The sequence below is a fragment of the Xyrauchen texanus genome, chromosome 23 (assembly GCF_025860055.1).
Source record: "Xyrauchen texanus isolate HMW12.3.18 chromosome 23, RBS_HiC_50CHRs, whole genome shotgun sequence".
NCBI lineage: Eukaryota > Metazoa > Chordata > Actinopteri > Cypriniformes > Catostomidae > Xyrauchen > Xyrauchen texanus.
The window spans coordinates 12,975,392-13,032,719 of record NC_068298.1 but is presented as its reverse complement, the minus strand read 5'-3'; the positions used below and the strand labels follow the sequence as shown (position 1 = coordinate 13,032,719).

General features: G+C 38.4%; 2 protein-coding genes across 2 annotated transcripts in view; both read left to right on the top strand.

Moving 5' to 3' along the window:
- Positions 1-4,906, top strand: part of LOC127663493 (transforming growth factor-beta-induced protein ig-h3-like) — a 15,556-nt gene extending 10,650 nt beyond the window's left edge. The window contains exons 8-17 of the mRNA XM_052155092.1: positions 505-717; positions 795-932; positions 1,024-1,169; positions 1,613-1,749; positions 2,663-2,793; positions 2,961-3,085; positions 4,148-4,250; positions 4,334-4,398; positions 4,586-4,610; positions 4,719-4,906. Of these exons, the coding sequence (XP_052011052.1) occupies positions 505-717; positions 795-932; positions 1,024-1,169; positions 1,613-1,749; positions 2,663-2,793; positions 2,961-3,085; positions 4,148-4,250; positions 4,334-4,398; positions 4,586-4,610; positions 4,719-4,780 (1,145 nt within the window). The 3' untranslated portion in view covers positions 4,781-4,906. The remainder of the gene's footprint in view (positions 1-504; positions 718-794; positions 933-1,023; positions 1,170-1,612; positions 1,750-2,662; positions 2,794-2,960; positions 3,086-4,147; positions 4,251-4,333; positions 4,399-4,585; positions 4,611-4,718) is intronic.
- Positions 4,907-29,814: 24,908 nt separating this feature from the next.
- LOC127617097 (mothers against decapentaplegic homolog 5-like) lies at positions 29,815-55,865 on the top strand. The gene is made up of 6 exons (XM_052088981.1): positions 29,815-30,320; positions 49,190-49,447; positions 51,968-52,078; positions 52,691-52,912; positions 54,139-54,395; positions 54,709-55,865. Exons 1-6 carry the CDS (start codon positions 29,918-29,920, stop codon positions 54,850-54,852), a joined length of 1,395 nt encoding a protein of 464 aa, XP_051944941.1. The 5' UTR covers positions 29,815-29,917; the 3' UTR covers positions 54,853-55,865.
- The last annotated feature ends 1,463 nt before the right edge of the window (positions 55,866-57,328 follow it).

The window sequence follows — 57,328 nt, the reverse complement described above, 5'->3', positions numbered from 1 at the left end:
TTTTTGAAGGTTGTTTGAGGTGTTTTTATCCATACAGTTTAAGTCAATAGGGTCCAATACTTTCAAGGTCTGTCTAGGACATAAAGGCAGAAGGCATGGATTAAATTTTATGCTACCTTTTATGTCTTTTTTGCTGCCTGAATGTTTTGGACCACATTGAATTACATTGTATGGACAAAACACCTCATACATCCTTCAAAAATCTTTGTTTGTGTTCTACTGAAGAAAGAAAGTCATACGAGTTTAAGATGGCATGATGGTGGCTAAACAATGAGAGAATTCAAATATTTGGGTGAACTTTTCCTGGGGCTGTTCAGACAGAATACTAGCTAATAAAAACTAGACACAGCATTTAAATTAAGCATTTAATATATGTATATTTTAAGTATTACTCACATACTTCCAGAAAACTTCTAAAATAGTTGTCATGCTTTGTTTTAAATTAAAGTTGTGCTGATGTTGTGAAATGAGTTCTGATTATGTTTACACCCAAATCCACTTTAGATCTTCTAAATTACCACATTCTTAAGAACCTGCACTGCTCTGAGTCCATTGTGGCCGGAACACCTCTGGAAACCTTACAGGGGACCGTGCTGGAAGTTGGCTGTGATGGTGAAGAGATGACCGTCAATGGCAAAGCCATCATCAAGCAAAAAGATAAGCTTGGAACCAATGGAGTTGTTCACTACATCAATGAACTCCTCATCCCTGACTCAGGTGCAAATTTTAGAAGACATATTATCCAGTTGAACATCATTTTATCGTATCATGCTCAATGCTTTTGTGTCTTTTAGCCAAGACCCTCCTGGAGCTTGCAGAGGGATCAGTTGTTACTATAGCCACAAAACATTTTATTGATGCTGGTCTTAAGGATCATCTCACTGGCTCTGAGGCTGTGACATTGTTAGGCCCTGTGAATGATGCTTTTAAAGGTTAGATCTCTTAATTTCCATTAATCTAGCAATTGAGGCTTGAGCTAAATTAAGATCCTTATTTTACTTCATTTGGATTGTTTGAGTGCAGGCAAGAGCTTGACCATGACACCTGACATGAAGAAACTGCTCAGGAACCACATTCTAAAAGAGAAGCTTTCCTCCAAAAGCCTTTACCATGGACAGGAGTTGGAGACCCTTGGTGGATTGAAACTTAGAGTGTTTGTGTACAGAAATGTAAGTCTTCAAGTACACATATGGGACATTTGTAACCCAGCAAACCATTTCTAAATGAAACATTGCTATCTATACCAAACACAATCCTATAATAATAGAATATGTTTCATTTTCATGACTAGGTAAAAATCACTGTTGTCTAGATCTTGCATTATGAAACTCCCCATTCCACATCCCAATCCATCAAACTCACATAAAAATCACATTTTTATTTCCAACCATGTTATAGCTGTCTGTGAGGGTTGTATAGTTCTGTCTCTGCTCTCACATTTTTGCTTTGTAATGGAATTCACAGACCGCTGAAAAACTGTTCTTTGGATCACCTTAACGTTTTCCACAGCCCACTTTATGACCTTCAGTCTTCTGAGAAAAGAGTCTTGAAACAATCATGTTGATCTGTACAACTAATTACCCTAACTGTTTCACTTCTCTGGACTTTGCAGAACCTGTGCATTGAAAACGCCTGTATTGCTGCCCATGACAAAAATGGACGCTTTGCAACAATGTTCATCGTTGATAAGCTCCTGACGCCCCCCATGGGAACTATTATTGACATCCTGAAGGCAGATAATCGGTTCACGTAAGAAAGCTTACTAAAAAAAAATCCTCACTGTGAAGTCTTAAAGGATCAGTTCAAATATCAATTGTGTCATCATGTTGTCACCCTTATTTCACTCCATACCCGACTTTCTCTCTTCCATGGAACACAAAAGGTGAATTGTTTTAAGTACATCGTGGCTGTTTTTTTCCATTTAATGAAAGTAAATGGGAAGTGGGCCTGCAAAGCTCCAAAATGACAAAAAAGCACCATAAAAGCATCATAAAAGTCAAGTCAACCAGTGTGCAAAGATTGTCAGTAAATAATATCTTAAATTTCAGTCTTTTACTCATACACCCCTTTCATATGGATTCAGAAGACTTTGAATATAGCAACAGAATATATAGACAGGCAAATATTAATTATACAATATAATTGAATAAAGTATGGACTACTTTTTATGCTTTATGGTGCATTTTAGTCATTTTGGAGCTTGACAGACCTAATTCCTATTCACTTGCATTACATGGAAAAGTGCGAGTAGGATATGCTCAATGGAAGTGAGAATGTAATATGGGTTTGAAACAATCCAATCTTTTAGCCAATCTAGAGGGAATGAGTATAAAACATTATTCTGTAATTGCCATTGTGCTTTACACAAAATGCTCCATAAAAAGAAATTCCCACCAAAATGGTGTTATTGTTTTCACAGATATATTGAAAGGGATGCAGCTGCTCTGTTTCTCACCCACATGCAAAGATCTCAGTGTCAGTCTCTCAAAACATTTTGTTTCGTAATAATCGTGCACTTATGTGTTCTTACTTAAGGCTGCACCAAGTTCATCACATGCATAATGACCTGGAAGGAATTAAGCTGTCAGTCCAACTGTCTTTTTCAGCCTGAGGATATGCCTCTAATAACGTACATTAATGTAATGAACTTTCATCTATACAGCACCTTGGTTGGTGCCATTCAGAGAGCAGGCCTGACAGAGCTCTTGAACAAAAAAGGAACCTACACCTTCTTTGCTCCCACCAATGATGCTTTCAATGCTATGCCCACCGCCGAACGCACCACACTCATGAGTAATGTTTTTCAAGTCTTTTGTACTTTATCACCATGAGTGCATGATTAGGCACAAACTGGTTCGATTTCTTTCTATAGAAATCTTGTAAACAGGATGCTGTAAACAAGTGTTCCAGAATGTGCAACATATGCTTACATCTGTTGTATCCTGCAATGTTGAACTCAGGAGATCCTAAGGAGCTGGCCAATGTTCTGAAATACCACATTGGTGACGAGTTTCTGGTCAGCGGTGCAGTGACCTCACATACCAGGATGAAGACCCTTGCTGGAGAGCGATTGGAATTAGGCACGGTAAGAACTCAACACTGCCATCAATCTTGTCTTAACAGGCCTACACGGAATGTTCGCGTGTCAAATTTTGAACGCCTCTCATTCGCAGATTTCTACACATCCCCACCCCAATGCGTTTTCATTAATTAAATATTTGTCTAATTTGATAATACTTTCAGTATCAATAAGAATTTAGGCTAATACTATTAGTGTTGTTTAACATATTTTAGCATGTTTCCCTTAAAATGAATGCAGAAAATGTGAAAAGGTCTGCAGATTTCACAGGGAAAATGTAATTGATAATAAAATAAGCGAAAAAGAAGATGTGCAGCATGTGATTGTATAGCTTCTGGATCTAAATCTGGTATAAGATGGTATACCCTGATATGAGTTAAATATATATTTTGCAATCTTTCCTCAAAGAATCATGATACTAGAACTACATTTTTGCAAAAAATATTTTTATATGGTTTTGTTTCCTGCTGAAATAAACACTAGGCATTACAACAATGACTTAAATTCACTTTCACAATAATAACAAGTAAAATGGCAGATTATCAGCTTATAAATACTTCACCCTGTTCGTAATGCTGTAGGAAATTGAAAGACTTGATTTGCAAAGCGATACATTTTAACGTTTGTATTATATACCAACTACATTTACAAGCTTATTTAAATGAAATCAAATTACGCAGTAGCTCAACTCATTGAGCATTGCACTGGCTATGCATAGGACAGAATCCTGAAGAGCACATGAGTTGAAAGTGTAATAGAATCACCACAAAATGACATGGTTGCTTTTGCAATCGTGTTTTGTATTTCACACTTGCTTTTTATGATACTGTCGGATAGGTCTAGGTTTTAGGTTTGAAAGGTAGGTTTTGTTGATTTAAAACTACAGTAAATAAAGCATTAACCTTAAAAACCTCATCTCTTTGGGAGAGTATTTAGCTCACTTTTAGTGCCACCTAGTGAGCATTTCACCTCAGAACTGCCGTGATACATGTAATGAACATTTTTGAACTAGCTTCAACTGAAATCTGAATTTTCGTTCTATGTTTTTTATTTATTTTTCACTTTCAGCGTAACTCCACCACATACGTGAACAGGGTGCCTGTTGTCGAGGGTGATATGATGGCCACGAATGGTGTTGTACATGCTGTGAATGTTATCATAAAGCCACTGCGTAAGCTCAATTTTTCTTCAACATTTTGTTTATAAGAATGGATTATTTCAGAGCTTCTTAACAGCTTGATTTTCACTTTTTAGCTCCTAAAACAGTGAGTGACCAGGCTGAAGGGTCTATGACAATCAGACGCACCTCTGCTGTCATGGTTAGTAATGTGAAAGACAACTATTTCCGTATAGATCAGTGCTGAGATTTAATTTTGCTTGCTTTTATAATGCTCTTTTGTTTGTTTCTTCGGTCATATTGTTTTATTTTTAATGTGTTTTAATTGTTAAACAAAGTGTAATAATCTGTAAGTCAACAAAATATGACTTCTAAATTTTCTATCCTAGGCTGGCTCTGAGGTAATGAAAAATGGTATGTATTCTGACATTTAGTTTTATCATTTGCTTTCAATAAAATATTAAATGCATTTTACTGTGAAAAAATTTGCTCTAAATTTCAGTCTTTTTTGCCACATTACAGATGATCTCTTCTGGAAGGTTCGAAAAAGTCAGAGCAGCAGAACAATGTCTCGTATCCAGTAAACGTAGTTCTGTGGAGTAAATGAATAGTTCCATTTGACCTCCGCCACTTTAAGAGGATGGAAACATACAGTTGTTCCTTATCGTATTTTGAACAGTGGATAAAAAATTATAAGACTAAAATCTTAGCAAGAAAATACAGAATGCTGAAGATGGAAGCGATAAACAGTTCAGCATTACAACTTCGCGGCTTTTTCAAATCCCAAAGACCTAAATTTGGATAAACTGCAATGTTTTACATATATTTCATCAGTTTGATGACAGTAGTTTTGTATGGCACTTCATAATACTCATGAATACTCATTCAACTTCTTTTTTGCAACGAACAGTCCATTAAGGCTATTTTTTTACAATTTATTTCATTTTTATAGTGTTTTAAATTTTTTTTTTTATTTGATTGTTGTAATTGATATACCTGTAGCATGTTTTGCATGGTTTAAGCTGGAACAAATGCTATTTGGGCACATAGAAAATGCAGATCAAGTTTATGTCTTCAGTTCCCGTGGTCTAAAATATAACTTTTTTACGTACTGTACCAAAAACTTTTGTGGGAATCCAAAGATCCCGATCTGCACATTTCATAATAAAATGACAATTTTTTGTATTCATGAGTTCTAGTTTACATATAGTCTGTGCAATTGAACATAGTTCAAAGTGATTTCACAATGTGGTGTATTGTCATAATGTGGTCATTTATGTGTGTGGCAATTAACAGTGTGCTGGCATTTCATCTTTTTAGCTCAAAGGCACATTTTATATATATAAATAAAACAACAGGTTTAAAAAATACCAGCAGTACTGAATAGGGTTTTGCTTAAGAAATAAAAGATAATTTTGAATTATATAAGTTGCATTTTATTATTTGCATTAAGCATTGTTTTTCCCAGACGACGTGACTCTTCAAACAGATTAATAACCCATTTTTGGGTTGCGACCCACCAGCTGAGATACTCTGATGCTTTGAAAATAGGCCTGCTAGTTGGAGCTTCCGTAATTGGCTTTACATGGAAAGATGCCTGTTGTTTAAATCTGTCATTTTGTTTTACTGTGCTTGTTATATTACCACAGTTACACTCTGGAAACAGTTGAGGATGGTAAACAGAGCTTCTGTGCTCTTCAGCAGTCCTGGGGGATGGGATGTCTCTAGATGCCGCAGTAGAAAACATATGTGCTCTGTACCCTCCTCACAGCAAGCAGCCTGATCAGAGTACTGAATGAAACATTCCAACAGTGTTTTGCTCCCAGAGTGAGACACTGTCGCAGAGGGGAGTGAGGTTTAATGCTACTTGAGCCTGCTGACAAACTGCCAAACACAGCCAAGTTCATCTAGTGTGTAATTACAGGATGCATTATGTAGCATGCAAAGGTCATTTTGCTGGAAGATATTGAGGATGCCCTCATCTCCTCTCTAAAACATTTGGAGAATCATTTTTAACTACACTGTTAAAAATAAATAGACCAATATTAGTCCATTAGACTATTAGACCAATAGTCTTTATTATATCTAGGAGACCTTTAAAGATCATTTGTCTAACTTAAAGGGTTAGTTCACCCAAAAAGGAAAATTCATAATGTACTCACCTTCATGCCATCCCAGATGTTTATGACTTTCTTTCCTCTGCTGAACACAAAGATTTTTAGAAGAATATCTGTTGTGGTCCATACAATGCAAGTGAATGGGTGCCAAAATTGTAAAACTCCAAAATCAACATAAGGGCAGCATAAAAGTTCTCCAGATGACTGTGGTGGTTAAATCCATATTTTCAGAAGTGATATGATAGGATAGGTGTGGGTGAGAAACAGACCAATATTTAAGTTATTTTTCCTTCACTTGCACTTTCTCCTGTTTTTGGTGATTCACGCATTCTTCATGCATATCGCCCCCTACTGGGCATGGGAGGAGGATTTATAATAAAAATGTATCTGTTTCTCACCTCACCTATCATATCGATTCTCAACACATGGATTGAACCATTGGAGTCATATGGATTACTTTTATGATTCCTTTATGTGGATTTTGGGGGTTCAAAATTTTGCAACCAATTCACTTGTATTGTGTGGACCTACAGAGCTGAAATATTCTTCTAAAAATCTTCATTTGTGTTCAGCAGAAAAAGTCACACATCTGGGATGGCAGGAGAGTGAATAAATCATGAAAGAATTTACATTTTTGGGTGAATTATCCCTTTAAGGATCAAAGCAGAATAATGAAGCCTGCATTCGATCAAGGAATATTCCAGGTTCAATACAAGTTAATCAACAGCATTTGTGGAATAATGTTAATTTCCACAAAAATTAATTTCGACTCATCCCTCCTTTTCTTTACATCAAGCAAAAATCGATTTGACAGTAAGGCACCTACAATGGAAGTGAAAGGGGCTTATTTTTTGAGGGTTTAATGGCAGAAATGTGAAGCTTATAACTTTATTAAAGCCCTTACATTAATTCTTCTGTTAATTCTTGTGTATTATTTGAGCTTAAAAGTTGTTTAAATCATCATTTTGTCTGCAGACAACTTTTTTAGACCAATGAACTTCCAGTTATTTGTTACTGATGTTAAGTCGTTTACAACAAAGTTGTAAAAATTGGATATAACTTTTATCATGCTGAAAGCATGTTTACATGTCTTGTGGCAATACTTTTGAAAGAAATAGTCAGTATTTTGACATTTATGAATTGGCCCTATTCATTTTGCCCCATTGTAAGTGCCTCACTGAACCCCAGATTTGAGCTTTTTAAAGAAAAAGTAAAATCAACTTTTTGTGTTAATGAACATTATGCCACAAATTCTGTTGATTGAGTTTAACTTGCATAGTTAACCTGAACCCAGCATATTCCTTTAAATAGTTGTTGTAAACCATTGATAAATCAGGCAAAATCAATGGTGATTTCCTTGCAATGCTAATTACTTAAGAAGCTGTTTTACCAAAATGAATAGGTCTAATATAAATGTTAAATTGTACATAAATACATAAATGTTTACACTACCAATCAAACATTTGCACATACTTACTCATTCTTTATTATCACTATTTTTCAGATTTTAGTATAATAGTAATCAAAATGTATATATAAAATAACACAATTATGTTAATTAGGCATTGACCAAAAAAAATGGTTCTGTGAAGAAATTCATATGTAGACACAATTGTATTTGTCAATAACTGTAATATCAAGCATACGCCTTTTACGATACGCCTTTAGAGAAAGTTTTTAAGTTCATGAGTTCAGTCAAAAGTGTTTTCAAACTTAGTCTTTGCAAGTGTCCACTTAAAAAATGGCTATTCCAGGATATCTTTTTGTGAAGCACTTTTTAATATGAAACACATGTGCAGCCATTAACACCCCAAAATGTGTTTTTTCTCTCTCTATACATCAAAACCCACAACTGTCCTTTTAGTTTATATAGATCTCTAGAAAGCACTATCCAACACGTATTTAGACAAATACGTGGAGACACTAAGAAGTAAGTTGAAGTCAGAAGTCAAGAGTGAAGTCAGAGTTTTCATTTGGACATAAACTGGATTTAGGACAGTAATCTCATGCATGTCATACGGTTCAAATTAAATCTTTATATTGCATGCAGCTGTTGTTTTAGGCCCAGCAATGGAGTGAGTTAGTTTTCATTGACGGAGAGGTTTGCAGTAACAGAAACCAGCATATGTTTTAGTCTTAGCTCAAGAAAGCAGTGACATAAAGGAGACAAACTGTTCAGATCTGTGAAACAGAAAATAATAAGCCCTTCTTCTGTGCTTATGGACAGACACAGATGTTTTGGGCTTGGGGTGGATGACTCTGACAACATGCATGGCCTGCACAACATATGCATGTTGCCCTCTGATTTGGCCTTCTGCTGTGTGGGCTTGACCCACAATAGCTCCCTTATATCACATGCAGGACACCCAATGAGAACAGATTGTTGAACCAGGTTTCCAGTATCCATAAACCTCACAGCTTCTGAAAGCATGAAGAAAATCATTGAGACAGAACGTTACCATAAACGTAAAATGAAGAAAAATTTGTACATGTGTACTTTTTTTACTTTTTTTTATTTTGTTCATTTATTATCATTATTTTTTTTTATTTCAAATGGGCACTATTGCAGATGTTGATGAGCTTGCGTCTCTGAGCATGACATTTGAATGCAAGATGTACATGTCAATTAAGTATTTTTGGAAAAACAAATCAGTCTGTGAACACACTGTTTGTTTCATAATTAAAGAGAAAACCATTGCAAAACAAATGTTCATTTAACTACTAATCTAAATAGTGGACGGGATCTGTCCCCTGTAACGTCTTTTGTGGTAACATTCCTGTAATGATGTTAAATTACACAAAAGCAGTTTGCTTAGCTCAAGAAGAGTAATGGTTCAGCTAATGGTATATTTACTCTAATATATTAACTGGCCTCTGGTACTTTTGTTTGTTAGGCCACTTCAGGCGTCTTCAGTCGTTCAAACAATATTGTCCAAGGCAAGGTGAAATAAGAACAATGCAATGATGTGTTCTGATATTTAAAGCATAGATTTCAAGAAATGTTCAGGACAATTTTAATGCAATGCATTATTTTCATAACTCAAGCTAGGATATTTAAAGAGAAAGACTGACCCCTGGTGATTTCCTCAGGATGTGCATGCATGTTTTATCCAACCAATGGAGGTTGCATTGGAAGATATTTTATTTTATTTGTTTGTTTGTTTGTTTGTTTGTTTTTGAAGGATCTAGGGATTGGTGCAGCTTAATGCAAGAGATTACTGATAATAATGAGAGCACTCCAAAAATTATAGAAAGATTTACACATTTCAATTTCATAACAAAGTTCTATCAAATTGAATTGATTAATCTTTAATAAAATGTTTAAGTTTTATTACTGTAATTTGAATTTGTTATGAAATTTATATGTGTGAATCTTTAAAAAAGGCGTCAAGCTGACAGACAGACAGACAGACAGACAGACAGATAGACAGATAGATAGATAGATAGATAGATAGATAGATAGATAGATAGATAGACAGATGGATCGTTGTTTTGTTTTATTCTGTGGACATTATATTGCGAATTAATCTGTATTCGGCCAAGACATATTAGCAAACTAGTCAATCTGAATATACTGTATGACCTCGAGTGTATGCACGAGCAAGCAATCACTCGCTCTCTATTGGTTGTTTGACGACTGAAGTTTAAAAAGCCAGACAGTGTGGAGCCAAATTGCGTGACGTCACGTGACCATAGCACTACATCAAGACGGCTCAGGCAACACACAGCAACTATTTGTAGGCCTATCCTTCCGCCTATTTCGGGGTATTCACTCATTTTGTAACGGTCTGTTAAGACGCTTTACCCAATTAGTTTGTTTGTAAATATTTTACACATAAATAGAAACAAAACATTAAAAAAATAAAAAAAAATAATTGTTAAAACGAAGTAAATGCTAGATGTCTGTTTTAAAAAATATATTGTTGGTATTCAACTTCTCAGAACACCGGATCTACCGGGGTGGCAAAGCATTGCCACTCCATCTGTCACCCCAGCATAATCAAAATGTATTAACCATAAATGTAAGTACATTATTGTTGATTTTTACATTGTGTAAGGGTTTATTCATATCAAACTGCCTAAACTCTCACCCATTCACAAATGACTACAGTCCCATTGACTGATTACAGCAGCAACCAATCACATAATTGTTTACAGCAGCAGCCAATTACAGCATCGACCAATTGCCGACCTACTATTGCAGCGCGTGTACAGTGTTTGGGTTTTCGCGGGTTGATGAGCTTATTTCCTCAATGACCACCTGGACAAATACGTGAAAAATTCACTGAAGGATTATTAGATACATCACTGTCAATTATGGGTAGAGATGGGTGAGACGCGTCCACGTCACTTTTTGAATTAGATTTCTTCAGGCATGTGTATAATCCACCTGAAATATCTCCAGTTCTTGAGTTGGAGTTTCTATTTCATCCGTGTGTTTTGACTGGCGATCCGGCGATGGAATTTGTTATTTTGAATTTATGATAAGTGTTTGTAGGCTATTATCATTGGGTTTTTTTTAGTCAGCTGTTTTAATGCAGCTTGCGCTCTTTTCCGTGTCCCCCATTGTGATGGCCTTTTCAGGCTGTGTGTGTGTGTGTTGTCTTTTGTCTTTTACTGTTTCTCTCCCTCTCTCTTAATCGCTCTCAGGTGTGTGAGTGGTAACCAGGTGCTGATTGTTGATGGGGCGCAGTGTGTTTCCTCCCTATCTAAACTGTATTTCATGGCTGTGTTTTGTGATGGGAGATGGTCGTTCGTGAACAGTGTCATCTCGTTCATGGGTGCTCAGGTGCTTTCCGGGTTCCCGCTGCTGGAGTGGAGAGTTTGTGGTTGTTGCTGTCTGAATTTCGGAGTTTGCTGTTCTTTCATATAAAGAACTGTCAATAAATGTGTTTCCGCTACTCTCATCTCCTCACAGGGCTCAACATTAACGCTTGTCCAGGACAAGTGGATTTTTGAAGGGGCAAGTCAAAGAGTTTTTCTTCCCCGACAAACATCAATAACGAAAAATGACCGGCAATATTTGTGATGGCCTAGGCCTGTGCCACTTATAAGAAAGTTCACATTTTTATTCTGATGCTTGAAGTAATCCAGAGAATGTAATTTTATAATTCACAAGCTATCACCAAATTCCTTGTTCACCTGGCGGAGAACCTCAACTGGTCCCTCAATACCAGCTCTATTACCAAGAAACCCCAGCAGTGTCTCTACTTTTTTCGAAAGGCTGAGGAAAGCACATCTCCCATCCTCACTACATTCTATAGAGGGACTATTGAGAGCATCCTGAGCAGCTGCATCACTGCCTGGTTTGGGACTTTTTTGGACCGCAAAGCCCTGCAGAGGATAGTGAGGACAGCTGAGAAGATCATCAGGGTCTCTCTTCCCTCCATCAATGATATTTACAAAAAAACACTGCATCCGCAAAGCAACCAGCATTGTGGACGACCCCTCACACCCCTCACACAAACTCTTCACCGTCTTGCCATCTGGCAAGAGGCACAGAAGCATTCGGGCCCTCATGGCCAGACTGTGTAACAGCTTCTTCCCCCAAGCCATCAGACTCCTCAATACTCAGAGACTGGACTGACACACACACACACACACGTGTCCTGAATTGCACTTTAATTATTTCACTTTATATCTGCTGCTACCTCAATAATGCTATGTGCATAGAACACTCATCCCATAGTATGTTATGTTTACATTTGGCATTTTTAGAAACCGTCATCTTTTTGCACTACTGTGTACTGGTCGGGGCTGCACGGTCTCTCACTGTGCCTATTGTCCTGTTAATTTTTTGTAATTTATTGTACTGTCCTGTACTTTTTGCACACGTTTGCATGTGCACTTTCTATAGGTATGTTATTTAGTCTGTGTAGTCTCATGTGGTTCTGTGTTTGTCCTATGTTGTTTTATGTAACACCATGGTCCTGGAGGAACGTTGTCTCGGTTCATTGTGTACTGTACTAACTGTATATGGTTGAACGACAATAAAAACTACTTGACTCTAGTAACAGCTGCGCCCTGTTTGATTGACAGGTAGCACATACGTGTGTGCTGAACATGTGCGTGTGTGTGAAAATGCTTTGGGTAATGTGCGCCTGAACGGTCAAATGAATTTCAAAATTTCATCAAAATGCCTGTCTTGGTAAGGTATTCATGTAAACACAGACAGTGATGACTATAAAGTGAATGTAAACGGTGGAGAAAAAAAAGCAGATTTGTATTAAAATGTTGGGCTTGTAAGTATAAATGTAAGATAATAGACATGCTGCTGCTGTAAAATGTGTCATTATAATAATCAAACAACCAAGAAAAATCTCGCTGATCTTGACAGGGTAACTTTAAAAAGTATTCATGTATTCTGATCATAAGTGAAGACCAGTAGTAGTTTTATGTTGCATTTCATTCTGAATGTTTACTTGAATGCTTGATGGCTGCTGTTAAAAACTTCTAAAGCTGTCAAAAAAGCACTGAATTTTCTTAATTTGTATTTGTTCTATTATTTTTAATCTTTCTATTCATTGCTGTTTTTTTATTGTAATTTATATTACTGATTGTTTTGTGAATAATTACTTGAGAGCTTGAATCCATTCTTCCAAATTAGCACATTAGTTAGTATTATTATTTGTTGTGGTATTGAAGTTGGTATTGAGAATCGTCAAATTTCACTACAGACTATTGAAATGGTATGAAATTGTGATAATGTATAGCCTTTATTGTACATGGATGACAATGCTTTAATGTCGAGCCCTGCTCTGCATCTTTATTGCATTTTATTGTTAAAGTGTAACATCCATCCACTGATGTACAGATGCAATCTTGTTTCATTAAAATAGTAAATACTAAATTCCCAATGCCCTCTAGGGGGCATAGTGACTCGCCTCAATGGCGACAAATCTCAGTTGCCTCCACGTCCAAGACTGTCAATCCACGCATCTTATCACTTGGCTTGTTGAGCGCGTTACAAGCACATGTGGAGGCTTCACGATATTCTCTGCGACATCCACGCACAACTCACTGAGAGTGAGAACCACATTATAGCGATCACGAGGAGGTTAACCCAACGTGAAGCTACACACCCTAGCAATGGTGCCAATTGGTTGCTTAGGAAGCCTGACTGGAGTCACTCAGCACTCCCTGGATTCGACCTGCGACTCCATGGGGTGGTAGTCAGTGTCTTTACATGCTGAGCTGCACATAGCATAGGAACATTTAAAATGTGTTGATGTGTTTAATAGGCAATGTCTTGGTGCTCTGGAGATTTTTTTTATGTTGGCAGATCATTATCAAAATGGTTATTATGTGGTTACTTTGGAAATGCAGTTGTATCACAAATTCATGGACATTTATAATCTGATAGTGACTCCAATTTATGAACTAGTACTTGTCGCAATGAAGCTTGGTCCATAAGAATTATGGACGCTTGCTTTAGTGTTGCCACCCCCTCATAGTCTGCATGCCACCCCATAGAAAAGTTTTAGTTCTACCTAATGTGTTGGAAATAAATTTATTAAACATGCAGACAGACCTAATACACAAAATACATCTATAAAAATAGGAGAAAATAGATGTAGACTAATCAAATCAGATTGTATTTGGACACACTGCATTCTCAATGATTATGTTGCAAAACAGTTTGCATTAATATTCTTCTTATTTGTGATTATAATATGTTATAATTTCTATCTATTGAAAACATAACCATTAAAATCATGATTATAACAACATTAGTTCATATCTTCAGTTTCTATTTCTGTCTAAATAGTAAATACTAAATAACAAGAGTGAAAATGGCATATTTGAATGACTGCAAAGCAGAACCAATATTTATTTGAGTTGTCTAAGAATAAGGGGGTTAGGACACTTAAAGGAATAGTTCACTCAAAAACGAAAATTCTCTCATAATTTACTCACCAAAGTTTTTAAAAGTATTTCTCTGCTCTTTTGGTCCATACAATGCAAGTGAATGGGTGCCAAAATTTTGCTCCAAAAATCACATGTCAGCATAAAAGAAATTCATATGACTCCAGAATTTAAATCAGTGTCATACTATGTATGATACTATGTGTGGGTGAGAAACAGATAAATATTTAAGTCCTTTTTTACTATAAAATCTCTTCCCAACTGAGTCAGTCTCCACTTTAACTTCCACCTTCTTCCTCTTGTATTTTTGGTGATTCACGGTCTTCACCCGCTGCTGGGCAGGGAGAAGAATTTCTAGCAAAAAAGGACTTCAATATTGATCTGTTTCTCACCAACATCTATCACATTACTTCTGAAATTATGCATTAAAAACTGGAGTCATATGGATTACTTTTATGATGCCTTTGTGTGCTTTTTGGAGTGTCAAAATGTTGGCACCCATTCACTTGCGTTGTATGGAACTACAGAGATGAAATATTGTTCTTGTTCTGCTGAAGAAAGTTCTACACATCTGGGATGGCATTAGGGTGAGTAAATGATGAGAGAATTTATCCCTTTAAATAATGCAATGTAAGACAATAAAGTTAATTTAAACACAATAACTTGTATGTTTTTATCATCTGATCTAATTAGAACAGCAATTTACTCTCACTGAATGTTTTTTTTTTTTTTTTTACATTAAGCATCTTACAACAACTACAGAGAAAGTGTAATCATTTCAGGCCAACAAAAGCACACAAAACCTATCCAATACTTTATTTATCATTTTGCATTTCCTTTTGATAATCTCAAGTGCATCAATTGGCAAGGAGCTCCTCGCTAGTGGAGCTGAAGAGGTTGTCAAATGCGCGGAATGATATGCACTGATGTGCTTCGCCTCCAGCCTGTTTGACGCCAGGACTGAGGAGAGAGAGACGAGGGAAAGAGACGGGAAAAAAGGGAAAAGTTCTGCTACATGTCGGTGTCTGTAAACCAGAGCAAAGGTCGAGAGACGCTACACCGTTTCATGAAAGGTATGCAATCTAATGGTAGTACATCTAGCCGATAAAAAAAAAAAACATTTACCCAGTCAGTTAACAACTTTATTCTGGCAGGGATGGTGGTTTTTCCGCAAGGGGGTGTTGAGAAGTGCTTGAAGTTTCCTTGCTGTTTTTGTGCGTGTATGTGTGTGTGCAAACGAGGTGAGGTAAACACGTGGAAAATCGTATCTGTGTTTTTAAAAACAAGATTTCGAGTGCTTCAAACAGGATAAGGGACAGTTATTTGAGGTTGCGAGGATTATTTGGGTTAAATGATGTACAGCAAAAGATAAACCCGCAAAATTGTAATGTAAACGACTAACTCGCTCAGTAGCAACCGAGCTAGCAGTGAGTTTGTACACAAAAGAGAAAAACACACTTAACAACAAAATCATGTTTAAAAACAATACCTTACGGATTTTCGACAATTATATAAACTGGTCTTTTTTCAATCAAAAGTAACCGTTATTGGGCTTTTGAGTGTCCGTGTTCTGAACTCTTGTCTGACAAAGTTGCGGCTAGTTTAGCTTAGCTTCCGCCCTTTATTGAGCTAATAAAGGGAATTGTGTATGTTTTAATGTCAAGACCGCTCACAATTACCTCAAAACCTTACAAAGATGAAATAACGTAGTATGTACTTCAATAGCAATACGTGGACAGATGAAGAAAGTGACGGTTCGCTACATTCTTGTGAGGATGTGCGTGTCGTGGCGTGTTTTACTGTATGTCTCGATACTGTGTGATCTGCCCATCGTTTTGGCCTCTTTTACTTTGTCCCAAAACCTAGTGTACTGTTTTTGTTGATAGTAAATGCTGTCTGGAGTAGACAGCCAGTCGGTTTTCAGACCAGGAACTATGTGAGGCTGTCTTCAGGAACACTGGTTTAAACCACAGTAACAGATTTCTGCTTCTCAACAAACGTCTTCCATTGGTTTTCACGACAAATCGATCCTTATCATCGAGCATTTCAGATGGTGTCACGAGTTTTTATCATCTATCTTTATGCAGTCTGAAGATATTCACGATGACCTTCTCAGAGTTAGTGGGGGAGATGTGAAGCACCCTTGAAACCGTTGCATTCGGCTGTGCATGAAATTATGTGGAGATGGAAATGTTAGAGATCACATTTTTTTTTATACTAGTCATGTGTTTTGGGATCGTTTACCCTCTTGCTGTTTTTGGAGATTGTTACTGAACCTTGTAGAAATAGCGCTTCAGCAATATCTCTGTTCTCTGGCCTGCAAGTACAGTGCTGTGGAAAAAGAATTTACCCCATCTTGATTTCTTCTATTTTTGTGTATCTTTCATATTAAATTGTTTTAGATCTTTAAATGAGATACAACATAAAACAAAGGCAACCTGAGTAAACACAAAATACAGTTTTCATATATATATAAAATAATATTTATTGAAGCATAAAAATTATCCAATATCTATATCACCCATGTGAAAATCTAACTGCCCCATACCTAATAGCTGGTTGTGCCACCTTTAGCAGCAACATCTGCAATCAAACACTTCTGATGATTTGAGATCAGTCTTCCACCACAGTTGCATTTTTGCCCACTCTTTGCAGAACTGCTTTAGTTCAGCCACATTGGAGGGTTTTTGAGCATGAACTGCACATTTAAGGTTCTACCACAGCATCTCAATCGGGTTCAAGTCAGGACTTTGACTAGCCCACTCAAACTTTAATTTAGCATCTTTTGGGACATTCAAAGGGAGACTTACTCCTATGTTTTATATCATTGTCTTGCTGCATTATCCAGTTGCGCTTGAGCTTCAACTTACAGACTGATGACTGGATGTTCTCCTTTAGGATTTTCTGGTAGAGAGCAGAATTCATGTTTCCCTCAGTTATTGCTAGTCACCCTGAAGCAGCAAAGCGTCCCCACACCATCACACTACCACCACCATGCTTGGCCAAAGGTATGATGTTCTTTTTGTTGAAGTCTGTGTTTGATTTACTCAACATTTAACAGGACTCCTGTCTTCCAAACAGTTCAACTTTTAACTCATCCGTCCACGGAACACTCTCCCAAAAAGTTTGAGGATCATCAAGGTGTGTTTTGGCAAAATTCAGACGAGTCTTAATGTTCTTCTGGGTTAGCAGTAATTTCACCCCACCAAGCTTCCATGGATGACATTTTTGCCCACTTTTGTCCGTGGCTTTTTTTGTGACTTCATGGATGAGTCGTTGCTGTGCTCTTGGAGGAATGTTGGAAGGTCGGCCACTTCTGGGAAGGTTCACTATTGTGTCAAGTTTTTTCCATTTGTAATAATGGCTCTCACTGAAATAGCGTTGTAACCCTTACCAGACTGATGTATTTCAATCACCCTTTTCCTCATTTCTGGACTTTCTTTTGACCTTGGAATAGTATGCTACAGGGTGAGACCTTTTAGCCAACATCATACAGCTGAAAAAGTTCTATTTAGATGTTGATTTGATTGAACAGAGCTGACCGTTATCAGGCTTTGGTGTGCCTAGTCCAGCTGAACCCCATTATGAATGCAGTATCATAGATTTGGGGATTTAGTAACTAGGGAGCAAATACTTTTTAACATAGGCCCAGTTGGTATTGGAAAAAATAACTTTTTATCTTCTCTAAATAACATTATAATTTAGATTGCCTTTGCTTTATGTTAGATTTTGTTTGAATTTTTTAAACAATTTAGTATGAGATATATAGTTGAAGTCAGAAGTTTACACACACACACACCTTGGCCAAATACATTTAAACTCTGTTTTCACAATTCCTGATATTTAATCTTAGGAAAAAAGTCACTGTCTTAGGTCAGATAGGATCTTGAATTTTGGCCATTCCTCCAGACATAACCGGTGTAACAGAGTCATGTTTGAAGGCCTCCTTGGTCTCACATGCTTTTCAGTTCTGCCCAGAAACGTTCTGTCGGATTGAGGTCAGAGCTTTGTGATGGCCATTCCAATATCTTGACTATGTTGTTCTTAAGCCATTTTGCCACAACTTTGGAGGTATGCTTGGGGTCGTTGTCCATTTGGAAGACCCATTTGTGATTGAGCTTTAACTTCCTGGCTGTTGTCTTGAGATGTTGCTTCAATGTATCCACATTTTTCCTTTCTCATGATCCCATCTATTTTGTGAAGTGCACCAGTCCCTCCTGCATAAAAGCACACGCACAACATTTTGCTGCCACCCCATGCTTCACGGTTGGGATGGTGTCCTTTGGCTTGCAAGCCTCACCCTTTTTCCTCCAAACATAATGATGGTCATTATGGCCAAACAGTATTATTTTTGTTTAATCAGACCAGAGGATAATTCTCCAAAAAGGAAGATCTTTGTCCCCATGTGCACTTGCAAACTGTAGTCTGGCTTTTTTATGGTGGTTTGCAGCAGTTGCTGCTTCCTCGCTGAGCAGCCTTTCAGGTTATGTCGATATAGGACTTGTTTTACTGTGGATATAGATACTTGTCTACCTGTGTCCTCCAGCATCTTCACAAGGTCCTTTGCTATTGTTCTGGGATAGATTTGCACCAAAATGCGTTCATCTGTAGGAAACAGAATGTGTCTCCTGATGCATGGTCCCATGGTGTTGAAACTTGCGTACTATTGTTTGTACAGATGACTGTGGTATCTTCAGTTATTTGGAAATTGCTTACAAGGATGAACCAGACTTGTGGAGGTCCACAATTTTTTTTCTGAGGTCTTGGCTGAGTCTTTTGATTTTCCCATGATATCAATCAAAGATGCACTGAGTTTGAAGGCAGGCCTTAAAATACATCCACAGGTACACCTCCAATTGACTCCCAATTATTCTATCAGAAGCTAAATTAGGCTTGACATTATTTTCTGGAATTTTACAAGCTGCTTAAAGGCACAGTTAACTTGGTGTATGTAAACTTCTGACCCACTGGAATTGTGATTTAGTCAATTAAAAGTGAAACAATCTGTCTGTAAACAATTGTTGGAGAAATTACTTGTCATGCACGAAGTAGATGTCCTAAAGACTATAATTTGCTAATATGAAATCTGTGGAGTAGTTAAAAAATTAGTTTTAATGACTTCAACCTAAATGTATGTAAACTACTGACTTGAACTGTACACAAAAGCAGAAGGTGGCTGGATTTCCCGATAATGTTGCAACTTAAACTTTTACGATCATCTTAACTAATGTTGCTCGTTATTTTATGATGGAATGTCATGCAATCAGAGATGGAGAACCATCAAAGAGCAGCATCACCATATTACTGGCCTTTTAACCGTTTTAACACAATTATTTATTCTGATTTGTTAATGTAGTAATTCTCATTTTACTGTTGATGATGCATACAACTGTTTTGTTTATACTATTATGCTTGTTCTTTGTCAGCAGTCTTATTTTGTGAGATTGATATTGAAATTCCAATTGCGCACCGTCACTGTGTTTACATCCGTGTCTTTCGCTGAGCGTGTTTACATGCACTCCTTCCCAAGAACGTTAACGGGAGAATACGGTGGAGGATGACCGTGAACCTGATGCCATCCCAGATGTGTATGACTTTCTTCTGCAAAATGCAAACAAAGATTTTTAGAAGAATATCTCAGTGCTGTAGGTCCATACAATGCGAGAAAATGGTGACCAAAAATTTGAAGCTCCAAAAAGCCCATAAAGGCATCATAAATGTAACCCAACTGACTCAGGTGGTTTAATCGGTCTTCTGAAGTGATCCAATTCATTTAGGATGAGAACAGACCAAAATAGTACTCCTTTTTCCACTATAAATCTCAACATCAGCAGTCTCCTTGGCGATCATGATTTCAAGTCCCATTACACTTCTAAAGCTATATAGTGCTCTGCGCATTCGTCAGGCACTATGAAGTGTAATCAAGCTTGAAATAATGATCGTGCCTATAGACTGCAATGGCAAGAAGTACAGTGAAAAAGGAGCTATATTTTGGTCTTTTCTAATTCCAAACCAATAAGAAGATGAAAGAATCGCTTTTAGCAGCTGAACACTGATGGGTTTTGATGATTTTGGTTTTGGGTTAAGTAGTATAATTTTAAATTGGTTGAAATACCCAATGGCTTAGCCTAAATAATTCAGTTTTGTTTCTGCAAATGTTGTTTGGAATAGAATTATAATCTCCTTGTCTACAACCTACTTTTTGCAATAGCAGAATTTGTTTCTATTCAGAGTCTCTGTATTTCTGCCAACATATAACATCTGTCACATAGATGTTCATGTAAGCTTCCACATGTTTTCAATTTCAAGCTATGAACTGATCCTGATAAATATGGATTAAAATGGGCGTAGTGCATTGAAGAAACGGTTTAAAACATTAGTCTCTTTTCCACCATCGGGCCGAACTGTTCTTGTTGCGAAACCGATCTATACTGTGCCGATCCAGGCCAGCCGGCATGGCTACAGATTTGGTTTCTAATCGTGCCGTGCCGAATCGTGTCCTGGTGTAAAAGCTACTGTAACCATTCCTCACCATGCTTTGAACCGTTCGGCCCAATGGTGGAAAAGAGAGTATTGTTTTCTCAGAATTCTTTTTAGTATTCGACTTAGTGAGAATAATGGGGCGCTATTTGATGCTGTGCAGCAGAAAGAGGGGCTATCCCTAATTGTGTTAATGATGTAATGCTCCAGGGATGGTGTCAAGCAATTAAACTGTTCCCCTCTGAACGATTGCACCTTTGTCTTAGATGGGTGTGACCGTCCCCTCCTTTTATGTAGGAAAGATATAAATTGTCTTGTTCTGGCTTTGTAAGAAAACCGTGTCTTCTTGTAAGGTATGGATATTTTGCTCAGCAGCATTTTATTTAGCGAACACTTGCTCAGGCAGCTATTAGAATCAAACTAATAGCTTCTTAACATGCGTGAGCTGAATAGCAAGGCTGTTTACTTGAATCATATATCATTATCCTAAATGTTTTCTGTCACTGAAATGTTTGATTGCTCTTGTAGTATGGCCATAATGCTTCTAATTTGATTTCAGAGATGATGCATGGTTTGAAGCTCACTATGCGCACTAGTATGCGACAGCATGACAGCCCTTTAATAAATTAATTGATCTACTAGGGAATATAAGCACCTTGTTCCTGGTTTGGAGTTCTATTAGTGTCAAAATGTGGGTCCGTAATGATTTAGAAAGCTTCTGATGTAATTTTTGTTAAAAAGATACAGAATATTTCACATTTGATCTATAGAGTAGCATGAAGATCCACTTTTTCTGCTAATCATGTTATGGTGTAGTGCTTGTTATTGTCTGTATGTGCTATGAAGCAGATCATACTCTATTTTCATTTAGCTGTCATATTAGCCTCACGTCAAAGCATTTCGTTTTGCTACTTTAAGCCAAATGTCTCCTAGCCATGAAATAAGACCTGCCAGTTCATTTTAAGCCATACAAGGAGTAAAAGCTTTAAATGGGAGGCTTTCTATTACTCTTAAAAAAACAATCAATAGGGGTAATGCTTTCTGTGCTTCTCATTTTCTAAATTGAGCAGTAGAATATAGAGGCAGGATGGAAATAGTGAACAGGGAAGTGTGCGTTTGTGTATTGAGCTTCTGTATTGCTGATCTGAGTCCTGAACTTCCTATTGTTAAAGCATTGCTATCATCATTCCCACAGCAATAAAGGCTGAGTGAAGTTGTTACAAGCTGATTGCTTGTTTCGGCTGATAAGGAAGACTTTTTTTTTTTTTTTTTTTTCAAACCCTCTCATTGCATATAATCACGGTGATTTTGTGAGTTCAAACACCGCTTTCATTTTTTTTACATACATAGTATGTACTTTTACATGCACAATTACTGTATACTGGGTTCAACATTAACTCTTGTCCGGGACAAGTTGATTTTTAAAGGGCCAAGTGAAAAATTATTTTACTTGCCCAACCTTTCATTGTACATTAAATATAGAACATGACAAGCACTCACTGAATCAACATTAGCAAATACAGGCATATTTATTGAAAACAATTGTATGAACTGTTCAGTACCAATAAAGAAAACTTAATAGCCTGTTCTAAATGTAATTTACCAAGTAAAATGTACTTAACATATTAAAACAGTCATGATATTGTTGAAAATAATGAACAGGTGAGCCAAATCTGCAAGACTAAATAAAAGCACTGAAAAGTTGCACACATTTCACTAAGAGCATTGGCCATTGATCTAAAATGACAACTGTTCGGTTAACCATTAACGGTTACGATGCAAAAAAATAGCTATAGGATAGAAAAAGAAATAGGCCTGTGAGCAATGTACAACAAATCAGACGTATTCTAAACATCACGTCCACTAGGGCTGCAACACCTAATCGATTAAATCAATAATTATCGATAATGGAAATAATCAACACTTATTTTTTTTTATCGATTAGTTGGATATATGCGGTGAGCATGGAGAACCTCCATCAGTAACGTCACTTTACAGCCCGGTGAAACATATTTTGCTATAACACGTTTGTAAACTAGCAGAGACAAGTAGAAGCGGAAAAACACAACCCAAGTTGTCCAGCACACGAGAGCCCTTAATAAACACGCCAAGGAAGATCATAATAAGCAGGCAGTTTAATGTTGAGCTTACGATGAATCAGGTGTGTTGATAGAGTGATTGTGCTGTTTAATGCTCAACAGTTTAATGGGGCAAAATATTAACCGTCTTAAAATTCCAGTGCTGACTAGCAGCATCAGTACAGTTAAGTCTCTACAGTTAAGAATTTGATATTTCACTCAAATATCAAATTCATATCAAGTAAAGTCCCAGAGAAAAAAATATTTTATTGTTTATAAGCTGTAAGCAGTCGCATTTGTCACATTTCGCTTGTAACTTCATGAAACGCAAACAGAATAAAAAAAATAGAGGGTGCTCCCGATTGAGACGTTTGGTTTAATTGTAACAAGTTCATATACAATGTTATATGAGGCATACATGTTAATATAATCTTGGAAAAAGATTTACGCCACTTCAGACATCCTTGCTATCATCCTGGGGGGCAGTCTCTGGTTAAAGTGAACCAGTCGCAGCTGTTGTGGTCTACGTCGACACTACACGCAGTCACATTTTTGCACGTTAGGTTACAGTGTAACCGGCATAAATACGTGTAGCCTACGCCATTGGTTCGACGCAGAAGTATAAATCTGACTATTCGTACAGGGTAGACCATTTGTAGTTTTGTCAAATTCAATCTGAATGTTTAATTGAATATTTGATACTGTTTTTTTTTTTTTTAAAGCTGTTAAAAAGCACTGTTTTCTTAAAGGGGTCATGACATGGTTTTTTTTATTGTATTATTATGTTCCCTTAGGTGCAATTATAGTATTAATATATTTTTTTTTAAGAAAAACTTCTAAAATCTAGTGATTTATGACCTTTTCCCACCCTGTTTCTCATCCTCTGATTCAAACAGTCTGTTTTGGGGGCGTTTTCCATTTAAGACTTCAGTGTTAACGCCCACTGTTATGATTGGCTAACGTCAGTGCCTATGTATCAATTATTGACGCTCCCAGCCAGAACAATATGCAAGTAAACTAAGTAAAAACACTGTGATTATTCATAATGAATGAAATTGCGCTTTAAAAAGTAGTTTAAAGTTTAAAATAGATTACTTACAGTTTGCGTCGTCGTTGTTCCCAGAATAGTCGGCACGGACTTATCTTTGAGCAACAGTTTTCTGGCAAAGCCAGCATCATATTGAGATTTGTTCTCAAAACAGTCATCCTTAAAATGTACAGAACAAACGCTTAAGTTAACACTGCCGTGACTGGAGCGTCCGCAAAAAATAAACTGCATCCATTTTTCCCTGACGTCTGGATCTTTCGGCAGCTTATTCAGAGGTTTTGTTTGACCACAGCCAGGAACAGCACATCTGTGTGGCATCGTAATTTTCCTGTGCACAAGTAGTCTCTGTCAGAGCTCGCTGTCCATCGACTGAACACTTGTGAGGCGCACGGCGATACTGAAATGAGCGTAGTTGTCTTGCGCTTAAAGCGTAGTTATCTTGTGCTGGAGGCGGTCATATGCAAACGCTGTTACGTCACTTCTAACCGACACGTCACTTCTAACCATGAATCCAGAACCAGCTGTATTTTGAGCTTGATTAAATAAATGATTCGTTTAGAATGGGGAGGACGTCTTAAAATATTAAACTTGCAGGACGTTTTAATGATACAAAGACCTCTTATATACCAAAAGATCAAGGCAAATTTGGTTTCTCATGTCATGACCCCTTTAATAAAAAATAATAATAAAAAAAATCATTGGTTTTATATTGTTATTGAGTGTTTTCTACTCTTGGATAATTACTTGAGAACTTAATTCTTATATAATTAACAAATTATTTAGTGTTAGGCTATTACTTGTGTTAATGAAGCTGGCATAAAAAAAATCATCAAATTTCACTACAGACTACTGAAATTTGGTATTGTGACATATGTTTATATTGTGTATGGTAGATCTTGCAGTAATAACATGATGAAAAAGTAGATCTCATTGCATAGAAGAGTGTGTACCCCTGCTGTAATGATTGCATTTGAAGCTTTTTGATTACTGTGCGTACATTTATCATATATCTACCATTTGACAATAATCTCCTGCCGTCCAGCGCAATTTATGTTTCTGTCCTAGCAGGGCTCCAGACGGCGACCTAAAATGGTTGCAAATGTGACAGTTATTTATTTCGACAATAATTTTAAATTCAGTCACCACTGGCTACAGTCGGGTTGTGTGCGTTCATATGTGGTTTCTTCAAATATTTTGAGTTATTGAATACATCTGTAGAGCATGCACCAATGTGTCTCGCACCCTTTTCACCCGTTTTGTTGTGATGAGCTCACTGCACCGCACAACAGCAAACCCAGCGTGAGAGAGTCGTGAACCAATTGCTCTTTTGAACTGGATCTTTCATGAGTCACCCGAAAAGAACTGAGGGTTTGAACTCAGGAGCTCAGATTAGCAGTTTGAATCAGATTCACTTTCTCAGCGAATCAGCCATCACTGAGCTCACAACTGGGAGCGCAGACATTTCTAATTAAGAGTCCCATGTGTATTTCGGGCTTCTTTATAATTGAAAGTCCCTTATTGTGTACCACCTTTTTTTTTTTTCTTCTGGTAATTATTGATTGAGATTGGTGTAGCACAATAAACTGCATCTGTGATTTCAGATGCATCCGTTAACAGTAAAGAAAGACTAAGGCAATATGTGAAAAAATTAATTATATATATTAGGGTTGTCGATTTAACAAAAAATAACGCAATAAAAAAAATGTACGCAATTAATCGCGTGTCAACGGACCATAATAAGGAAGATTCCTGAGAAATGCAAGCGTGTAGTACCACCTGTTTACTCCAGAGGGCAGTAAGTGAAATTTCAGCTGTATGAGCAACATGCAGTTTACACTTCAGTAGGCAGAACAACACAAACATGCGTTACGTTCTTGCATTCAAAACACTGAGGGCAAATGCGATCTAAGGGATCTCAAGATGTGTTTAAAGATTGAGTATTAAACTATATTTAACTTGACACAGTGACCTCAACAGTTTATGTTTATGACGCAACACACCCGAGACGCCTGACTTAGGTGTAAATTGATGGGCCCTTAAACAAGCCCTCATAATAAATCTCCAACTGACTGACAAATTCACTTGTGAAATGGATTGCTGTGAACTGTATGTCAATGATTGACTTATGATCAAAAATATGGTAGTAAACAATACATTGTATTCTAAAGCTGGTTTTTGTATGGCCTTATCGATGATTAACTCTTCTGCTACAGGAATGTAAAGCATTTTAATTATCTGAATATGAATATATATATATATATATATATATATATATATATATATATATATATATATATATATATATATATATATATATATATATATATATATATTATATTATTATTATTATTATTATTTTTATATATATATATATTTAAAGATAAATATGTATAATTATATATTGATATAAATATGTATAATCATTATATATATTGCATTATTGTTATATGAAGGGCTTTCTCAGCTAATATTTGTATATATATAATTAATCGGGACACCATGTAATTAATTCGATTAAAAATTGTAATCGTTTGACAGCCCTAATTTTTATATATATATATATATGTGTGTGTGTGTATAAAATTAAGCTTTTGACTCTTAGGACAATAGAGGGACTTGTACACAACTATTACGCAAGGTGCAAATATTCATTGATTCTCAAGAAGGCAACACACCACTGTATGCTTACTATACTTTATGTAAATATCTAATGTAGATTCTGAAGAGCAGTACTAAATAAAACATTTGATCTCTTATATTGTATAAATTATGAAAGGGGTGTGAACATTTATGAGACTAAAGGGAATGTACACTTATAATCTCAACTACTGTTTATTAAACCTTTGATTAATGGGTTATCATCATCTTTTCTTCAGAATTTTATCTTGTTTCTGAACCGCAATCTAAATCGAGCAAATCTGTGATTTGGTGACTAAAAACAGCCATTTGGCTCAATGTTTCATTTTAGGAGCCACTGATTCTCAAGTAATTTTTTTAGTCTGGAGCTCTTCCCAGAGAATTGAGTTGATTGCATAGGTATAATACTGTTAAGTTGGGCATCTGTCGTAATTTTAGAAAGCATACAACAGAAACTTTGACGGGTTACTACTTGAGCATGTAACCAAAAGATGTACTTTTTTCGTAAGTGAATGGCCAATTTACTTATCTGAAGGACAAGCACATCAAAATGCTTAATGTCAAGCCCTTGTATAATCAAGCTAAAGTCGTTTTTTTTTGTAGTCGAGCTATCTGACTATCCATGATTAAAATGTGTAATTGAATGCATATTTGAAGAAAAAACATAAAATACACTGGGTTATAGTCGTAATAGACACTTCGCTTCTCTTGAGCATAAATGCGCACAAAGCCGATGCCAGTTGTTATCCGATTAATGTGTATACATGCAGTTAGTTCACCCAAACATGAAAATTCTCTCAGCATTTACTCAACCACATACCATATAAGATTTCTTTTGCAGTAAACGAACAATGATTTTTAAAAGAATATCTCAACTCTGTAGGTCCGTATAATGCCAGTGAATGGTGACCAGACCGTCGAAGCTCCAAAAAACGGATAAAGGCAACATTAAGTTAATCACTAAGACTCCAGTGGGTTTATCAATAGACCTTATTCACACTAGCCCAATCTTTAATTGACAATGAGGATGTGAGGGATGGACTTACCATCACTTCATTGGCACGGATGGTATAAAGCTCCTAGATCACAGCTGATTTTCCACAACTCATGTTGTCTGGAGTTCTTTGTATACTGAATGTTATTGGACAGATATTTAATCAATGTTTTGTCCACGGACAAATCCAATCGGTTTTGGGTGGGAACAAACCAAAATACAACACATTTTTCACTGTATATCTTGACAGCAGACTCCTTTGCGATCATGATTTCATGCTTGATTACACTTCCTAGTGCTTGACGCATGCGCAGAGCGCTAGATGGCACTATAGGAAGTGTAATCATGCTTGAAATCATGATTATGCCTAGAGATTGCAATGGCAATAAGTACATTGAAAAAAGGAGACCCATTTTGGTCTGTTGACTGTTCTCAACCAAAACTGACTGGATCACTAATCGACATTGATTAAACTACTGGAGCCGAATGGATGAGATGATGAGAGAATTTTCATTTTTGGGCTAACTATCCCTTTAAAAACTATTTAATGTAGCTTAAATAGATTTCTTTGGACAACAATGACAATAAAATATTTTTTGTTAATGTAGGGACTCTTTTATTGCTTCTGATTCCGTTTTATATACATGTCTTTAAACAAACGGGGAGTGAACAATATAGGGGCAGTTCTGTTGTACCGAGAGCGAATATAAAGTGAGGTGATGACCTACTTTACCCACTGCATGATGATATTATAATCATCCAACACTACTTTATTCATCCCCAGGATTTGGACCATTTGTTCAAAAAATATTGTGATTTAAACTGCCATATGATAAACAAAAAAGTAGTTTTTTAATTTGTTTTTTATTTTTATTTTTTACCAAAATTTGACAATGTTTTGCCCATGTTCTTATACTTTTTGAGGGTTCACACTTCAGTCCTCTTTAAAATAACCAAACATCTGACTCTTTTCACTTCGCCATAAATAAATAATCAATAAAAAAGTGAAACAGAGAAAATAAACTTCTTATTTACATTGTACCTGTCTACTCTGCACCTGTTTTTGTCCACTTTATAATAGGGTCTCATCCTGCTATTCATTATGATTATTTTTTGAAACCCAGTCAACTTGAATATTATATTAATGTAATATTATCATTTGATATTAATATTACATTATTATTATCATCATTTTACAATAGTAATACATTTCTGTAATAAAATATTAACTTGCATGGGACATTGCTATGCTATCCAGTTAAACCAAAGAAGTTCTAAAACATCTAGCTTTAAATTTGGCAGACAACTGCCAGAGTAAACGATTAGCTGACTTCACATTCACAACATCTGTATAACGCACTCCTCATTTTAGCATCTTCTCTTCCTTCCGCCAATATCAGTGTGTATTAATTGTATTTCTGTATTAACTTGAAGCAGCCAAGCATACTTGAAATGATGCAAAAGTGAATCAAGCACTCTAGCCTGCCCATCTTGCAGCCATTCAGAATTCTCTAATAATAAATGAATACACTAAACTGATACAGTATTCTCATTTTTTTTAAGGATGGAACCGGGGAGTGCTTTGAATAGTTACATTTTGTCCTGAGGCCTGATATTTGGCAGCTGAAGAGGTCAAGGGGAAGGGATGTGGCTACAGGAAGTGGTGCTCAGAGGACTGATATCCTTTCTGTCCTGGTTATACATACAAATTTTCAACAGCTGTGCTGTGCTCTGCTTTTTCTAGCCCTGGGAGCTCCCTGGGTGGGGCAGCGGGAGGCTGTTGCCTACAGATCCAACACAATGTCTTTGTTGTAGTTAGTCATAACACATGGCAGATGGGTACATCCTAAGAGTTATCTACAAGACCTCAGATGTGCATAGTTTTTATGGCTGTGAATGGTAGTTAGGTGTTTTGCACACGCCCTTTGGATGTAATTGTCTCTGCGGCAAAGAGGGACTGATGTGGTACTTTAAATGTTTTGTTACTTGTTGTAAAACTCATAAGTAGGCTAATTGTATTCATCTTAACCTGTTCTTACCAATCTCATGTAATGAGATTGGTCTAAATGTTCTTGATTTGCAAACTCATGTCAGTTTCTCCTTTTTTTTTTTTTTTTTTGCAGGTGCTCCTTCAGGAAGTCTCAACCTCTGACTGATACCAGATCTGGCATGGATTAGTCTCTAACATCTAACAGCTGTCTAATCTGTGTTTTTAATTCCTAACATCGCCTTAATTCCTAAATTGCCCTTTACACTAATTCTTGGAGTGGTTGTGACCCAGTTGCACCCCCCCCCAACACACACACACACAATTTACTGCAGGCCTTCCTGAGCATCAGCAGCTGTGTCCTGCTTGTATTTCCTGTCCTTGGTTGTACAAGGCTAAGCCTGTCCACCCCCCCCAAAAAAAAAAAGTTAGACAAACACACACATAATCATCTTCCAAGCACACTGCAGGCCGAGAGGGCTTCAGATCCTCCTTCCTGGTGCAGCCCAGCACTATGACCTCCATGTCCAGCCTGTTCTCTTTCACCAGCCCAGCGGTGAAGCGATTGCTGGGCTGGAAGCAGGGCGACGAGGAGGAAAAATGGGCAGAAAAAGCTGTGGACGCCTTGGTGAAGAAACTGAAGAAGAAGAAAGGCGCCATGGAGGATTTGGAGAAAGCCCTCAGCAGTCCTGGGCAGCCCAGCAAATGTGTGACCATCCCCCGCTCGTTGGATGGAAGGCTACAGGTATCCCACAGGAAGGGCCTCCCTCATGTCATCTACTGCCGTGTGTGGCGCTGGCCGGACCTGCAGTCCCATCACGAGCTCAAACCCCTGGAAGTGTGCGAGTATCCGTTCGGTTCCAAACAGAAAGAAGTGTGCATCAATCCCTATCACTACAAGCGTGTTGAAAGTCCTGGTAAGTTTTTACTGATGTTTTTTTTACACATATAGTCCAAAGAGTGTAAATGTTTTTGATTAACAAAAGGGGTGGGTGGAATGACCGTATACTATGAAGAGATGTCCATTTTTAGACATTTTCATAATCATCTGTAGTGGAAATTAGCAATCGATTAATAGTTAACACCACAAAGCGCACGTTGAGGACTCCAAATAATATGTGCATGTTGCCTACTGTTTAAATATTTAAATTAATACGCTTAAGAAATGCAAGTATTGGCATGTTCCTCTTAAAATATTATTTTTTCAGTGTATTTTAATACATTTAGGCTATGTTTAGTACAAATTTGTGAATTGTTTAATAACTGTTAATTAATTACTGTTAATAATAACTTAATTAATAATTGAATTAAAACTTCAAAAGAAGATCGTGGTATGTTTTAGACTTTTTGGACTTAATTTAATTGAAATTAAGTTCAATCATAACGCTATTTAAACCGTACATAACATGCTTCTTCTCTGGTGGTGAGACGTCAGCTGAATGTGCCTTCGTGCTTTCTCTGATATCGTTGACGTAATTGTTGGTTGGCATGAAACGAGTAGACCGGCAGATCAACAGTACTAGTTGTACTTTAACACAGTGGTTCTCAAACTGGGGGTCGCGGAATGATTTCAAGGGGTCGCGAGTTGGTTTGAAAAATGTATGTATTTTCTGATTACAATAAATATTTTTCAATACTGAAAAATTAAGATTACAACTAAATATTTTCTGATTTCTAAAGACAGAAGTGATTAGAAGGTTTCAATTTTTTTTTTAAATAATATTTCGTGACTCTAAGATATGACGTCACCGTGCGGCGACTGATCGCTAGTTATCAATACAGCACGCAACTGCACGTGGAAACTGCAACTGCAAGAATGGATACATTTGTAATTCGCAAGGTTAAAAATGTTGAGGAAATTGTGGACAGTCTGCCTGAATCATCTGAACCGTGTACATCTACTAAACACAAGAGCAAGACCCCTTCTGACCAATGTAGGAAACGTCGGAAATATCAAGAGGAATTCATAAAGTATGGATTCACTTGTTCTACTGTCAACGACGTGGACCATCCTCAGTGTGTAATCTGTTCAGAAGTGCTTGCCCATGAAAGTATGAAGCCAGGAAAAATGCAGAGACATTTGGAGACAAGACACCCTGCTTGTGTTGAAAAACCTATAGACTTTTTTCGCAGAAAAGAGAAGGAATTACAGATTCAAAAACGCACACTCGCACAACAAACCCAAATTACTGCTAATGCTCTGAAGGCATCTTATGAGGTGGCATACCTGATAGCACAGTCCAAAAAGCCACACTCGATCGGGGAAACCTTGATGAAGCCCGCAGTTGTGGCTATGTGTCGGGCCATGCATGGCGAGAAAATTGCAAGTGAGCTTATGACTGTCCCATTGTCGAATGACATGATAGCTCGCCGTATTCATGATATTTCAAAAGACATTAAGAGTCAATTGATTAATAGGTTAAATGGAAAGAAATATGCGTTACAGCTCGACGAATCTACAGATGTGTCTAATTCTGCTCAGTTGCTGGCATTCATCAGATACACATTTGATGGAAAACTGCACGAGGAAATGCTCTTCTGCTCAGTGCTGGAGGGGACTTGTACCGGCAGTGACATTTTCAACAAGCTGGACACCAGACTAAAAGAGATGCGACTTTCATGGGATAACTGTGTTGGCGTATGTACTGATGGTGCAGGTGCAATGGTAGGTAAAAACAAGGGACTCAAGGCAAAGGTTTTAGAAGTGGCTCCTCATGTTAAGTTTACGCACTGCACATTCACCGTGAGTCTCTTGCTAGCAAAGCACTTGACAGTGAGCTTAACAGTGTTCTCAAAAGTGCAATCAAAATTGTAAATCACATAAAATCACGTCCAGTAACCAGTAGACTGCTAGCCACCCTTTGCAATGAGATGGGCTCGCAGCACGAAGCGCTGCTGTTTCATACCGAAGTCCGGTGGTTATCTCGCGGGAAGGCACTCGGCCGGCTTTACGAACTGCGTGAGGAAGTGCACTCGTTGTTGAAAGAATCTAAATCTGAATTCGCGCACCACCTGACAGATCCAGATTGGTTATCAAAACTTGCTTATTTGGCCTGTATATTCGAAAGGCTTAACATGCTTAATCTTTCATTACAAGGTCCAAACACAAACATCTTGACAATGAATGAGAAAATTGATGCATTTGTGAAAAAGCTGGAAAGATGGGCTGAGCGAGTTGAACAAGGTAATGTGGAGATGTTTCCTGAGCTGGATGAACATCTGGAGAAGAATGGACTGAGTCTCGGCAGCCTGGAAACACACATCACTGGTCATCTCCACTGCCTTTTGGAACTATTCCAGAAGTATTTTCCAAAAGAGACGCAACCAGAACTGTATGAATGGATACGGCAACCATTCACTGAAACTAGGACTAATCTCCCCACAAAACTGGAAGATGCTTTGCTGGAGCTGTCCAGTGATCGAACATTAAAAAAACTTTATTTTCCAGTTCCACACTGCCTGAATTTTGGATCGCAGTAGCAGAAGAATACAGAGAGTTATCCGGTGTGGCAGTGGATGTACTGCTTCCGTTTGGATCTACGTATTTGTGCGAGCAGACTTTTTCCGCTGTTACATACATGAAAAATAAATACAGATCACGTCTTCATGTTGAGGATGATCTGCGAGTAGCCGTATCCAACATCGGGCCACAGATTAAGCTTTTGTGCACCGAAAAACAAGTGCACCCATCCTACTGAAAGGTAAGCCTAAATTTATATACAGTAAATATAGTTGAAGTTATGGAAGCTTGTTTCCGCCACATAAGAAAACATTTGAAAAGATAATGCGATTTTTTTTTTTTTTTTTTTTTTTTTTTAATTATTATTTATTTATTTATTTTTTAATCTAAAAATTGTGAGTTTATATCTCGCTATTCTGACTTGTTTTCTCATAGGCCTAATTGTGAAATATAAACTTGCAGTGCCAGTTATAAAGTCAGAATTGCATGATACCTTTTATATTTTTTATTCTGTGGTGAAAACAATCTTCCATAGGAAGTGGATGTGGATTTAAAACCACTTTTTTTGTTTGTTTATTGTTTGTGTATGCTGTGGTAGGTAGTGGGTCGCGAGTTCTCGTCGATGTTAGTTTAGGGGTCGCTGGCTAAAAAGTTTGAGAACCACTGCTTTAATACACTCATGGTGTATGCAGAAAACATAATGTTCTTTTATAGAGAAATGCTTCAACACTGATTAAATTGAGCCCGCTTCATCATCTTCAGTGCATGTTTGCTGCTTTTTCTGTGAGGCGGACATGGCATGACATGCAGTGGGAAAGTGCCCTCCAGCGGCGAATGACTGTATAGATTGCTTTATCAAAATCTGCTGGTATGATTACTGAATGCATTTGTTCTGAAATCAAGTAATAGACCAACGATAAGCTTAATCGATCAAATTATTAATGACAATTAGCCTATTGTCTTTTAATCATAAATGTCCCTAATACTGTGCAATGGCAGAAATGCTAGTCGACTTGGGGGGAAAAAAATATAGGCTACTCTGCATACTGTGTTGTGGAGGGGTGGTTTCTGTTTAGACAGTTTTGATGATTATAACAGGAGCGATTTAGGTTTGGCACATCGTGCTGCACCGCTTTCATCCAGTGTAGATACTTTGTAACTGTTTATGGTTGCCAAGCAATATCATAATTAAATGGACATTATTGTATTTTGTATATTAAAAAAATTGGGTTGAATTTCCTGCAAAAATAATTATATTGTGATGTATGCTATAATGATACAAAATGACTAATACAGTGCAGGGCTTGACATTAAGCATTGCCAAGTGCTTGTCCTTCAGACTTCAATTGGCCATTCACTTGTCCGAGTAAAAAAGTTAATTGTGCAGTAGTGTTGTCAAAAGTACCAGTACTTCGGTACCAAGTCGATACAAAAAATTAAAAAGATGTAACAATACCAGTGTTTCTTCAGTACCGAGCACCGAGGCTATCCGGTACCAGTGTGCAGTATGACTGACACATGACGGCATTAAAATGCTCACAGGCTTATTTTGAACGTGTGCAATTTTATTCATTAAATTTGTTTGCTAAATGCTGCAATCTTAGTGTGCATGAGCCATATACTTTAAATTAATGTATACATCCGACCGCTCAGAATCATTCACGTTGTACGAGATGACACATATTATATGTAGGCTATATACATTTCACTGGTACTGGTACCAACTACTGACATTTTGGTACCATGACAACACTATAATCCAGAGAGAAAAAAGGACACTTTCTGCCGTTATATTTTTCCAACATTACAACAGTTGCTCAACCTAATAGTATTATAAACCCCATTTATAATTTGTATTTATATTTATAGTATTATTATACTATTATTATAGTTATAATTATTTGTGTATATTACTTATTAAAATCGACTGATTCACATGGCAGAGAAAATACTTTAATACGTCAGATGGGGGGGTCATGTGATGTCATGCGAGCAGCAGACATGTGAGCGGTAAGCTCTGCGCACTGCTTTTTAAAATTATTTTCATGTTATAAATCGGTGAGATTAGATACACCCAGTTACATACTTGTTTTTTGAGGTAAACTTGGAAAAGAAGTCAAAATCCTCGGGCTCTGGAGAAATAACGTACGGATTGTTGGAATTCCTGAGCATGAAGGCAGAGATATAGTGGGCTTCCTGGACGAGTTCCTCCTGAGTCTGCTCGAAGTCCCAGCTCGCAGATCTGCAGAGGGAAACAGGCCCCAATCAATTCTGGCCAAATTTCTGAGATCATCTGGTAAAGATGTTGTGTTGTGCGAGGCGAGGAGCAAAGGAAATCTTTCTTGGAAAAATCACAATATTTTCTTGTAACCGGACTTTGCGAATTTGATGAGAGAAATGCAATCGATTCAAGGAGTGTAAGAAACTCTTGCATCAATGGAAGATCGCTTTTGCACTGATGTTTCTGGCCAAACTGAGAATAGAAACAAAGGATGGCCACAAAGTATTTACATGTCCCAAACAAGCACTGTCCTTCATAAATACATTGGAGTAAGCCATTTGATGTTTCTTATGTGAGTGGATTGACTCTTTTACTCTTTTACTCTGTTACTTTTACTCTGTTGTCTGTGGAAGCTGGGTGTCATTTTTGTTTCTGTTTGTGTTGGTTCCTAGTGGCTGGTGTTTGTTTTGTGGAATATCACTTCTCCTTCAAGAAACTTTTGTATTGACAGATGATCGCTTTTGCACTGGGATTCCCGGCCAGATTGAGATTGGATGCTGGGGATGGCCGCAAAATATCTAAATGCCCACATAAAGGATGTCTTTTATAAAGTTGTTGGACCGAGTAAATCATGGTGTATTTGTTTTATGGGGCCTCAGATTGAATTTGACCTTTGACCATCCGAGGAACCAGAAAGCCTGTGTTTGTTTCTTTTTGTGCTGGTTCTGCCTAGCGGGCTGGAGTTTGATTTGTATAACAACACTGCTTCAGGATAGTTCTGGATGAATCTGTTCATTCTTTGTGTTTTGCTTCCTGTTGGCTGGAGTCTGTTTTTTGGAGTATTTTTGTGGGACATTGGAATGATTATATCATCTGCTGCACTCATAAACAGCCAGCTCACTAAACACTTGTTTGACTGTCCGAGGAAACTGAACAGCTTTATATTGGTTGGAATTTGTTTTGTGGAGGATCACTTCGAGACAGTTCTGTGAATGAATCTACACAGTCTTTGTGTTTATTCTGCCTATTGGCTGGGGTTTGTTTACAAAAGTATTTTCTGGTATGCCATTTTGTCTCACAAAATTTGTGCAGAAGCACAAGAAAGAAGCATCATTGAGCAATCCAATGGCAAAGTTGTCATGGAGGCTCTCGTACGCATACATGGACCTTTTCAGTTTAGAGGGATTGATGCTGGTTGGCGCTGTCTTGTCCGGGGTTAATGCACACGTTTTTCTTTTGGCTGTTTGTTTGGTTCTGGGGGATGTTTGGGTTTTGATTGTCATACTAATGTGGGAATGTGGTCTTTATAATCTTGTTTGTGACATATTCTTTAGTGCTAGCTCAAGTAAGAGCAGAGGAGTCATTATATTGATAAATAAACATCAACAATTCAAATCTCTCAAACAGATTAAAGATAAATTGGAGAGAATCATTATTGTTTTAGCATAAATTCAGGGGCAAAGTTTGGTTTTGGCTAATATTTTATCTTGTTGCTAACCGCTGGCACCCCTCATGATATATTGGGAGGAGACTTTAATCTTTTGATGGACTCAGTCCTTGATCATAGTTAAGCAGAAGAGCGTAAGTCCCCTAGAGCAACATAGACATTTCTCAGGATGTGTAAAAAATCTTGGCGTTGCAGATATTTGGCAACTTTTGAACCCATCTGGGAGGGACTGCATTTTTTTCAACAGTCCATATGATTTATTCTAGATTTTTTCTATATATATATCCAAGTCCCTTATTTCATCTGTTGTGGATTGCTCAAATGGAAACATCTTAGTCTCCGATTATGCCCTGGTGAGTTTAGAGATGTTGCCACATATGGAGAAAAATAAATCTTATAGTTGGCGCTTTAATGTATTCCTTTTGCAAAATCCTCATTTCCAACAAATGTTAAAGACTGAAATCAATGTTTATATGGAGACCAACTGGTCCTCAGTATCCTCTATGGCCGTGGCTTGGGAGGCTCTTAAGGCTGTTCTTAGGGGTCGGACCACACAGTATGCCTCATTTACTAAAATATCCAAAGCACGAGAACTCGTGGTGTTGGAAGGGAATGTTAAAAGTGCTGAGGTAAAGCTGGAGTGCCGAGTGTCATCTGATGGCCTCCTATTGAAATACAGATATAATACTATTTTGTTGCGGAAAGTGTTTTGGTTATTCTGGGCAAGACAGTCATAAAAGCAAAGCACGGAAGCTTTTGGCTACATATATTAAGCAGAGAGTGTCTTTTTCTACCATTCCCTCAGTGAAATCTGCTCAGGGAAATGTTACCTCAGCCATTGATGTTAATAATGCTTTTAAACGGTTCTATCTTGATCTTATGTTCCACATCTTCGTCTACTGATGAAGATATTAGAAAATTTGTGGAACCATTAGAACTCCCTAAACTGACGACTGCGCAAAAAAATTCTCTTGATTCTGAGATTACCTTGGAGGAGCTTGATGAGGTAATTAAGGCCTTGCCTACAGGCAAAGCTCTGGGGCCAGATTTGGTGCTGAATATTTTAGATCTTATGCTACAGAATGGGCTCCAATTTTGTTAGAAGTTTATACAGGATCATTAAAAAATTTAAAGCTTCCCCCAACCATGACACAAGCCCGGGTCAGTCTGATTCTTAAAATGGACAAAGATCCTAGCATGTGTAAAAGTTACCTTCCAATTTCCCTGATCCAGCTAGATGTATAAATGAAATATTGTCAATTTTGGCTAACTGATTAAGTTATGACGTCTCTGATACATATAGATCAGGTGGGGTTTATTCGGGGCTGTAGCTCTTCTGATAACATTAGACATTTCATCAATATCATATGGTCAGTAGCGAATGAACAGTCTCCGGTCACTGCCATCTCACTTGACGCAGAAAAGGCGTTTGATATGGTAGAATGGGATTATCAATTTTTACAATTTGGGAAATGTATGGGTTTAGGAATACATTTTTTGGTTGGAATAAGTTACATTATAGACACCCTGTGGCATTTGTACAAACAAATGGAGTAATTTCAGATTATTTTTCTCTAAATAGGGGCACTCTGCAGGGTTGCCCTCTTTCCCCATTATTGTTCTGTCTTGCCCTGGAACCATTAGTAGCGTGATAAGAAATGAGGATGATTTTCTAGGGGTGAATGGGGGAGGTGTGGCGCATAAGCTGCTGCTTTACGCAGATTATATTTTATTATTTGTCTCTGACCCTACTAGATCTGTGCCTTGCCTCCACAGAATTATTAAGGATACAATTACTCAGGATACAAAGTAAATTGGTCTAAATCTGAAGCTTTGGCTCTGATAGCATACTGCCCAGTAACGGCTTTTCATCCAGGCACCTTCCAGTGGCCCAAACAAGGCATCAAGTATTTGGCATCCCAGCAAATTTCCCAGCAATTTTATCTGATTTAGTTAGTTAATTTTTACCCTTTTAATAATAACTTTGAGTTATGTGGACAGGTGGGCTTCATTACATTTATCGATGTTTGGCAAGGTTAATGTTATTAAAATGAACTGTATTCCAAAATTCAACTACCTGCTACAGTCACTCCCTGTATATGTCCACCTCTCTTATTTTAAGCATTTTGATTGCATAGACAAGTCCTTCATTTAGTGTGGTAAACGCCCCAGACTACATTTCAACAAATTATATAGGCCAGTTGACAAAGGTGGGCTTGGCCTATCCAAGATTTAGTTTTATTATTATGTGTTCAGTTTCAGGCATTTGGCTCATTGGTCGCTTCCACCTGAAAGAGCCCCTCCCTGGTTTTCTATTGAAAAGGATGTCCTTGCCCCTATTACTCTATTGCAAAGGCTTTCTATCAAACTAACCGGAGAAGTTAAGTCACACCCCATTATTTCACATTTGCAAATGATTTGGACAAGAGTATTTAATTTGGACATTTATTTAAATGTTGCCTCAATCATATGGCTGAACCCCAAATTATATTATCAACAAGTCCCCTTTCTGTTGGTCGGAGTGGATTGTGAGGGGGGTTACTACACTCGGCAACCTGTATTAGAGTGAAGTGTTGAGATCTTTTGAGAATTTGGGTCATCATTTTGGGATTCACAGATGTCAGATTTAAAGGTATTTACAGCTGTGCCACATGTTCTGTACTGTTTTGGTGAGTAGCACACACACTTACCTCCTAAGGCAGCAGGTGCTTTGGGAGAGGTGATTTCTACTTTTGAAAAAGGTCAGGAGGCATCAGTGTATTACTCCCTGCTAACTTAGAGTTTGGAGAATGGAGCTTTAACTTCTATCAAGGGATTATGGGAGAAAGATTTGAATTTGGTATTGGAGGAAGGAGTGTGGACTAGGATTCTAAAAAATTTCATGTGTAAATGCCTGTAAATGTTGGTGAGGTCACAGTTTTTTTCCACATTTATCAGCGAGCTCACGGTACATTTCCTCACCATCTTCTCATTCCACTGTTTCTCTCGCTGGCTTATATTCTTGTGTCTCCCTCGTTGATTAACAGGTGTGCCTGGTTACCTCTGCGAGCGAGTCTAATTGTCGTTGCCAGGGGTGACGCTGATTCCTCATCAATCTGTTTCAATGAGAAATCATACCGCAAGATTTACAAGGGTAATGGGGGGGGGGCATCCTAACCAGACCTGACCAGGCTGAGAACATCCTGGAAGAGCCCATCCATGTTTCCGTTGGCTGACCCAGCTGCCCACTGAAGTGGAAGTCCTGGAGTACCAAGAAACATCTTGTCACCCGGGCATTCGTGTCCTTTGCCCTGGCCATCCATTGGAGAGGTGCATGATCTGTGATCTTCACCAACAGGTAGTTCTGCAACTCCATGACTGCCCACTTTATTGTAGGGCCTCTCTCTCCACAGTAGAGTATCTGGTCTCGGCTAGGTTCAGTACTTGGAATGCCTGCTCAGCCTCCTTGGACCATACGACCCTCTCTGGTTGTACTTTCTTTGTCAGGTCTGTAAGGGGCAAGCCACAGAGGCGAAGTGGTAGATTAAGCATCGATAGTATCTGGCCAACCCCAAAAAAGCATGTGTTGGAATGAGGGAACTCTGTTACTGCTGTCATCTTGTCTTCCTGGGGAAGCACCAGTCCTCGTCCTATGCGGAAGTCCAGGTACCATGCCTCTGACAGACCCAGGTGACACTTGCAGGGGTTGACCGTCAGCCCAGCCCTACACAGAGATGACCGCACCTTCCGCAGCCGTAGTAGATGGTCTTCCCATCCTTCAGAATGGATCACCATATCATCCAGATATGCAGTTGCGTAATGTAGGTGAGGAGCGCAGGATGACATCCATCATTCTTTGAAAGATGGCTGGTGCCCCATGCAGCCCAAAGGGGAGAAACTGATACTGCCAGTGGCCCAATTAAGTACTGAAGGCCATCTTCTCCTTTGCCCTGTGTGCCAGTGGGACCTGCCAGTATCCCTTCATCAAATCCAAGGTGAAATAAAATGGGCTCTCCCTAACCTTTCAGTGAGTTTGTCCACCCAAGGGATGGACTGTCGAAGGTTGAGGCTTCATTTAACTTCCTGAAGTCATTATAGAAGCAAAAGGTGCCGTCTGTCTATGGAACCATAATGATGGGGCTGGACCATGGGCTCTTAGATGCTTCAATCACCTTGAGTTTTAGCGTCATCTTTAACACCACCTCAATGACTTGCTGGCGGGCTTCAGGAACTTTATATTGCCGCTGCTGTCCTTGTCCTGGTGGGGTACGTACATCATGTGATATTACCTCTGTCTGCCCAAGAACGTCAGAGAACCTGACCTTAAATTGACTGACCAGGGCCTCCATTTCCTTTTGCTGGGCTGCTGACCGATGTTCTCATAAATTCACCACCAGTGGTCCCTCCATGGCAAGTAGGGCTGGTTGATTTCCTGGCTCCACCCAGTGCTTGAGGAGATTGATCTGGTCCACCCTCCATCTCCCTGGTGGCCTTGGCTAATAGATTACAGGTCCCACCCTCTCCACTTTGGTGTAGGGGCCCTGCCAAGATGTGAGAAATTTACATGAAGCATTTGGTAACAATAACAGGACCTGGTCACCCGGGTGGAACTCACGTTCTTGTCAGTCTGCTGTATGTTCATTGTTGGGCACTGGGTGCTCTTTCACGAGGGGCATGACCCGCTCAATCCTGTTTCTCATGTTTCTCACGTGCTCGATGGTCAAGTGGAATGGTGACGGCTGCTGTTCCCAGGCTTTCCTCTCTACATCTAAAAGGCCTCTGGGTTGCCAGCCAAACAATAATTAAAATGTGTGAAACCTGTCAAAGCTTGTGACACTTCTCATACCCCAAGACCACGTATGGTAGGAGGTAGTCAAGTCAAGCCGATCCTCAGCTATCACCCACCATAGCATCTGTTTAAGAGTCTGATTAAAGCATTCTACCAATCTGCCTGTCTGCGGGGGATATATTGAGATGTGTAGTAGTTTCACTTTGAGGAGTTTGCATAGATATTTCACCAGTTGTGAGACGAAGGGTGTTCCCTGGTCAGTCAATATCTCCTTAGGGATTCCGACCCGGCTGAAGAGTAAAACGAGTTCACGGGCGATGTTTGCTGATGTTGATTTGCGTAGGGGATATTGCCTCCTGGTATATGGAAGCATGGTTCACAATCACCAGAATGTGTTCATGTCCCTGGGCATTTTGCAGCGGACTTACATCTGCTCAAAGGGTACTTCTATTACTGGAAGCGGAATCTGGGGGCTGGGGGGTGGTTCCTGAGGAGCTGTGCATGGACACACCTGGTTGCTTCTGCAGAATCTTTTCACCTTTGTATCCACCCCTGGTCAATGAAACATGTCGCGAAGATGTTTCACTGTGTTTTCAGCTCCCAGGTGGCCCACCATGGGGTGGTAAAGGGCTAGCTCTATCAGTGTTTCTGCCTTTGTACATTGAACCACTAACAGCTGCTACTCTTTGCCCCTCCTGATCACTATACTGTATAGCAGGCCATTCTGCCCAATAAAGTGAGGAAGGGGGTGTGAGGGGGGTGTTGTTTTCCTTCCACTATTCTGACCTGTCCCCAGCAGTTCCTCAATCTTTCATCCTCCCTCTGAAGGATCCTTCAGACATCACCTGTTGGAACAGATCAGTCAACACATTAAGATTTCTGTTGTCCAACTTGCCCTCTTTTACACTTTCTGTTACCAACAGTGCGGTCTGGGTGCGGGCCTTTCGTTGTGGTCTAGGAGGTCTTAGGGAGGTGGGCTTTGCTGACTGCAGGAGTACTTCAAGTCCTGGCCAGTCTTTCTGGACGGGAGATCTTTCATTATCCCCACATGACCAGAACCAGAGCTTTGTTATTGTAACTGTATGTACCAGAACATACCTTGTATCGTCATGTACACACGTGATGGGTTTAGCACACACCCTGGTTTCTCTGACTTCAGGTGGGGTTGCTGGAGGCTCACAGAGTTTCCCGTGTCCAACACTGCTTTGACTTGCTGGCTGTTAGATTTTACCTCTCGTTCTGGAGCCACCACTGGAACTCGAGGAGTGTAAAGCACCCCGACATCTAGTCCCGTGCCTCTGGTGCATTTGGAGCTGTTGGCATCGACTCATCTTGCACTGTGGCTGGTGGTGGCAATGAGAATGGCCTGGTGATACCATCGGCGCTTCGTCAATCCCCTGGGCTTCTCTGAGGGAATGGCTAGCCTTCTTCATTTAAGTGCTTTTAATGTGGCGGGATTCACCATGCCGACCAGTGGACAGTGCACACGAGGTAGTGCTCTCATCATTCGGTCCACTACTACCTTTTCAATCACTCTGGCTGGTGTAACTTCATCTTCCGATAGCCAGAGCTCTGCCACCCACTTTAATTGTGCCACCTGTATTCTCACCGTTACGTTGGAGTCAAAGCCTTGGTCATGAAACCTCTGTGGAGCGCAGAATGGCAAGAGCCCCAACCTGGTGAGGGTTTCTTCAAAATATTAGTCATTTGAGGTGGTAACGACAGTGAATGGTAGATGCGTTGCGGTTCCCCAATGAGGAGAATGGCGATAAATTGTGACATCCCTTGTGTGCTGCCACCACCTCAAATGTATGTAAATATGTCTCAACATCATCCTGATCTGTGAGTTTCATCAGGATGTGTTGTGACACTAGTCGGGTATCCTAATCAACCAAATTGGCCCAGTTTCTAGGGAGGGTAGAGTCACATGGGGTAAACACCTCGTGGTCACAATAATGGGGCTTTTCCACTGCACGGTACAGCACGAATCTGCTCGCTTTTTGGGGGGTTTCCACTGTGGATGGTACCTGGTACTTTTTTTAGTACCACATTTAGATACTAAATGTGACATCAAAACTCTGCAGATCACTGATTGGTCAGAGAGAATAGTAACTACCAGCGTCACTGGATTTGGGATACGGGACATCAACCTGGTAGTTTTAAATTTGGCAACAGCGATAGCAGTTATCATTTGTTCATGCAACATTTGAATTGTAAAAAGAAATGGCTGTGTGCAAAACCATGCCATGGTCAATAAACGAGGTGGAGTCTTTCCTCTAGTTAGCGACGAACGAAATAATGCGAAACAAAAATGTTTTTCAGGAATTGTCTCAGCTGATGGCCGCACACGGCTACCACCGGACCTACAAACAGTGTAGGGAAAAGTAAAAAAAGAACTTAATAGTGACTACAGAACCATCAAGGACCACAATAGCCGGAGTGGTTCAAACAGAAGAAAGTGGAAGTGGTTTGAATGGACACCATCTATGGCAATAGACCGGTGAACAATGGGAGGTGCCTTGGACTCAGCCACAGCGATTCTGGTACGTTTTGTTACATTAACTCTATATTCTGCTTGAAAGCTTCACTTTATTTAGTTGACCAGCTACTGGAAAGCTTGATTCTAAAACAACCAGGCCAATTTAACTGTTGCACTTCTGTAAAATCACCATGCAACAACTACTTTATGCAGCACAATGAACTAGTTGCTAACAACTAGCGGTGGTGTTATTTTTATGGTCGGTAATATTTGTGTAGCGTTTAAGATGACGTCATGGATGTAGAGGCAGTGCAACTAAGATGATCAGCCTGTAATCCCACCCACATTGAGGCGGCACTAAACTGCAGTGCAAAAGCAAGCTCAGAAAAGTAAAACGAGCAGAGTCGAGTTGAACTGTAACGTGCAGTGGAAAAGAGCCATAACAGTCTCCGCAATAACATGCTCAACAAGCCACATGATAAAATGCGTGGTTTGACTGCAACTGAGATTCATCACCCGGATTGAGGCGAGTCACTATGCCACCATGAGGGACTAAGAGCGCTTTGGGAATCGGGTTTTCCAAACTGGGTAGAAAAGGGGAGGGACAAAAAATATCACTTCCCGTTGTGGGGGCTCTCGCATTCGCCTACAATCTCAACCGGATAATCTCCACCGTGGTTTGGTTTTGGCTAGTGACCAGCTGTTCTGTCAGCTACTGCTGGTGCTAGAGAAAGCCCTCCATTATGGAAATGGGAGCTGCTGCTTGGGGTGCCTGGTCATGGTGCGACGCTTGCATTCTCCACCAGCTGTAGCAGGACACGTTGGGCTCAAAAGAGGCACGACACAGACAACACTTTTACCCCCGTCACTTTTTGTGACTGAAGTTCAGCATTTGAGAAATGTGCAGGGTAGGTGACCCCAAGCCTCCCTTCGTGCAGTGTGATGATGAGTGCTATTATAGGACAGGTGAGACTCGCTCCTCTTCTGAGTCTTTGAGGGAAATGAATGCCAGCGGGGTTAAGTCTGCTTCTTAGTCGCTGCCTGTGAAAACATAGAAAAATGTGAGAGTGAGCTCAAGGTACATATCCTCACAAACTACTCAAGATGTTTCTCTCGCTGGCTTTTATCCCTGTGCCTCACTCGTTGATTAATAGGTGACACTGATTAGAACTTGGGCGCCTCGCCACAGTTTGTTAAAATTATTAGGCTATTGATTCCATGCAGTCAGAGTTTGACTGAGGAAAAGACCTGTCATTTGAATTTTACTAGGCTTAAAACTACTGTATATTTACAGCTGAGTACAGGGAGTCATTTTCTTTTTTCTTGTCAATATTGCTGTTTGATTTAATATTAATGATATAACATACAGCAGCAGGTCTATTGGGAGGCATTTACATATTGCACAGATCGGATATTTTGAGGTACAAGATTATTGTGCTCTCTGCTTTCACTCGTAATACAGTGCATTACTGGCTGTGCTTACATTGTATTGCTTTGATGGCAGATTTGGTCTCTTAAAGAGGGGCATTTTGAACAAAAAGCACATTTGACTTCATATGCACAGCTGCATTCACAGCGAGAGACGAGCGCTCACGCGCAGACATATGCATGTGAGCGTTGGAAAGGTACAGAATTGAGTCAGTATTTGGTACTGCCAGTACTTTTAACATTGGTTGCAATGAAAATATTGAACTGTGCAGTGATTTTGCGTCACCCCAAGCCATTTGTGGCAGCACCCCACACTGTAAAAAAATTGTTTCAAATTTACGGTAAATTAATGGCAGCTGTGGTTGCCAGAAATTTACAGTAGAAAATACGGTAACCACGTTTCGGGCTTTATGGGATGACATTTGGATGCCTGTATATTTTACGGTGCATTACCATTTATATTATTAAATGAAAATCTTGATACATTATAAAATGAAAAGCAGATTTTTACAGTTTCAGAAGATTAATGTATTGTTAATCACCGTAGCAAATAAGAAGGGCACATGATGACATGAAGTTCATCAAAAGTGGCCTTTCCAGAAGCAATTACAAATAAACACGGAGAGACAGTGCTTGATGTCACTCACACAAACACTAAACGCCATCAGGGTAAAACACGTGAAATTAAAATAATTCAATAAACATTAACTAAACTAGATCAAATATAACACGGAACACCCCAAAGTACATAACTGTTATTAAAAATAAGAATAAAAATAACTATTCCCATAAAATATAATGAAATGTAAATGGTCACGCAGGGAATTCTTTTTTTTTTTTTTTTTAGTACTTTTACAGTCTCTTACCCATTTATATTACAGAATTTGTTTTATAGTGCTGGGTGTAATCCATATCTTAAGTGATACGATCAGTTTTGGATGAGAAACAGACCAAAATGTTACTCCTCGTTCACAAAAATTCAATCTCTATGGTGCGTTCATTAGAGAAGCTCGATTACGCTTTCTTGTGCATGATATATGGTCAGAGTGCAGTACTCACAAGAGTTATAGTGAAAAAGGAGTTACATTTTGGTGTATTTCTCACACAAAAGCAATCATATTACTTCTGAAGACATCCAAGGAGGGGCAGTTCTGTGGATAGAAATGCCTTGTTGGTGAGAGAGGTCAACAGAGAATAGCCAGACTGGTTCAAATTGACAAAGTATACATTAACTCAGATAACCACTCTGTGCAATTGTGGTAAGAAGAATAGAATCTCAGAATGCTATTCTGAGATTTGGGTTGGCACTGCTTGGTGGCACGAGGGGGACCTACACAATATTAGGCAGGTTGTTTTAATGTTGTGGCTGATCAGTGTAAAGTTGAAGTCAGAAATTTACATAAACTTAGGTTGAGGTCATTAAAACTCATTTTCTATCTAATCCACAGATTTCATATTAGAAAATTATAGTTTTGGCAAGTCATTTAGGACATCTACTTTGTGCATGACATGAGTAATTTTTCCAACAATTGTTTACAGACAGATTGTTTAACTTTTAATTGGCTATATCACGAATCCAGTAGGTCAGAAGTTTACATATACTAAGTTAACTGTGCCTTTAAGCAGCTTGAAAAATTCCAGAAAATGATGTCAAACCTTTAGGCAATTGTTAATTAGCTTCTGATAGATTAATTGGAGTCAATTTGAGGTGAACTTGTGGATGTATTTCTCCGTGCCGCTAAACTCTGTGCCTCTTTGCTTGATATCATGAGAAAATCAAAAGAAATCAGCCAAGACCTCAGAAAACAAATTATGGACCTTCACATGTCTGGTTCATCCTTGGGAGCAATTTCCACACGTTCAACACCTGAAGGTACCACGTTCATCTGTAAAAACAATAGTATGCAAGTATAAACACCATGGGACCACACAGCCATCATACCGCTCAGGAAGGAGACTCATTCTGTCTCATCTATTATGAAGATGCTAGAGGAAACAGGTAGACAAGCATCTATATCCACAGTAAAACAAGTCCTATATCGACATAACCTGAAAGGCTGCTCAGCAAGGAAGACGCCACTGCTCCAAAACCACCATAAAAAGGCAGACTACAGTTTGCAAATCTTGGTATTTTTTATCTTACTTTTTGGAGAAATGTCCTCTGGTCTGATGAAACAAAAATCGAACTATTTGGCCATAATGACCATCGTTATGTTTGGAGGAAAAAGGGTGAGGCTTGCAAGCTGAAGAACACCATCTTAAGCATAGGGGTGTTGGCATCATGTTGGGGTGCTTTGCTGCAGGAGGGACTGGTGCACTTCACAAAATAGATGCCATCATGAGGAAGGAAAATTAAATGAATATATTGAAGCAACATCTCAAGTTAAAGCTCAGTTGCAAATGGGTCCAGAGCATACATCCAAAGTTGTAGCAAAATGGCATAAGGACAACAAAGTCAAGCCATTGGAGTGGCCATCACAAAGCCCTGACCTCACTCAGATAGAACATTTTTGGGCAGAACTGAAAAAACATGTGCGAGCAAGGAGGCCTACAAACTGACACAATTTAGACTAGTTCTGTCTGGAGGAATGGGCCAAAATTCCAGCAACTTATTGTGAGAAGCTTGTGGAAGACTACCCGATAAGTTTGACCCAAGTTAAACAATTTAAAGGCAATGATACTAAATACTAACAAAGTATAGGTAAACTTCTGGCTCACTGGGAATGTGATGAAAGAAATAAAAGCTGAAAAAATAATTCTCTCTTCTATTATTCTGACATTTCATGTTCTTAAAGAAGACCTATTATACCCCTTTTTACAAGATGTAATATAAGTCTCAGGTGTCCCCAGAATATGTTTGTGAAGTTTCAGCTCAAAATACCCCACGGATCATTTATTATGCCATGTTATAAATGATTCTTTTTGGGTGGAATCAAAAGTATTCTGATTTTGTGTGTGTGTCTCTTTAAATGCAAATTAGCTTCTGCGCTCCGCCCCCTTTCCAGAAGAGGGCTGTGCCTGTACAGCTTGTGCTTCGGATACTACAGCAACAACAAATCAGAACCAATATGACTGACCGTGTAAATACCGGAGTTCAGCCATATATGTATGAGTATATAGGTGTATATCTGGTCTCCATGAAGACTCTTATGTTCACTTTTAAAGCCAACAACAGAACACTTATGACGCTTACGAAGCTGAGACATTATTCTTCTCACTGTATCTGCTCCAGTGTGGAAAAAATGGCGGACTATATGTAGATCACTCAGGGGAAGAGGGTGTTGTCCATCACCAGTCGTGGGCGAGTCACGTTAGAGCAGAAACGAAACTATTCACTGTTTTTGATTAATAGAAATATAATAAAGAGGAGTGTGTGGACTTTTAACATTGTAGGATGGTTGTGTACACTCACTGCTGACTCACATTTATGTACAAACTCCATGTAAAAGTTTTGCACAATAGGTCCCCTTTAAAATAAAGTAGTGATCCTAACTGACCTAAGACAGGGAATGTTTTCTACGATTAAATGTCAGGAATTCTGAAAAACTGAGGTTAAATGTATTTGGCTAAGGTGTATGTAAATTCTGACTTCAACTGTATTTACAATATATATATATCCCTGCAAGTATATTTGGCTTATTTTTCCTGTGCATTTGCCGTGGTGTAGACGGTGTTGACTATCAAATATCTTTTGCCTCCAGAGGCCTTCTGATCCATGTAACCTCTGTTGCCCTCTGCTTAGAATGATATGTGCACTGTATTGAACTTTTCAAGGGCTGATATCACATGTCACTTACAATTGTGTTGAAGCTAGAAAACTGATCTGTTTTGCCTTAGCAGTCACCTTGAAGCCAGAGCTAACCAATCAGTACACAAATCTCAAGGATGCTAGATTCTTTTTTTTTTTTTACCAGAAATATGTAAATCAATGTCAGAATGGTCTGTTTGAATGCAATTTTTTTTTTTAAATGGTCTTTTCACAGTACTTCCCCCAGTTTTGGTTCCACGACACAGCGAATTCAACCCTCAGCACAGCCTGCTGGTGCAGTTCCGCAACCTGACTCACAATGAGCCTCACATGCCTCTCAACGCCACCTTCCCAGAATCCTTCCAGCAGCACAGTGGAGGAAGCTCCTTCCCAATCTCTCCAAACTCACCCTACCCTCCATCTCCTGCCAGCAGTGGCACCTACCCCAACTCACCTGCAAGCTCTGGGCCATCCAGCCCCTTCCAGCTGCCAGGTACATGTATTACAAGTCAAGATATTGACTATTCAGACTACATCAGAAGTTGAGTTGTCATGATAAAACTGCAGTGCCAGTACCAGGGAAAGGTTTTGCCACAGCAAAACTTAATATGCTATTAAACATGCTCCTTTAAGTAATTTGTCACATTAACAGTCAGTAATAAATCAGGGCTGGCCATGAACTTTTCCAGGTATAGTACCAGGTACAGATGCTGTCATTTGTCCAAAAACTATAAAAATGAAAACGGAAATGAGGAATCAGGAAGTCTACCTTGTAGTGATCGAGACATTATGCACAATTCACTCTACGTGACTTTGCATTGTTGATTCAGAACAGTATATTTATCTTTTTCTGGTCAATATTGTTGTTTGATTAATAAACAGCGTTGGTTTTATTAGGCTGCAGTCGCTCTGCAGAGACAACATTTTTGACCATTAATATATACCACCACATTTTATACCGCAATGTGAGAGTTCAATTGCGTGTGCAGCTTTCGAAGATAGCCACCTCTTAGTAAGGCAGCGCACGAGTAACTTCTGATACTCTAAAATGTCTGGTATCATTTATATTTTAGTATGAACTTTGTCCCTAAGTACCAGTCATTTTAACATCCCGAATCAGAACTAAATGTTACTTGGGTTTGGGAACAATTCCTCTAATAGCGAATTTTAGTTTGTCCATTGCCACTTCAATATGGATTTGTGACGCTGAGAGATTTGAATTTCAGTTGTGCAAAAACCTATCATGAGATATGATGGTTGTGCACTGTATATTGCTGTCAGTAAACAATGGAAATGCAAGCTAAGCAGCACACCAAAGCTCAATGACTTCAGTGCGCTGAATGTCCTGCTAGTGGGTGCCCATCACTTGGCACTGGCCTGCACACCCCCTGTTCTGTGTCTGAGTGATTTGCTGATGCCTGCATACGTAGGGTGGGTGCACTCAGGCAGAAGGAGAGCTGATTTATAGCAATGTGGGTTAGAACTAATGCTGGTTTTATTCATAGAATTTGCTTGATTCATCACAGCATCAACTGCGCATCATTGAGAAAATTATAAAAACACATGAATCTCACATTTATGTTGCATTGTGAATTTAACTAGTTGTACTTTGTGAACTTCTTTCTTCTGCAATTTTTAGGTGACTAATGACTACAGATTTTATTGTTCTAAACAACAAGTGAGGTTTTTCATTTTCTTGTGTCAACATAACAGTTTTTTGGTCCAATTGCAACATTGTCATTTAGGCCTTGTTCAGACTGCCACTAAAAATCAGATTTTTTGCATATCCAGATTGTATCCAGATGAGTTTTATCTGGATGACAAAAAAACGCATGAAATTGGGAGGTGGTTTCAAATGTGATTGAAATCTGATTTTATATTCCGGACGCTCTGGCTGCTCAATTCGGATTTCAAATGGTCTTTTGCGTGTCACTGTTAACGCGACACACAACGATGATGTAAAAAAATCGGTGACTGCAGCATGGAACATCACAATATTTACCAGTCTCCTCCGTCGCTGAGTTTTTCTTGTGTGGCGGCGGAGTTCTTATTTGGAGAATAAGATGATGCACCGGCAATTTTCCCACATCTGTTTTGAAAGCATCGTCACGTGGGTATGCCTTCTTTGTTACCAAAGCAACCCATGCAGATGGATTGGTTATGTCTTATCGAGCAAATTTGCTTTGATCACTTGCAATTAATAGTGTGGACAGTCTGCCTGAAAAGATCTGATTTGAGAAAAATCAGATTTTCCTGCAGTCTGAACATAGCCTTACTGATAATGAGGAATCATTCAGATTCATTTTTTCAACTGCCAAACTTTTTAAAATCAGCAGAAGTACAAAATTATTGTATTGTTTCCTACATGTTCATATCTTCATATAAAAGAGAACATTACCATTGGTGATCCAGACATTGAATATAGGAATATTAACTATTATTAAAAATTTTAAAAATTTTAAAAATTTTAAAAATTCTTCTTGCATTAGATAATATCTTTCTTGGATTTCTTTGGATCCATTTAGGTGATTCTTATTTTTATTTATTTTAAGCTGTTCACACAGCTTTTGGAAGAGATTGAATTTAAATACTATTTGCATCTTGCATTTGAGCTGAACAACTGTTCTGTCGGACATACCTATGGTCATTTGCATAGATAATATATTTGTAAAGCAATATGTATTTCTAAACAATAAATGCTTTTGCTGTAGATTCACATTTGCCTAGGTGATGCTGTCAGCAAGAAGCCTTAGCTGTTTTCTGGGATCATTAATCAGTCTAAAATATATGTAAGATTGACATTGAGGTGGGTGTTTGATGTAAGGGATTTGCGAAATCCGACACTAAGGTTTCCATAAAATGTGAAGCAGCTTCCTGTAAAGATTAATCAGAATTTAGGCTCAAGGGAATTGCAGTGGAAGCCCATTTGTTTTGCATCAGGCCTCTTCTCCAAACCTCTCTCTCTCTCTCTCTCTCTCTCTCTCTCTCTCTCTCTCTGGTGTCTCTGTACCAGCTGATACCCCACCTCCTGCCTACATGCCTCCAGATGAGCAGATGGGACAGGACGGGTCTCAGTCCATGGAGACTGGCAGCAGCATGGTGCCCCAGAACATGCCCAGAGGTGGTAAGAAACTGCTAACATCCATTTATAAGCAGACAATGTCAAGATATCCTGGTGTTACTTCACTGAGCATATTAAAGGCTATGCTTTTTTGTAAGACGAATAGCTTTAGTGAGCTTAATAGACCATGGTTGCCACATCTTGTTTTAAAAAAACTTTGGAAAACTTGTTGATTTTTACATTAGACCAATAGAAAACAATTCTATTTAGCGGCCCAAATAATGCCAGATTATTTCTCAAAACAAACCTCACTTTTCCATTTTTGCAAATATTTGTAGCTACCTTGTCCCAATATTATTTTTAGTGCACCAGAATTTACAAAGTCAGTTCCTTTTCGTGTTCATGAAAATGTGCTTCTGCTATCTTAATAAATCCCACTTGGTTTGGTACTTCATATAATTCAATGACAGTCATACAAATTCAAGTGTGGCGTACCTGTCCAAATATATTTTGGGCCAATGTACCGTAGATAAAAATTGGCTATTGTGAAGCTCAATCTGTAGCTGAAAATAAACTCTAATCTCTTTAGCATGTTTTTTCTGGCTGATATTGCAAATTATCTGATTTTGTGGACACAATTGATGGCTTAAGCCCAAGGTCTTGTTTTCATATCAGATGTGCAGCCAGTGGAGTATGAGGAGCCCAGTCACTGGTGTTCTATTGTGTACTACGAGCTGAATAATCGTGTGGGAGAGGCTTACCATGCTTCCTCCACCAGCGTACTGGTTGATGGCTTCACTGACCCATCCAGCAACAAGAACCGTTTCTGCCTGGGCCTGCTCTCTAACGTCAATCGCAACTCCACTATTGAAAACACCCGCCGCCATATTGGAAAAGGTATACACACCTTGCAAGTTGTTAGCTGGAAGATCTTTTTCAAGGTCCACTGTTTAAATTTTCCCCCTCTGTCCTGGACACCTAGTAGCGGTTTTGAAACCCAGTGGGAGGTGACATTTAGTTACAGAGGTTCAGCAAAAGTTTGTCATTATAGTGACCTAGAATGACAAACTTTAGCCTGTTTAAAGAAATATTCCGGGTTCAATATTCAGTTCATCTCAATTGACCGCATTTGTGGCATGATGTTGATTACCACAAATTTATTTTGAAGCTAAAATCTGGGTACAGTGAGGCACTTACAAAGTAAGCGAAAGGGGGCAATATTTTATGTTTACATTTGTATTGTTTCAATGGTTTAGCCACAAGATGTAAACAATATGCATGTTAACATGATTTTAATGTGATAAAATCACTTACTAACCTTTTCTGCGTTAAGATATAGCCAATTTTACATCTTCGTTGCCATAAACATGTAATGTAACAAATGCTCCTAAATCCTAAAATGACTACAAATGACAATTTAAGCAACTTCACAGCTCAAATAATACATTCAATTAAACAGAAGAATTAATGTAAGTGCTTTAGTAAAATTATAATCTTCACATTTCTGCCTTTTAATCCCTCCAAACATTGGCCCCATTCACATCCATTGTAAGTGCAGCACTGGAACCAAGTCGAAATAAATTTTTGGGATAATCAGTATTATGCCACAAATGCTGTTGATTGAGCTTAACTTGTATTAAACCCAGAATAAGCTGCAATGATTATTCATTTGGCCATAATATCAGTTTACAATAATCATCTTGTATGATTAGGCATGACCTGGTTGAAAAACAAAAGATAAATACATGTTTACAGTGTACGCTTGGCAAGATGAAACCAAATAAAAGAGAAACAAATGTGTCAAAAGCGTAAGCCTCTGTAAGTGTTTAATTACATTGGCACTGGATCAAGTATCATTTTTAGGTTGTATTGTGATTCACTGTTGAATTTTGGAAAGGAAATTGACCAGAAGAAAAGCCTACAATTACAAACCTAAAAAGGGATTCATTCTTTTTTAAATCTTGTAGAAATGCATGTTTTTGTTTAGTAAAAAATAAATAAATCTGCAAACACTTTTTCAGGACATAGCCATGATGTCAAGATTTTAGTTCCCATTCAATATAATGGCAAATTCATGAAATACATTTAAAGTAAGAGCATATCTCCTGTGTTTGAACTTGCAGGTGTCCACCTGTATTACGTTGGAGGGGAAGTGTATGCAGAGTGTCTGAGTGACACCAGCATTTTCGTCCAGAGCCGGAATTGCAATTACCATCATGGTTTCCACCCAACAACTGTTTGCAAGATTCCCAGTGGCTGTAGCCTCAAGATCTTCAACAACCAAGAATTTGCTCAGCTGCTTGCTCAGTCTGTCAACCATGGTTTTGAGGCTGTCTATGAGCTCACCAAGATGTGCACCATTCGCATGAGCTTTGTAAAGGCAAGTCTGTAAAGTTTTTATGATGCATGTGTTCACCACAAATGGGAACATTTGCCATAGCTTTTTTCACAAGGATATTTTTATGTATGGGAAGTTTTCTCTCCCATTTTCTATATGAGCATTTAATAGTTCAGGGAATAAAAACAGTTGTAGTAGTGGTGCCATCATTTCTTGTCTAAACTGTTTGCTGTAAGCATTTTTCCCAGCATTACAGCATTTGGTTTTTCATATTATTTGCCAATGTGAATGTGCCATCAATAATTCTGTTTGGAATTTGCAACAAGGTAAATTACATTTTCTCTCCACTTTTTAGGGTTGGGGGGCTGAGTATCACCGACAAGATGTGACAAGCACCCCTTGTTGGATAGAAGTGCATCTCCACGGTCCCCTACAATGGCTGGATAAAGTTCTAACACAAATGGGTTCTCCTCTGAACCCCATCTCTTCTGTCTCGTAATGATGGGCCCTCTCTGGGCTAGGAGGATCTTTTTATGAGCGTTTATTTTTTTCTTTACCCCTCCCCCCTTTTTTTATTTTATTCATTTTTGAAAGAAAAGGAGGTCTTAAGGGATGAACTGTTTACACTAGCTGCAGAAGGGTTTGCGAATCCTACAGCTGTCAGAGCGATAAGAATGAACTGGGGCTCTAAGCACAGCTAGCAGAGGAAAATTCTAGGCAGTGACTAAATGGACTAACTACTGCTTTAGCAATTGCCTTTTAAATGGATGCTTGTATGACTGATTTTCTCTAACTGTAGCTTATATGAAATTGACATGCTTTCAAGTATCTCTGCTTCACTTTACACCAGTTGAAAATGGCAATTTCCTAGTTCTATGATGATTCTTTTAATTGCTACGTTGTCTAATCACAATTATTTGCAATGCATCTTTTCATCTATGTTTACTGTTAGACTCAAAGCTCATTACAAATGTTTCCTTTTTATAGCTTCTGTTGCCTCAAGGAAAAACACAAAGTTACTGCTTTTAAATAAAGTTCTTTTTATCTGTCAATTTACATGTTTTTCTTAGCAACAATGTTTTTAAAGTCTGACTAAGGAAAACTAGTAACCTCTTAGAATACACATTAGTCATGAGCACTAAGAGCAGTTTCAACACCAAGTCTTGTCTTTGCACGATTCATTGTAGTGTTTCAGTGTTATATTACACAGCTGTTTTGACTAGTTCAGCATGTTCTTGCATGCATGTTTATTTTTTTTTTCTTTTACAAGCACATATATGCACAATTTAACAGGAATATTGAAACAAAATTGTGTAGTTCCTGCAAATATATCATACTTTTGTTTTCTAAAAGTAAATTTCTCAGTAGGTCGAGTTAGTGTGCCTGGAGACTTAACTTGACTGTGTTGTCTGTCAATTGGTTCCCTCTACTGGACAAACAATGATTTTTGTTTGTTTGTACTAATGTATTTGTTTGGTATGAGGTACTAAGAATTTCATGTACAGTCCAAATCTGAAAAAAATGTAATTTAATTTTTAACAATTTTCTTCATTCTTGTGTTACATGGTCAAGTTTTTCCATGAAAGTGTGCATAAGCCTGTGAGCAAAACTCTTGATATTAATGTCAGCATCTAGTTATTTCCCTTAAATAGGCAAAATTATCAGATGAGACTAAGTTCTGTTAAAGTCTCTCATTCTACAGTGACTAGAACTCTGAAGCTCCAAAAAGCACAAAGGCAGCATAAAAGTAATCCATAATACTCCAGTGGTTGAATCCATGATTTTAGAAGTGATATTATATGTGAGGGTGAGAAACAGATCAATATTTTTAAGTTTTTTTTTTGTTTGTTTTTACTAGAAACAAGGGCAGGGAGGAGAATATATTGACCATTTCAAGGACTATTCGTTGGTTTAAGGAAGTGATGTATCTGTTCCTTCAACATTTCCTACTACTTGTCATACTCATTCAAAACAACAGCGAGATGTACTTCATTCAGAGTGACTTTAACATGATTAACTTTACTAACCCTAACACAATATAATTTTAAGTTGTCATTATTAATATGTGGACAGTGTTGTTTGGTAACTGCAGGCTCCCTGGAACTAATGGAAATTAAAGCGTTTAGATTTCCGAAAAAGCAGGCACAAATGGACACAAGAAGCAAGACAGCTGGATACTGGAGTACTAAAAAGACCATAACAAGAAACTCTGGGCCCTTGTATGTATATTGGTCTGGGACCCTTTCATATTAAAGATTACAGTTTAAAATTTCTTGTGGGCCCCTCTGTAACTGTGGGCCCCCAGAATTGTTACCACCTTTCACCCCATTAGCTACATCCCTGATACTAATAACTTTAGCTCACATCTCATCTCTGGTATTTGAATTAAATGTATGCAAACTTTTAAGTGTGAAAGTAGAGCTTTAAAGTGACTACAGATTGCTCCCATTAAAATGAATGAATCTGCACAAGTAATTTACTATTAAGTAATTTAGCAGACACTTTTATCCAAAACGATATATATACATTTGGTACACAAACATACATATCTTAAATACAATCTTTACTTTGGCCCTCAGGCACAGTGACGGGTTCATTGAATGGCTTTATTGAATATAACAGTGATCCGATATTCCCAATCTCTCTACTGAGGAAATAATTGTATTTAAACCGCAATAGAATTTAATCTGTGTAGACACTCTGCATCAACAACATATCTGGATTTGTCACTCCAGGTAAACGTTTGATGTTCTTTGAGGAAATTTGTTAACTCCGAAATGTTAATACTTTATTTTAAGGATCCGGTAATGATACCGGAAATGCTCCCCGGGCCAGTAGCGTCTTCAGCCACACCTATAGTATTGGTTCAGAAGACATGGATTAAACCACTGGAGTTGAATGCATTACTTTTAATCTGCCATTATGTGCTTTTTGGAGCTTCAAAGTTCTAGGCACCATTCACTTGTGTTCAGCAG

What these genes read in the sequence shown, in the direction of transcription:
- LOC127617097 (XM_052088981.1), top strand. Translation starts at nt 29,918, where the DNA reads ATGACCTCCATGTCCAGCCTGTTCTCTTTCACCAGCCCAGCGGTGAAG. An exon ending in CCGCCGCCATATTGGAAAAG is followed by an intron (nt 52,913 to 54,138) that starts GTATACACACCT and finishes TTGAACTTGCAG; the next exon opens with GTGTCCACCTGTATTACGTT. An exon ending in TTCGCATGAGCTTTGTAAAG is followed by an intron (nt 54,396 to 54,708) that starts GCAAGTCTGTAA and finishes TCCACTTTTTAG; the next exon opens with GGTTGGGGGGCTGAGTATCA.